Source organism: Physella acuta, unplaced genomic scaffold (assembly GCF_028476545.2).
Source record: "Physella acuta isolate Inbredline_101_S28 unplaced genomic scaffold, ASM2847654v3 ptg000645l, whole genome shotgun sequence".
In the NCBI taxonomy this organism is placed as follows: Eukaryota; Metazoa; Mollusca; class Gastropoda; family Physidae; genus Physella; species Physella acuta.
The window spans coordinates 1-72,089 of NW_026732164.1; the positions used below are offsets into that span (position 1 = coordinate 1).

Sequence of the window (72,089 nt, forward strand, 5' to 3'; positions counted from 1 at the left end):
CGCATTGCATCACATCTGCTGTATAATATATATTATACATATATATTATATATATATATATATATATATATATATATATATATATATATATATATATATATATATATATATATATATATAGGCCTACATATATATATATATATATATATATATATATATATATATATATATATATATATATATATATATATATAAATATATATATATATATATTATATATATATATGTAGAAAATAATTATTTAAAACGTATTGTATTTTAAAAATGCAATCACAACAGTTTCTTTTTAAATATAAATATTTTAACTTCATCTTGTCAAATGTTATTTGTGTGTGTGGGGGGGGGGGGTAGGATGTTGGTTTTGCTATGTAATGGTGGTGTCTGTTGAGTTTTTACATAACGTACGATATATATTATGTAAAGCAGGGTAGTGGATAAAATGCCATGTTTTTATGTTATTGCCATGTTTTTATGTTATACAATAGGCTCGGAGCATGATCCCATGGAAGAAGTATTTTTATGCGAGAGATTATCACCAAAAAAGTAGGCGGGGTCAACAGTCAGTTTAGGAAGTGACACGTGACCCCGCGCGCTTGAATGGTAAATATTGACAGAAGAGCCCCCTTCCAGTGTCAGAGTAACAGGTCACGGAGAGGCTCAAGTGGTTGGGGGGTGGGGGTAGGGAAACAGGCCGTACAATGTTGATAATCTTCTGCCAAAAGTCTGGTATTCCGTCATTGTGGAACTCGAGCTGACACGGTAAGGGTCGGAACTACTTCGTCTCGGCAACTGACAGCACTGTTTGGTTGACATTGGGGAAAAAATCTGGCATCGATTTTTTTGTCAACAGTTTAATAAAAAAGTTTTCTTTTTTTTCAAATGTAAATATCACGTGATGATTTAATAACCAATCTGAGGCTTGCTTGTGAGTAGACAGGAGTAGGCCTACTTACTACTTTGGAGCGCATGTTACAATGTTAAGATCGTGTTTTTTTTTTAAACGTAGCCCTTACCTATTTGTCTACAAATGTTGTCTATGAAATGACGTCAGGCAACTAAGGTAGGGTTTGGTTGAGGTGGGGGGGGGGGGCAGTGGTTCAGATTCAGGCATCAATTCGGGGTGCCCTTCACACGAGGCACACCCCCCCCCTCCCCCATGAATTTTTTTTTTAAAGTACAATTTATTAAAATATATACAGATCTATACTTTAAACGATGTCCGCAGCAATGTACGTGTAGGACGTCATCAAAACGGGGGGGGGGGGGGGGGGTGACCCTGATTTAACGTACCAGGGTCACCAGACCCTGCATACAAATTAGGGGCAGATGGGTTATGGCTGTAAATGTGTGAGCAGTGTTTCTTCCAGACTTTTTTCTCCGGGGGGGGGGGGCACTTGAAATTTTCGGGGGGGGGGGGGGGGGGCGGACACTGTTAAAAGTATATATTTTCTATATAAATTATATAAATTTCATTCCGTTCGGGGGGGGGGGGGGGTAAGTCTGTGTGTGGGGGGGGGGGTCGTCATTCGTCAAGTATGTTATAATAACGTTTGACGATGATAAGTTGGGGAGGAGGTAGGGGTGGGAATTCGATTGACTAAAATTTAGAATAGACAACAAATAAGAACATTTTAATGACGTGTCGTGTACATTTATCATTGTCAACAACCCCGAACGAAATAGAATTTATTTAAAACATATATACTTTTACCAGTGTCCGCAATCCCCCCCCCCCCCCCCCCAAAAAAAAATTTGGTCCGCCCAATATCAAGTGCCCCCTGGGAGATAAATGTCTGAAAGAAACACTGATATATTCTGCTTGCGTTTATACAAGTACTACCGAAGCTTCTTAGTGTAAGTAGAGTTTCTTCCAGGCATCACCCCCCCCCCCTCAAAGAAAGTCTACAGCCCCCCCCCCCCCCCGAACGAAATGGGATTTATATAGAACATATATACTCTTGACAGTGTCCGCCTCACCCGTCCCCCGGAAATTTTAGTCCGTCCCTCGAAAATTTCAAGTGCTCCCCCCCCCCCCCCCCCCCCACTCCCCGCGGAGAAAAAAAAAGTCTGGAAAAAACACTGAGAGTAAGGGAACTGGTGTCTGGTGGGTAAAACCTGCCCCTGGTACAGCTGTCTGTTTGTTTGCTGATGGACTAGCCTGCCACCACGATACCCTACCCCAGCCACCCCCACCCCCCACAACAGGAGTTGACTGGGGGTGCTTGACACTCTCTTAGTGTCACGCAGTAGCCGTCAATCATAGCTCGGCTGTGACGTCCTTCGAGTGCCGTTGTCACCGGTAGCAAGTCTGCCCCGACTGTCACTTGCCGTGAATTAGCTGCAGCTAGTGTCGTGGTAGCTAGTGTCATAGAATAGTCGCTATAGCTTAAATAGTAGGGCAAGAATAATGGTTGTAACTAGTGTCATGGTATAGCTAGAAAAATAGCTGTAGCTAGTTTCGTAGTAGGGCTAGAATAATGTATGTTGCTAGTGTCATAGTCGGATTAGAATAATGGCTGCAGCTGGTATCATATTAGGGCTAGAATAATGGCTGCAGCTGTTATAGTCGAGCTTGAATTTTGTTTGTAGCTTGTGTCATGGGCTAGAATACTGTCTGTAACTATTGTTATAGTAATGTTAGAAAAATAGCTGCAGCTAGTCATAGTAGGTTTAGAATAATGGCTGCAGCAAGTGTCATAGAAGAGTTACTTATTGCTTATAGTGATACGAGTAAAGCGTTCGTGCGCTCTACCACAAGACTGCGCCCAGAGTTTCTTCCAGGCATCTCTTCGGCTAAGCCCCCCCCCCCCCCCCAGCCGAAGAAAGTTTACCCCCCCCCCCCCCTACGAAATGAAATTTATATAGAAAATATATACTTTTAACAGTGACCGCCCCCCTTCTCTCCCCCCCCCCCCCTCCCGCCGGAGAAAAAGTCTTGAAGAAACACTGACCGCGCCCTCCAGTAAAGCCATGTAGGCCTACTACAAGTTTACATAATATAACTATAATAGTCACACGAAAGCTTTATTTTAGCTGCAGCAATTGACAAATGTTGATCGGAATATTGGCTGCAGCTATTATTTTGAAGAGATATTGGGACAGCTTCTCATAGCAGTCGCGCGTGGTGTCAATGAATCGTGGGAAATAAAATTTAAGAAAGGGGGGAGGGTATGTAGATGCTATATACGATTATAATTGTATATGGGGCTTATCGTTTCTATACTGAGATTCTTGTAGTTACTGAAATAGTATTACAATTCTCTCCAGAATATTGACATAGCTAGCTTAAATGGACAGTTGCACACATTTTGCAAGAACGTCCGAAGCTAACTCAGAAGGAAGGAATCAATACGACGGTCTAGTTAATAATAACAAACCACGCCCCCAAACACACTGATTGGCTGAAAGGTAAATCTGTGTTGTCCTTTAGTTGACAGTTGTTAATTCAGCGATTTATGGAGTATCACACCTCTGGGCCGTGGTTAGGGTTGGGGTTTATAGTTAAAATATTAGAATAAAAATGTCACGATAACTGGTAATTTGGAATTTGGAATGACGTGGTCTGTTTTGGTTCAACCGTTGACGTAGGGTTGAAACTAGTTGGAGCACACGTGATGCTTCAGCTAAATGAGCAGTCCAGGCCTAACCATCTACAATCTAGTCTACCAGATATAAAGTCCTAAATGAAATGAAACTATTTAAAAAAAAAATTAAAGTCATCAAATTGTATGCAACGTAAATTTTAATACAGTTTATTTAATCTTTAATAGCCCAAGACATCCTAAATATTTTTAATATTATGGAATGTATATTAATAATTCATAAAGAATAATTTCATTTAAATAGCGCCAAAAAGCTTAACAGCTTGTCCAGATTACAAAATGTTCAACTTTTTATATTTAAAATATAATTTCTAGAGATCTATAACACAAGAAACCAAGTCTCCCCCCCCCCCCCCCCCCCCCCAAACCCCACCTTCCTATGTTATTCCTTTTTTAAATGTATCACCACTTTTGCAGCTCTGCCTTGTAGCCTAGGTAAACAATACATGTATCAAGGGACTGTTGGCTAGACAAGTGGCATATATAATATGTTCTAGAATATTTTTAGGCCTAATAGTTTAATTTTCTTTTTAATTTTTTTCGTAAAATATATAGAATCTAGATCTACTTTCGTGAAGTTTGGAAAAAAGTAGCACTTTTATATGATTAAAAGGTAAACTAAAAAGTAGCTGGAGAATAAAACGGCAGAGTATTTTCCGGAATGATGCAAACTTTCGTTGCAAGCATACTGCGCTGTGCTTAATAAAATTATCTCCTAAATTTTAATTAGGTCTATTACCCTTGTACCTAAAACTAAAAAGATAAAGGTTGGTTCATCGTGAATTATGTAAATGGAAAAAAATGAACCTAAAAAATCTCAAAGGTCTAGAACCTAGAAAACCATCGAGTAGGCTAGCCAAGCCCTCAGTTCAGTCAGTGCCCACTGTCCTGTGACTCTGTTTGAACAGCTTAATAAAAGTTAAAACTAAAAGATGCTGACAGCTGTACACAATAAGACCCTGCACTAAAATCCAAACTTGGGTAAAACTCCATTTTAGCGTATTTTATTCCCCGCTTCATGTTCACCTCCAGTTGAGCGTATTTTAATTTTATTATAAACTATAGGCCTAATAAACACAACCGAAGCACACAAAAATGTTAGGAAAACACTGGATCTACTTATTTTTTTATGAATGTGATTTTTAATTAGAAAAGGTAAAAATAAAAAAAGCAATAGAACTGTTCCAATTAAATATCGTGTGATCGTCAGCGGGAGAAAAATCCTTACACGGTCGCGGGTTCACCGTGAGTTCACATTGACTTAATTAACAGCATATGTCATAGCTCGGGCAATAGCTGTTTGAAATTGTGTTGGCTTCAGTTTTGGGGTCATTGTTAGTTCATAAATGCTTATTTATAGTATCATGCCTGGGAGACACTTGTGTAACAATACAAACTTAACCGCCTTGCAATTGTAAGTACGCCTTGCAATTGTGAGTTAAGTTTATGTACTTCACCCATTGCCATGAAAATTCTAACTGACACACGAACATAGCACAATACATTCAGTATTCTAAATTTGGATTTTTCTCAAGTTTTGACAAAAGTAAACTATAAAAATCTAAAACAAAGTCAGTCTCTTTGTTTTTTTATTCACTTGTTAAAACAAAAATACAATACAAATAAATAAATCGTGTTTTCCTAATGTTTTGGTATGTTTCGATTATAATAAAAAATTTGCTCAGCTGGAGGTAAACAAGAAGCGGAGAATAAAATACGCTAAAATGGATTTTTACCCAAACTTGTTTCTAAATATAGACTAATCTAGAGATCTATCTCATAAAATCTAGATTAGGCCCTATATTATAAGAACCTAGATCTAGTAGGCTAACCTAATGTCACAATGATCTGGAAAAGAAAAGAATGTGATTAATAAATATATGATTGTATTATTTAGATATTCTAGTACTAGTTGTCATACAATTATTTTTTTAATACTAATACTAAATACTACTCTCTGGATCTACAACAACTACTACTACTAGTAATACTAAACTTGACAAAAATATATAGATCTAGTAGTGTTATTTTTTTTATATTAATTTAAAATTAATCCAGTGTCTGATAAATGATCTTAATCCTGTAATACAATTTTCAGCTTGCCAATCTTTAAAGGTTTAATATGAAGTAAATAATAATTCATCTAACATTTTTTCTCTGTAGATTCTTTCATCAAAATCAAATATGGCTGAAAATGCAAAGGGGAGCATAAAAACCCCTGGGACTAAAAAGACCCCTGAAGTGAAGAAAACCCCTGAATCAAAGAAAACCCCTGAAGGAAAAAAGACTCTTGAAACTAAAAACACACTTGAAACTAAAAAGACCCCTGAAGGAAAAGAGACCCCTGAAACAAAAGAGACCCCTGAAACAAAGAAGACCCCTGATCATGTCGAGGGTAAGAAAAAACATAAGCAGAAGAAGCCAAAAGCGGAAAAGAAAACAGACAATGCCATAGCTCCTGTACTAGCCAGTGTTCCTGAACCCAAAATTGGTACAACAGAAAAAGCAGTGGTGGACACTGCCCAGCAAGAAAATAATTCAACTACAGGTATCATTAATGGCAATTTTGTATCATACACTTTTCTAAATTAGTTGTATGTGATTTTAATTATATTTAATTAATGCATTTAAATAAATATTTCTCAAATCAAGTAGCTCTTTCTTTCACTGTTACCAATGATTGAGAAAGTCTCTTTCAATTTTAAAGTGCGTTTCAGTCTAATTTTTATGTTTTGAGTTAATGGCAAATAAAAAGTCAGTCTTTAAGGTCCTTTAACCTTTCGCAGTCGTATACACTGGTATTGCTACAGTCCTCATTCACCTGAACTATGTCTAATACATTTAGTACATATAGTAATGGAAGTCTTGTTGGTAACAACAATTTTAAGATATTCATGGAAGCAGAAAATAATACATTTTATTAACATTTTCTTGTTTTATCATTAGCGGTTGATTCTCAGAAATTTTATAAAGTTGCAGAATGTTTTTTTTTTTGCTGTTGAATTGGGTTTTATTTATTTAGTGTACTGTAACTAATGCTGTGATTGATATTGAAAAAATAATGCTCCAATGGCTATATTGATTTTTTTTTATTTTTTTTTGCCTTTCAAATAATTTTTTTATTGAAATAATATCAGAAGTTAAGATTTTTTATATTTGTTTCTGGGATTAGTGTATTTTTTATTTATTATTAGTAAAATATTAAGCTATCTTTTGTCAAACATAATAAACTTAGAACATTTCCCTGTATAATGCCTTTTTTTTCAACCTGTGTATATTTTAAAATAATTATATTTAAAAAATGCTGTAGTTCAAGAATGTGTCATCTATTTTCCTGTCTGTATGGGAAGTAAAACCGTTTTATGTTAAAGAAACTGGTTGAAATTGTCTATAGAAAAAGTGAATGTCCCATTTCTGCACTAGTTGACTTAGTTTGGAAAAATAAAGTACACAAAATTCATTTGAATGAAAATGGATGGACTTAGTATATGAAGAATCTCTTTGTTCAAGATTTTCAGAAAATCTTTGTGATAAAAATGCTGTTGTTAGATTGATTTGCGGTTGGCCTTTGCTTCAGTTTTAATTAGATGTAGGAAAAATACATTTAGGTTGATTTCACATATTTTTTTACCAACAGAGCAGAAATCAAAAGAACAGTTAAAAGCTGAAAGAAGAGCAATACAGGTTAGTCATCACAGATCATGCCTTTCTAGCATCTGTTGTTTAATATTAAAGCAATAGGTCTACTTAAAAATCTATTACTTGTATGTGTATGATTTTAAATTAAACTACATAAATTATCTTAATTAAAAATTATATGAAAATGTTTATTAGCTTATGTAACACTTTAGTTGTGGATTTACTAGATTTATTTAAATGTTTTCTATTTGTTTTAATCTTATTAGGAAGCTCAAAGGGCAGCTAAAGAGGCCAAAAAAGTAGAGGACTGTCCAGCACAGAGCAAAGGTAGTTCTGGTGAGTTGTTACATAACTTGTTTAAATAGTTTTGGTACACCATTTTAGATATAGTTTTTTACTTGGTTAAATTATATACTTATGCAAAACAGTATGGGACCACCTTTTTGTGAATACTTGGATAAAGTATCTATATATATAATTCTCTTCTGGGAGCCGGTAGAAAACAAGCTTCAAGCGCCTCCTTGCAGTCCCCTCTCTTTCTCACTATCACTACCACCCCCACCCCACCCCCACATTGTCTGGTGAGCTGTGGTCACGCTAAGTGTTTACAAAGCTAAATGTTTACTAATCGTAGAGCCGGGGTTCTATTAGGGGCAGATAATTTAGTTCGATTTTAAACTTACAGGAGGTAACTAAGAAATAACTAAGAGGAGCCTGCTTTCACAGGGGGGGGGGGGGGGTGTGTAGGGTCAGGGGAAAGGGGGGGGGGTTAGTGTTTTAAAGCAAATATTTTCAGTGTCAGCATTGGTACTGTCGAATTCACAAATTATGAATTATTGAAAAGTAGAAAATAAAACAACTAAATAGCGGCGTATGATACGCTGCGGGTCGGCTCGTGTTGTTATATTATGCAACTTGGATACAAAGATTGCTGTGTATTATACTGGTGACTGATGGTAAAGCGCATGACTGTTAATCTGGAAGTCTTGAGTTCAGATCTCAGTCTGTAGGAAGTCCCTGAGTCCACCCAGCTTTAAAAAATCTAATGGTAATCTGAAAGTGTGGGGGGAAAATAAAGGCAGCTGGGTTTAATGCTGACCACACCATCCCTTCATATGCCTAGGTGAACTCTATTATATCTGCCCTATGGACCGCCAGGTTTGAAAGGGTAATTTAGCTTTACTTTTATTCTATTATGAAACAGATAAGAAGTGCTATATCTGCTCTATTGACTCTAAAATACACTTTACTTTTTGAAAAGTAGAACTGTTATAGTCACAGTGATGTTGTATTACAATCTTTCTCTTAGCAATCTAAGAAAATAAAATCACAATTTTCTTATCTCGGAATGCTAAATTAGTTGTATTTTTTGTTATTCTTTTCTTTGGTGCAATGATCAGGCAAGGACAAAGATTCAGTTATAGTTACAGACCAGATTAAAAGCACAGGAGATAAAATAGGAGAATCCAACAATTCAGGTACCACAGATAGCATACATGTAGCTCCAGTCTAAGATATTGCATGTGTGTGGTGTATTTATTAAATGGGGTGTATGAAGATTCAAAGGTAGCTGATTGTTTAATACATTAGTTGTGAAGAAAATTTATATTTTTAACTATTTAATTTTTATCAGCACATTTATTTTAGCAAAAATTATCCTATCCACAATAAGTTTTACTTTTCTGAAAAAAAGATATATATTTAAAAATAATGTTTCCTGCAGAGCAAAAATCCAAAGCACAGCTTAGGGCAGAGAGGAGAGCCATTCAGGTGAGTTGATACAATTTATCATTAGTTGCCAGTTAGGTTTGGTTAGGTTTGCCTGTCGTCCCTCCTGGGACATAGGCCGCTGACAAGAGCTTTCCAGGTGCCTCTGTCCTGGGCTAGTCTCTCCAACTGTCCCCAGGTGTATCCAATGTTCTTCCAGGTCACGTCTCCATGTCTTTCTTGGTCTGCCTCTCCTCCTCTTGCCTTGTGGATTCCAGGTGAGGGCCTGTCTTGTTATGCTGGATACAGGCTTCCTGAGTGTGTGGCAAATCCATTTCCATTTTCTCTGGAGGATCTCTACTTCAACTGGCGTGTGATTTGTCCGTTGCCATAGATCATCATTTCTGATAGTTTTAAGCCAGCCAATTCGCAAGATCTTTCTGAGGCATAAGTTTATAAATGATTGTATTTTCTTATTTATCACAGTTATTCTCCATGTCTCAGCTCCATAGAGTAAAACAAGTTGCCAGTTAGTTGTTTGTTTTGCTAGTGCTTTGAGAATAGGTGATGTGAGGGAAAGTAAAAGCTGCTAGTCATAGACAACACCTTTCCTTTTTATGCTGTGGTCACTGAAACAGAACTCTTACTTTACCTTTATTTTCCTTTCATAAAAAAATAAATGTTTTTTATCGATAAAATGTCTCTTGATCACTATTCAAGCCACTTTTTATACTTGTATATATAGATTGTTGTTGTTATTTATACTCTCTGCGGTTAATATCAATGAGTTTTTTTCTGTCATTAACAGGAGGCTCAGAGGGCGGCCAAAGAAGCAAAAAAAGTAGAGAGCACTCCAGCCCCTACCACTGCCAACACTGGTGAGTTAGTTGTGTAGACTACTTAAGTAACTTTCTCAGATGATACTAGCATGATTACTTAAGTGTTATTGAAAAGGCCAAGGTGAATGAGTAAATTAAAGCTTAGAGTATCTAAATCTAAGATTTTAAAAATTTTGTTTTAGTTGCTGCAGTAAAGAAGGAGGTAACTAAGGATAAAACAGTTGAGAAAAAACCTAAGAAAGCTACACCCAAAAAGGAGGTGGTGCGAACTAGGAAAGACATAGAAATAATGTGAGTCTATTTAACAATATTACTATTTAACAATATTACTTTATTACTTAATCCTCGTCACTCCCTGTGGAGTATAGGGCAGCAACAAATCTTCGCCATTTCACTTGGGCGAGCCACTTCAAATCATTCCAGGTCTTGCCAGTAGCCTGAACTTCTTCTTCCATCTCTCTCCTATTTAACAATATTAACACGACAATAATTTTTTTTTATGTACATTTTGTATCTTTTTTTTTGTAAGTAAATCACACAAGTACTAAACTTGGTAGGGTCCGAATACAAATGTTTTGATCTCCATCATTTAAAGTACAATTATTTACATTTTCCTTTTTGTAACCTAATATTTGTTTACATTTCAACATCATATTTCCCTTTCGTGTCCAAGACACATGTGGGCAGATGTGTAATTTAGTTTGCTTAAAGAAAAATGTAGTTACATATCCTGCGTTTTGCACCTTTTATCATTGTTTTGAATTATTTTTAAAAAATGTGTTATAAGCTGAATCATTTTGATAAAACAAAATTTAAATTATATCCTAGTGCGTAAAATAGTTAACTGCCTAAATACCCAATCCTTATCATTACTATATATTTCATAAGGGGAATAAAAAAGATGCAGCAAACATTTTATGAAGGTTTCTACTATAGACTGCAAAAACACTAGCAACATTACTAAAATAGTTAGAGTAAAGAAATAAGTTGAACTCCAATATACATTTCTAATATATTTTGTCTCTCTGTTTCACAGTGGCAAAAACCTGAAGGTAGATAATAAAGTTCTGGAGCTGGGCCTTCAGTATTTTAGTCATGACATCATTGGAGCTAATGCAAGGTGTGTCGCCATGTTGAAAACACTACAAGAGGTCAGTTTTGTTCTTTGAACCTATTGTGTCAATATAAATTATCATTAGCAAATACTTGATTGTGGTACCCTATTTGAATAGGAATAAGAAAGCATAGTTAACTCATGTTAGGGAAAGTGAAGGCAGCTAAGCATAATGCTGACCACACTATCTCTTCATATGCCGAGGTTACAGAAACTTGCTCCATGAACCCTTAGATTTAAGAAGGGAACAAAACTTTACTTTTTATTATATGAGTATTTAAAAGCATTATTAGACAACTTCCTTTGAAAACTGTGTCAAAAATTCTGAATGTAAACTACAAAACCAAAACTTAGTATTTTAACATGTAGAAACATTTTTGGCAAGTATTCTAAAAAAATTTATTCTAACTTCACTGACAACTAACACATTATTTGTTTTAATTAACATATACAATTAGCATTGTAATATATTTTCCCATTGTATTCCTAACAGGTGATTGGTAACTACAAAACACCAGACAAGCACATCTTGTCTAGAGATATAGAAAAAAGCTGCATCAACCCCTGCCTAGAGTGAGTTGAAATGTATTTTGTTTTAAATGGTTCAGTATAGAAGTGTATGGCCTGTAATAAACTTGAAAAGTCTATGTAATCATACAAAAATGTTTTTTAAATCTTTAAAAAAAGTATGGCGAGTGATAAAATCAAAGTTACATTTTTAAAACTTAAGCCGTTTGGGAACCATTGATTAAACTAATTTCAAATGTTACAAAATATTCAGTTTTGGTTGAATAAATAGGCTTTCTGGAACCATTTGGAACCAGCTTTTCAAGCCTATTGCAGGTACAGAAATTTTAAAAATAAAAAAATGAGAAATGATCCAAGGGGAAGTCACTCTTGTGACAGGGCAAATTTTGTTTGAAAATATGGGCCATTCATTTATCATGACCACACAAACGAGGAACTGTGGTGTCTAAAAGTTTTCTTTTGAGAAAAGTTTTTGGCTATTTTATGTCATTAGAATTTTATTAAAAATGAGCCGGTCCGCGGCATAACATACGCCGCTATTTAGTTGTTGTTTTTTCTACTTTTCAGTAATTCAAAATTTGTGAGTTCGACAGTACCCCCCCTTCCTTTCCCCTCCCCCCCCCTACGTTTAAAATCGTTGGCTCTGCTTGTAAACATTTATAGTGAACACAGCTCACTAAAACCATGTAGGGGTGGGGAGGTAGGGAGCGCGTTTACAGCTTGTTTTCTAGGCGCGTTTGCAGCTTGTTTTCTAGCGGCTCCCAGAAGAGAATTATATATATAGATATATTAATTAAAATGAGTTTTTCCCCTTGTTTTGTTATCCCGACCATTGACTGACCAAATATGAACCACAGCTTTGAAAATAATACCTTTAATAATTGAAATCTCCAGATATTTCAACCAATGCCGACCTCTAAGTATAAGTATGGACAACGCAATCAAATACCTAAAATACTACATCAGTTTGCTGCCTGATAACATGAAAGATGAAGTGGTGAGTTGTTGGTTAATATCGTCTTTGGTTGTTTTTATTTGCTTTGGCTGTTGTTTTTTTTTTTTTTTGTTTTTTTATCATCTTTGGTTGTTTTTATTTTCTTTGGTTGTTTATTTTTATCATCTTTGGTTGATTGTTTTTATCATCTTTGTTTGTTTATTTTTATTTTCTTTGGTAAAGAAGAAAAATTAGGTTTCTTTCTTTCTTTGAAGCTTTTATGTATTTTTGTAGAAGTTTGAACTTTGCATTGTTTTCTTAGCCTTGTCACTGATCATATATTCATCTAACTATAATCAGCATTTTACTTTACATTGTTGTTTAATTTGCTTTGTATGAAATTTATATTTTTGTTTTTTTTGTTTGACTTAGGCCATCAATAACCTTCAGGCATTGATTGAGAGGTTTTATAATGACAAAATACAAATAGCAGCTGTAGCCATTGCTGAATATGCCACAGGAAAGATAAACAATGATGATGTCATCTTAGTTTATGCAGGGTAAGATTTTTCACTGCTAATTTCTTAATTTTTGGTATATCAGCTGTTAATTTTTTTGCTTAATTATCCTAAATTCTTGGGATATAGGGGGTAGGAATTTATCTGGCACTCTTGTAGTCAATAAAATGTATCTATTATTCATTTTAAAAAAGTTTTCTTTTCATGTGATACATTGGCTCAGAATTTCTCTCATTTCTATGTGCATGAGTAAATATTTATGAAGCTACTGGGGAATCAGATTTTTTACATCAAAGTTTAATTAGATTGATTAGGATTTACAATTTGGTTGTTTGTATAAATTTACTGAGTAAAATGTGTGAATCACATTGTGATACATACAATTATTAATATTATTCCATTCATTTTTAAGTTAATTTCTTTATTAATTTTTATTTGTATTATTTACTGGGTATTTTTTCAAATTTTTTATCTGTGCTCACACTTGGCTTTCTACTTTTCATAATAAAAAGATATACTATATTGCTGATATGTCAAGTAATGACAGAATAATGTATTTTTTGAAGGTCCTCTCTAATAATGCAAGTTTTAACAAGAGCACACAAGGCAGGCAAACGTTTTCGTGTGATTGTTGTTGAAGGCAGGCCACGCACAGAAGGTCAGTCTTTTAATACCTTTAATCTGTTGGTTAATGTTGCTATGTAATCGTAGAAGGTCATGGTTAGAAAGAAGCTATTATAATACATTTAATCCGTTTGTTGATATTTGATGGTGTAGGTGCATGTAGATTTCACTGAGATGTAGACATTACTATCATCTTGTGACAGTTTCATTCTTTCTGTAGCAATATGATCCCATTTATTGAATAGTTCTGCCTTGTAGTTTGTTCTTGATAGACTATGGAAGTAAATCCAGTAAGAAAAGCAGGCTGAAATGGGAGTCAACAGCCTAAATGGCGCAAAATGGGTTGACATATTAAAAAGTAAAGTTTTTCTATACTCCTAGCGATCCATAGGGCAGATGTAGTAAAGTTTATAGGTTACATGTAATGTAACAATTAATTGTGTTGAAGGTAATCATTTTCAAAAGTACACTTAAAGAAAAAAGAAGAAAGATCTGTGGAAATGGAATAGCTATCATTAATTTTTATGCTTTGTCTTCTCACGCTTAATCTCATAGGGCAGATGAAGTAGAGTTCATATATTTCTTGACCACGGCAAATGAAGGGAAGGTGTGGGCAGCATTTTTTTTGCTCTGTTATACACTTTCAACAACAAATTTGTGAGGAAGGATTACAATTCAGACTAAAAAACAGTATTATACAACATTTTTATATCTCTCATTTCTCTCCACTTTCTCGCCAGGTAAAACAATGCTACGTTATCTAGTACGCTGTGGAATACCTTGTTCCTATGTCTACATCGGCTCTGCAACGTATGTCATGAGTCAGGTAAAACTAGCATATTATTAGTCAGTCTATTTAGAATAAATAATAGAATAAGTAATCATTTATATGGGATATAAACTGATTTTGCACCCTGTACAGTAGCAGAACAGTCAGTTATTAAATTAGTACTAAGTGTGGATTGGTATCATAATCTGTTGAAATGACTACATTGGTGATCTTATGGCATGCTCAGGTTTTACTGTTGATAGAACAACACAATAAGCATTTCCATTTGTCATTAATTTCATATGTCACTGTTTCATGTGAGTGATTTTGTGTCATTGTTTTATATCACTGATTTTATGTCATTCATCTCATGTGCAGGGCTGGCGCTACTTATAAAGCGAACTAGGCGGTCGCCTAGGGTGCCATCCTTATGGGGGCGTAAAAAGGTTTAATTGCTATTATCAAAAAGTACCTAATCTATCTATATAATTCTCTTCTTGGAGACGATAGAAAACACCAAGCTGTAAGCGCTCCCTACGATTCCCCACCCCCATTTGGTCTGGTGAGCTGTGGTTCACGCTAAATGTTTACAATCGTAGAGCTGGGTTGAGTGACGGCTATTAGGGGCTAATAATTTAGTTAACGATTTTAAACTTAGGGGAGGTAACTCAGAGGAGGCTGCTTTCATGGAGGGGGGGGTGAAGGGTAGGGGTTGGGGGAAAGGAGGGTGGGGGTAGTATCGTCCTTAGCGACCTACTGATAGTGTTTTAAAGTAAATATTTTCAGTGGCAGCACTGAAAAGAAGATAATAAAACAACTAAGTAGCGGCATATTATATGCCGCGGGTCGGCTCGTAATTAATAACTTTTATAAGGGAGTAGCTATCTATTTCTGTGTCCAGGAAGAACTATCAATTGTGCACCCCCACCCCAAAATTTGGTCTATATAGGCCTATATTTATTCGCGATGGTGAAAATGAAACCCCACCTCCTGTTCTGGTGTATAGAGTTTTGTAATGACGGGGTGTTTAAACTATTGCACTTGTTTGGTAAGTTTTGATGAATCGTTTAGATTTGGGAGTAACGGCGGAAGGCTGTTGCTGATATGGTAATGTAGGTATAAAGTATAGAAGTGTTAAAGTATCATAATTTGTATTCTGCTGTTTTGTATTTGAAGGTCTCGTGGAATCTGATTGGTAATAGAGAAATGATAATGCAGGTGATGAATTATTTTAGTTCTGGAGTTCAGGAGTATTGATTCTTGTGGTATTAAGGTATCAAATTATATTGACTGTTAAAGTGTAGTAGTAGGTCCAGTGAAATCGTTGTTGATTGGGAGTATTATTTGTAGAGCTTGGTGAAGTTAAACGAGGTGGTGTCGTAGTTCTGGAGCATCAAGTCTAGTTATGTTTAAATATCGAAGTTTAATATGTGTACTGAATGTAGTAGAGCATATCGAGTAGTCGAGTTTATCATAAGTTAGATGATTTCAATTCAGTACAGAACACACTACAAAGAAAGGTAGAGGTTCTCTAGTTAAAAAATCTTTATATTTTTAGGAATCTATATTACCACTCTTAAAGTATTAATTTATAGTATTAAATAGGATGGAATGTATAACCAACCGTAAACTTTATTTTTTCAAATTATAATTTTTTTTTAATATTTAATCAATAATTCCATCAATGACTAAAACAGCTACCCAGTATATTATTTTTTGAAATGCGTCCCTTTATTTAGGGGATCCAAAATTTTATATCTATAATATACATATATAGACAATTAAATGTATGTCATCAATGTTGAATAGAAGTATGTTATAATAAAGCTACTACTTTGGGACTTTCAAGCAAAACCTACAGTTAAGTATTCAATAGGTAAAATATATTGTTTTTACAAGTATACATAGCTAATACAAAAGATTTGTTATAATTGTTACGTAATGAAATTTAGAACGTTTTATTGTGCTTTTCAAGCATGTCTTAGTTACACTTGGTTAATTTAGTTATTCTTGTTAAAGTTATTTCCCTTGAATAAAATTTTGGTATGTATATTTTCAAATGGGAGATAATTCGTTGCTTCTTTACATTCATTCCAAATTCCTGCACCTTAGGTTGACCCCTTACATATAAATACAACTTTAAGTTATTATTTGCTATTGTAAAAATTATATAGAGCAGAAGTTCTAAACAAAACAGTTTGGTAGGTTTTTTAGCATTATCAAGTTGAAAAACAAATACATCAATAGCTGTTAAGATTGCAATACATAATGTTAGTAGACATACAGTCTTAGTCGTAAATTAAACATCTAATTAATTGTCTTTTCATATTTTTCACCCTCTCCTAAAGGATTCATATTTAACAATACTAGGCTGGAATCTATAACATTTATAACTTTTTATTTTTCAAAAACAAAAAAAATCGTTACATAATCACACAATATAGACATATTAATAATTAAAATTATAACTAAAGACAGTCAAACTTAAAACAGGTAAGTTCAGTTTTAGAGCTCACCTTGGGAGGGCTGCAGAGAGCCCAACACTACAAGAACTTTTTTTAAGTTGTTTTTTTTCCAGACTTTTTTCTTCTTGGAAGTGGGGGAGGCACTTAAAATTTTCTAAGGGGGAGGGGGAGGCTATGATGAAAGTACAAAGTAGACTCATGGACTTAGAGACAGTTTCAATAGAATGTAATAACGTTTGCATACTCGAATTGAAGGAATTAGTACAAACGTTTGAGACGAAGGAGGCAAATAAAGTTAGATTTTGATTTCTACCTGTAACGTGTTTGCAATTGATAATAAATTAATACGTCACTTTTAATGAATAATTTTCTTATACATATGTTTTAGTAATTAATTTGTGTGAAAGAGGGCGTTTTAATAAGTTTTGCCTAGGGCGCTAAATAACCTGGCGCCGGCACTGCTCATGTGTCATTGTTTTATGTTAATGATTTTATGTCATGGGTTTATGTGATTGATTTTGTGTCATTGTCTTTTCTCTGTAATCATTATTCAGTGATTTTACGTATCATTGTTTTATGAAGTTTTTTCATTACTTTCATTACATTTTGTCACATAACCCTCAAAAGCTTTGTTCATGAGTCATCTACCTTTGTGAATCTGTTTATGTCATTATTCTTATGTCATTGTTTTATGAGTCATCTACCTTTGTGAATCTGTTTATGTCATTATTCTTATGTCATTGTTTTATGAGTCATCTATCTTTGTGAATCCAATCAAGTCATTATTCTTATGTCATTATTTTCTCCCATTAATGCCCTTCCATTGATTTCCCTGGGTTATCCCACCTAGGTGACCAAAGTTTTCCTGGGTGCTGCCGCCATGTTTGCCACAGGTGACATGTACTCCAGGTGTGGCAACTCCATCATTGCCGCTCTGGCCAAGGCCAACAAGATCCCAGTCCTGGTCTGTTGTGAGACGTACAAGTTCACAGACAAGGTCCAGCTCAGCTCTGGGGATAATAATTTACATGGTTAGCCATCTCAACTTTTGTTTCTTTTTAAAATGATCCAACTTTTTAACTTTTACTACCAGAATTATTTGTCTATAGATTTTGTACATTACCTAATCTGTAATAAGGATCATATCCTTTTTCTTTGATCTACACATGAATATTAAAGTATTGATTTATTTATTTAACCCTTTGAGCCCGCCAGGCCGGTACACCAGCTTCAACATTAGGCATATATGTCTGAAAAGCCGGTTTTCCGGCCCGATGATCTAGCGTCATATTCCTAGCGGCCGGTATACCGTTAATTAAATATAATTAGCGGAAGACTGACTAAAACTGCGCATGTCTTTTGAGTGCTGGATTATGATTTTAAAAATTGATTTTTAGGAAAAGTGAAAGTGTTTACATTTCGTAGCAATGCCGCCGAAACGAAAAGCTGAGCTACAGCCGTCGACTTCATCACATAAAGTTGGCACAAAAGATGAAGCAAAAGACTGAAATATCAACAAAAGAAGTAGAATGACTGCATCTCAGGCAATACAACTACTTATTGATTCTGATGAAGAAGATAATATTCCTGTCTATATTGTGATGATAGTGACGTTGAATTTGAGACTGAACACAGTGACATTGAAATTGACAGTGATAATGAAACTGTTCAAGTACGTTCTGATGCACGTGGTGTCAAGGATAAAGACTTGCCGAAACGAAAAAAAAATGTTTACTGGTGCAAAAAATGCGAATTTTTTCTTTGCAGTGATGAATGTTTTGAAATTTATCACACAAAAGTGGACTTCTGGTGTTGAACTAGTATGGCCAGGTATCAATAATAAGAAAACAATTACTAAATGTAAATTGGTTTCTTCTATGTTCTATCAAAACAATAATTATGTGTTCGTTGATATACATTGTTCTGTTCAAACATTGTTAAAAAAATGAGTTTTAGAATCTTGCTGCATTGTTGTTGGATCCTGAGTCTGGATACCAAATTTGGCTTGATTATCTCAAACGGTTCAAAAGTTATAGGCAAAGTTAGAAGCAGATAAGTGAAAATCAGTTTGGGCCTGCGAGCTCGGGAAATAGGAGAAATTAGGTCAGGGAGGCCAGGGCTCAAAGGGTTAAAAAAGAAAATTATGTGGTTTTAAACACAAAGAATAGTTACCTTTCACAGGGACAAACTACATTTATATTGATGGGCTAGTGATCAAACTTATTTTAATAGTACAATTTTTATTCTTTAAAAATGAAAACAACTTACAGTTTTCTACCAAAATCGTGGATTAAATTAATACTAGAATAACCTTTTTTTTAGTAAGTGTTGTACAACTACTGCATTGGACTAAAATGTGTAGAAAAATTGCATTTATTCAAGTGCTTTATTATAATAAAAAAAACAATCAAGTATATGTAAAACTGCAAGCAGTTAACACCACAATATATAGCTGCTCTGGCAATATCTATAATCATGTTCGATATATCATTTAAAAACTCAGATTTAGCAAAATAACTCTTTAAAAAAAGTATTTCCGCTAGTGATTGGTTTTGTAAATGTAATGCTACAAATTTTAAACTTTACTTTCTTCTACAACCCTTTTTAGGTCAAAATAACTGCAGATCTTTAAATATAGTAAATTTGTTGATCACTCATGAAATATCTTTTGTCAAACAATGCTTTTACTACACTATTCAAAATATATATCCTGTTATTTTTAATGTTTTTTACATACTTATTAAAATTTGTTATGAAGTAGTTTTTATTTTTATTTTTTTGGAAATTGTAAAAAGGGTGTAACTGTATCTGTTTATCTTCCTCCAGCCACAACAGATCTGGTCAAAATCGGCAACAGAATCCCCATCCTCTGCAACCACCAGCAGCTGGGTCTGGGGCTGTCCAACATCATGTACGACCTCACGGGGTCCAAGTACATCACCTGTTTGATCAGCGAGCTGGGCGTGGTCATCAGCACGGCCGTCCCTGCCATCCTCAGGCGGCAGGAAGATTTGCTGGAGACTGTCTTCCCTGTCTTGGATGTGTCTTGAAACCATAGTAACGCAGTGTGGTATTTATAATGAATGGGTCACTTTTTATATTACGATGGACTGGATTTGTATATGAGATTGTCGTAAATAGAACTTTAGGGCCAAATAAGTAGTTTTGAAAAACTATTTATTTTATAGTGATTATGAGACGAATCGTTTTTTTTGAAAGAAATAATTTCGATACAGATTTCAAATTTGCTTCATTGCCTGGTGCATTGAGTCACTTATACACCTGTAGTTGATTTTTGTGACCAATCATTAAACATTTTTAACTCTGATTTCAATGGTGTGACAACTGTTGGGAATCCAACCATTATCCTTGTGTAATGATAAATTTACTGTTAATTATGTGTAAAAGATAGCTCTGAGAAATATCAAATATCAAGTCTGACTTCTGAATACCATCTGTATTTGTATAAGACAATCTGATCACATTAAGTTAGATATTTTTTAAATTGCCCCATGGAAATGTGCTCTCAAATGAGTAATTTATTGGAAATAACTATAATCTTTAAAACTAATATATTAGAAATAACTAAATTCTTAAAAATTAATTTATGAGAAATAAATAAAATCTTAAAAAATAATTTATTAGAAATAACTAAAATCTTCAAAAATTAATTTATTAGAAATGAATAAAATCTTAAAAAGTAAGTTAGTAGAAATAATTAAAATCTCAAAAACTGTTGTCCCAGATGACCTCCTCAGCTTTGGATCAAAACGGTTGGAGGTGCACAAAGTGACTCATTCCATCATGTAGTGTCAAAATGTTATTAGATGTTTCTGTTGTTTATACATGATCATAATTTCTCGTATTATATATAATTTGTTTGTTGCTATTTGTTTATTTGTACAAAAATCTAATGTCTTTTGCATTGATAGAAATTTCTATGTATAGTACGAACTGATTTGTGAGTATACAATCCACAAAATTTGTCATAAGACACACAATATCTTTTTTTTTAAGTTTACAAACTGCTGTTGCTCTTTCTTGTGATGTATCATTTCAGGCATTATGTGTATTATTTGGGGCATACTGTTAAGGGTATACTGATATTGGCGTACTGTCTGAGGTGTTTACATAGTGATGAACTTATTGGGGCATAATGTTTGTATGTGGTGGACTATTTGGGGCATATGGTTAGTGGCTTATCAAATGTGACATACGGTTGGTGACATACTATTAAGTTAATTAAGGTTGTTATGTAGTGTTAGTGGCAGATTTACTATTGCTAATACCAGGGTTTAGCATTTCCAGGGACAGCCTCATGTCGCTCATTCTACAAATCAATTTGTCTTGTTGGATATAAATCAAAAATATTATTTAATCTAAGAATAAGAATAAAGAATATACATCGGAATTATGTGTAGTTTTGGTCTGCTAATTAAAGTATAAAATGCATAGAGCAAAACTTAGATTGTGGTTCATTAAATTAATGTAAACAGGCAGAGTTGATTGGATCAACTCCTGACTGTTGGGCCTGTGTAACATGCTGTTTTCTTTTACTTTGAAACTATTTGACTCCTGTATAAATCAATGTGTTGTGGGACTTGAGTTAATAATGCTCTTATATTAGCTTGTATTATTTGTAGAAAATTAAAAGTTGTAACTTGAGTGAATGATGCTCTTATTTTAGCTTGTATTATATGTAGAAAATCACAAATTGCAAACACTTCTAGTATCTTTTTTTTTCAAAAGTCAAAATTTTGATTCTTCTATGAATCAAACTGAATATATTAGTCAACCTGCTATCTCTTTGTTTGTTAAATTCAATGTTCTGTTTTTTTGAAGCACTGAGATGTAAAACAATTTATTCAAGCATAAGTTATTTTGTTAGTTAAAAGTAATAAATAAAAGTCTGGATAAAAAAATTCAAAATGTTCAACAAAATTAAAAGTTGTCTGTTTTTAACTTTAAAGCAGACATAATCAATAGTTCTTAGCATAACAAGACTGAGATACCAAGTCTATATTTTATACTAGTCTCTCTTGTATTTAACTTATGCTCTGTGGTAACTGATGATGTTTTCAACTAGAACATTGATTTAAATTTTTATTGTCGTTAATGCTATCCCATGTGTTTATATGACTTGTCTTGTATCAAGATCTACAAAAACTCCCTTAAAATTATCTTTTATTGAGTTTTATGTAAGTAATGAAAAATAAGTTTTGGTTTTGGTTAAGATTGCAATTTTTTTATATATAGACGGAAATAATTTAATTTACTTAGTACATAATAAATAATAATTTGATTGGTCAAATTTCATGAAAAACATTTTGAATTAAAAACAATTAGACTTTAAAGATGTTTACACTTTTATTTTGTATAAATTTTTTAGTACATGTTTTTGATAAACCAACATTTGATCAATAAATAATAACAAATACCAGAAAGAGACCATTGGCATCCCCAGGGTACAGGGGCTGTGGAGTCACACTTGATTCTGCTAGCAGCAGCCCCCCCCCCCCTCCCCACACTTTTCCCTGGCTCATTTGAAATAAAATTATACCAAAAGCTGATTTTAATAAGCATATCCATATTCTCTATAATCTTCTTCATCGTTCTCAATGTAAGTATTTTATGTCAACTGGTTAAGCGCCATTGACTCCGATTTCAGCCTGCTTTTCTTTTTGGGTTTGCTTCCATAGCCTTTGTCCAACCAAGAACAAACTACAGGGCAGCAGTTGTTTGATTTCGGAGTTGTCTCTCCTAGGCTAACGAGCCTTATCTGCCCGAGGGTTCAAACTTGGGACTTTTCGGTTTAGCAACCATGAGCTTAACTGACTCGACCACGCCAACCCCTTTCTCCATAATTATTAACCATCACGCCTAAGCTACCCCCCTTCTAGTCAATTTAAAATTCCCCCCCCCCCCCTTCTAGTCAATTTAAAATTACCCCCTCCCCCCCTCTAGTCAATTTAAAATAACCCCCCCCCTCTCTACTAGTATTTACTTCCCAGGTAACACTCAGGTTCTGACCTCCACGACCCCTGCCTACAATATAACACGTGCATTTTATTATAGTGAACATAGTTTTGGACATATTAAAATACATTGACAAATTGAATTAAGTAATAGGTGGGGGTGGGTCGTCCTTAATTGACACTACACTAATGGGTGGGGGAGGGGGCGTGGAATAAAATGAGTGGATGTGAGGAAGGGGTGGGTGGGTCGTCCTTAATTGGACACTACACTAATGGGTGGGGGAGGGGGCGTGGAATAAAATGAGTGGATGTGAGGAAGGGGTGGGTGGGTCGTCCTTAATTGGACACTACACTAATGGGGTGGGGGGGGGGTGGAATGAAATGAAATGACTGTGGAGGGGGTGGTAGGGATGCATCTATTTTGTAATCAGAATTATGGTGGGGGGGGGGGGGAGAAATACAAAAGGGCTGCATTTGTATAGCGATTGGGTGAGGGTGAAAGCTGAAAAAGCGTGGTCACTCAAGGACTTACATCAGCCCAGTTCTAATAATAAAAATAAACATACAATACTTTATTAGGAGTCACAGGAATTATTTACATATACAAGGTAATATGTTAAAACTTAGTCGTGGTATAGCGAAACAATAAGAATAAATAACAATCATCCCGTAAGTTATATTTTCACAATGTAAGTGTAAGGGAGGTAATTTGCTAGTGTTGGCATAAATTAAAACTGAATGTTGACGTATTGTAAGTGGGCGGATCATTTTAAGACATATTTGAAGTATTGTGGAAGAGTGGCGATGGTGGCATATGTTAAGTATGAATACCTCAATTTATTAAAGTGGGGGATATTTAGTGGGTGGGAATGGGTGAGAAAGCTTAATTTTATTTCACTAATTAAATGTTTAAAAAAGTAACGTGTATGCACTGGCAATATTTTGAAAACTCGAACATTACGATTTTAAGTAAGAAAGAAATATTACTATTGTAAATCTGCATCAGTCCTCACAAGCCGCTGATGAAAACTGTAATACTAAAGCGAACTCACAACTGACGCTATAAATTACATGTTAAGGAAGGAAAAAAATGGTTACGTTATTGATATTTGATTTTAAACTAAGTAAAGTACTCTGGCAGGCAGATGAAGTAGAGTTCACCTGTTTCAGTGACCACGACATTCGAGGGGATTATACAGTCAGCACTAAGCCCAGCCACTTATACTTTCCCTAATGTAAGTCAGGTACCCATCAGAACATGGTGGACTCTTGGACGTCTTACTGACACAAGTTTGGGATTCGAACTTGAGAGTTTCAAGTTAACAGCACTCTACCATTTGACCACACTGTCCCATATGTTAATCTAGGCAATTTTTTAAACAAAAGGAAATAATGCAGACCAAAGAAAACAGAAAAACTGACTATTCATTGTGACTAGTGAAAGTTAGATCACCTTTATGCAATGCAACCGTAACCATTATAGAATGATAAAAAAGAGTTATATGTAGGTTACATTATACCAACACAAATCCCACATACAAATACCAGGGACGATTTAACTTAACTTCCTATTAGGCAACATAAAAATTGATTTAAATACAATACAGGCCTGCACTACATACATTACCCCCCCCCCCCCCCAATCCTGCGTTACATAGGGACCCAAAATCCTGCAATACACAGGGACCCAAAACCCTGCAGTACACATGGACCCAAAGGGACCCACGATCCTGCATTACATGGGGACCCAAAATCCTGCACTACACAGGGACCCACAATCCTGCAATACACATGGACCCACAATCCTGCAATACACAGGAACCCAAAGGGACCAAAAAAATCTTGCAATACACAGGGACCCAAAGAGACCCACAATCCTGCAATACACAGACCCACACTTCTGCAATCAACGACTTTAGAAGATCAACGTTTAACATTAACACTGTTTCGACCAAATGTCTTTATCCATCAGGAATAAAAGCCGTTAAATATATTGTTGCAAACCACTTAGCTTGTCTTTTAATATCTGAAGGAAGATTCCAGTCAAAGCATAATAATAACATATCTTATTTTGTTTAACTCCCAAAACTATTGTTCTATGTTACAGGTTGATTAGTTTATATTTATAATTTTAAGCCCAAAATTAATTAACCACATACAGAAACACATTCCTGCAGACAGTCTAAACCTGTAGTCCTCACAAAAAAATAATATCCACAATGAAAAGAAAGTACCTCAAAACCCGTTTTCACATCTGTACATGTAAGTCAAGATGGCTTATTTGGCATCATTGCAAATGTCACATGAGAGTAATTTATCTGGCTAAAATGTTAAAATATGTAGCAGAACAGCAACAGAAGGCAGAAATGTCCACAACATCGCGAAATTCCACTTATGTAAAACTTAAGGTACGATTCTTTAGCTGCTAAGCTTTTATGTGGTTTACATGATTGTTGGTTTTTGTTTTTGGCATTTCATCAAAGCGGCGAATCATTTCACTTTTGTTTTGTTTCGTTATTTTCAGTAGTATTCTTTCCCACGTAATGCCCGGATGATACACAATGAAAAGATAACTCCAAAAAACTGAAACAGAAAATATTTAAATCTATTAAATTACTTTCAATAATATCTTAAAGTTATGATAATATTGACAACAATATGTATTTCCTGTAATGAAGCCGATAGGTTGGATTACAAGAATAAATGAGGTCAAACTGACGAATTATGTCCCCCGATTTAAAAAAAAAATATCTACTCACTTCAGTGACTCGATCCTCCGATCAAACAAAGTGACCTATTTGTCTTATCCAATAAGGGGTCATCCATAAATGACGTCACGCTTTTTTGGACGATTTTTACCTCCCCCCCCCTTCCCATCCGTCACATCGTCACAAAAACCCAGACCCCCCCCTCCCGCTAAAATGACGTCACACCTCAGCCTACAACCCCCTCTAAATCGCAGTTGAATTTTTCTTTAAATACGTAATTTTTCCAAAATCTTGTCTGAACTCTGTCAACATATATTATTTTAATCAATCCATATTACAATTGATTAAAACAGTTTACTAAAACGCGAAATAACGGCTAAAATTCGTTTTCTAACATTGCTCTTTTATAATGCAAAAGTGTGACGTCACATCATCTGAACCCCCCCCCCCCCCCCCTCATCACACACCTTTTACAAAATTACATTCACCAGTCCCCCTTAGGAGTATGACGTCATTTATGGATGACCCCTAAAGTGACCCAACTCTCTGTCCCAAATGTCATAAGCCCATCTTTCACTCACACTATCTCTAAGACTCAACTTACTAACCCAACACTAACTGACCCAGCTATATAAGACATCGTAAATGTCGCTAACTGTCGCAAAGCCTCACTCTTACTTCTATAAATAACTACCTTTAACGTAACTGACACTACCTGTTATACATAAGATCGTTGACCTTATCCAACCATCAGATATTTAAATACTGACATGACACATGCGGAAACAACACAGACAACTAAAACACAAAAGCACGCAAGCAACGAACAGGTAGAACACACACGGAAACACACACAAACCTAAACACAAAAAAACAATCACAGAACAAAAGCCAGAAAACACACATAATAACGACAAATTAAAAACATATACAATTCACTGCAATATAAAGATTAGCACACAGAAAAATAAGAGCATAAACACACGGAGTATAGCACATTAACACATACAATAAACAAGAACACATCGACACAACATAAAAACACATAAATACAGCCAACAACAAACACACTAAACTTAACTAAACAGGAATATAAACACATAAAAACAACACACACAAACTCAACAAAAATATAAGCTTTCACGGATACATCACATAATGATACACATAGGTCTACATAAAAATAACAACTTTTATTTTGAACGTGTAGGCTTTCAAAATGTCACACGGACATGCCACAAACTGTCACTTACCTGTATACCTGCAAACACAACTGTCATGGCTAGGATCACAACAATCCTCTCATCAAGCCAATTGTGGATATCGTTGTAGCAAGTCTAGGAAGAAAAAAGTAAATAAGAATATATTTTAAGTAAGTCTAGTAAGTAAAAAAAAAACAACAAAAAAAAATATAAATATTTTTAGCAAGTCTAGTAAGGAAAACTAAATCATGGATATCATTGTAGAAAGTCTAGAAAGTAAAAAATGAACACGGATATCTGTTTAGCAAATCTAGTCAGTAAAACATAATTATGAATATCGCTGTAGGATGTTAATTAGGTTAATATTAAACAGGAATAATGTTGTAGGAAGTCTAATTAAAAAATGAATAGGGATGTTACTGAAGTAAGTTTAGTAGTTAAAAATAATCATTGGTGTTGCTGCTGAAAGTTTTGTAAGTAGGCCTAAACATAGACATAGATTGGAAGTAAGTTTAGTAGTTAAAAATAATCATTGGTGTTGCTGCTGAAAGTTTTGTAAGTAGGCCTAAACATAGACATAGATTGGAAGTAAGTTTAGTAGTTAAAAATAATCATTGGTGTTGCTGCTGAAAGTTTTGTAAGTAGGCCTAAACATAGACATAGATTGGAAGTAAGTTTAGTAGTTAGAAATAATCATTGGTGTTGCTGCTGAAAGTTTTGTAAGTAGGCCTAAACATAGACATAGATTGGAAGTAAGTTTAGTAGTTAAAAATAATCATTGGTGTTGCTGCTGAAAGTTTTGTAAGTAGGCCTAAACATAGACATAGATTGGAAGTAAGTTTAGTAGTTAAAAATAATCATTGGTGTTGCTGCTGAAAGTTTTGTAAGTAGGCCTAAACATAGACATAGATTGGAAGTAAGTTTAGTAGTTAAAAATAATCATTGGTGTTGCTGCTGAAAGTTTTGTAAGTAGGCCTAAACATAGACATAGATTGGAAGTAAGTTTAGTAGTTAGAAATAATCATTGGTGTTGCTGCTGAAAGTTTTGTAAGTAGGCCTAAACATAGACATAGATTGGAAGTAAGTTTAGTAGTTAAGGACGACATGGCCTAGCGGTTGACTGCTAACCGGGGTCCCTGAGTCCCAGAGGCGTAGCGATGGGGGGGGGGGCAGGGGGGTACATATGTCCCCGGGCGCCGACCTTAGTGGGCGCCAAAATGGGTTGTAAAAAGAAATTAAAATGTCAATTTAGCTGCATTTTTGCAGTTTGAGGGGGGTGCAAATCATAAGTTTGACGGGGGGGGGGGGGGGGGGGAGGGGGCGCCTAATTGAAAATTTGTGCCGGGCGCCGGGAAGGGTCGCTACGCCTCTGGGGTCCGCCCAGCTCTGATGGGTTAGGACTCAGGAAACAAAGGCAGCTGGGCATAGTGCTGCCCACACCATCCCTTCATATTAGAGACAGTCCAGAAAGTAAGAAATCAACAAGGAAATTTGTTGTAAAACGAAAAGAACAAAAATAAAATTAAACAGAAAATATATCACGCTAAGTTATTTCATTCGAGCAAAAGAAGACACAAATTTAAATAAAGACATTCAGAAAACTTGTATGTCGACTATCTTTTTAATCAACTGGTAAGTAGCTTCTGTTGGATATATATCTATATCTATCTATATATATATATATATATATATATATATATATATATATATATATATATATATATATATATATATATATATATATATATATATATATAATTTACTTGCCCTTAACAACTTGCCCCCCCCCCAACCCCGTTTCTTGTCAAGCAAATGACACACATGGGAACAGCCAAAGTAAAATGACATGACAATCATTTGGACAGGTATCTGCCAGAGTGCCAACATTGGATTGACATGAGAGGAAATTTGTGTTGGCTATATCGATTTCTGTATGTGGAATCCCGGTAACTTAAACCAAAGTGTATTCATAGGTCCCCCCCCCCCCCACACACAAATATATATATATATATATATATATATATATATATATATATATATATATATATATATATATATATATATATATATATATATATATATATATATATATATGTATATATATATATATATATATATATATATATATATATATATATATATATATATATATATATATATATATATATATATATATATATATATATATATATATACATATGAATGCAAAATTATTTAAAACAAATATTTGTATAGAATTATTTCGACCGAAGTCTGCAAGAAATGAGAGGCTACTACAGATATGAACTAATAATGAGATCGTGACTTTCTTGGCTTACTTTTTTCCTATCTATTTACAATATGGCCAAACACACTTTCTTTTTATAAGCCCTCCGAATCAGTTGAAATAACAAACTTCCCTTTTTTACTTTCTCGTATATACGTAGTATAGAGAAAGTATTATAATCGTGCAAAAAAAAAAAATCGAGATTTTTACAAATCTCGACGTTTTACACCTCACTGATACGGAAAAACATAATTTTGCAATCTTGTCCGTATGTCTGTGTGTGTGTCTGTGTGTCTGTGTGTCCGTGTGTAAACACGATAACTTGAGTACCGTTACAGCTAGGCTGGTGAAATTTCATATATAAGTATTTTATCAAAATCGTAGATCCGTATCAACTTTTGAGCGAATTCCGATAACCGGAAGTGGTACTTTTTCTACTTTGAATTTTTCAAAAGCCTATAACTTGAGTACTATTTCAGATGGATAAATGAAATTTGATATGCAAGTAAAAGAGCTAATTCTCTACCTTCTGTCAAATTTTGAGTAATTTTCGTTGACCGGAAGTACTTATTTACGCTATTTCCGATTTCTCAAAAAACGCATGTAAATTTATAAAGTACTAATAATATTCCGCACTATTATGCGCTTTTTTATTTAGCGTTCACTTGGTGTGCATTTCTTTTTTCTACGAGATTATATTCTATTTTAAGAAATGTGAGTATTTAAAATGGATTAAAAATCATGTCTAGAAGTCTATATCCCGAGTTGCCATCCCCTGTAGTGTTATATTAGAATATTCGAGAAAGTTTAGGGGAGATCACTCCCGGTTTATTCAAACTTAGTTCTAGAATCAGCTTCAAAATTCACCATACGTTAGTATTGCAATGTGTGAGATGTACATCGTTTTTAAATTGAGCCGCACCAGTAGCGTAGCGGGGGGGGGGGAGGACATATGTCCCCGGGCGCCGACCTTAGGGGTGCCAAAATGGGTTGGAAAAATAAATTGAAAGGTTGAGGGGGTTGAAAATCGAAATCTTGAGAAGGGGGGGGGGGGTGCAAATCGAAATTTTGAGGAGGGCGGTTGCAAATCGAAAAGTTTGTCCCCGGGCGCCGGGAAGGGTCGCTACGCCTCTGAGCCGAACGATAATTTAAAGTTATTTTTAACTTATTTTAGAACATACTTTTTGAACTAATTCAATTATTGAATTAGCAAAAAAGGCGGAAGCTAGGGAGTTGTCAAGGCAAGCAAATACAACTGCAATGAAGCCTTAAAAAGGAAGGGTCCGTTAGTAAAGCTAAGAAGAATACGTGGTCTATAAGAAAAGTTTGAGATAAGTTGGACAACCTTATTCTGTTTGACAAGGCTTGATATGACAAATTATACACAACAGTTCCCAGTTATGAGCTTATTACAGATTATGTTGTATCTGAAAGTCTATAAGTCAGATGTTCACTTGCTAAGCAGGGTTGCATTTCAATGGGTTTGATTAGGTTCGTTTATAAGCATAGTTCTCAAATGGTCTACACAAGAACACCAAAAGGAGATAAAAATGATGCTGAATAGATGGTTCTAAATCAGGGGTCTCCAAACTACGGCCCGCGGGCCAAATGCGGCCCGCGAAGTCCTCTCATCCGGCCCGCTGAGATATTTTTCTCCAAGGAAAAATCGTTTGTTGGTGATGGCTGAGGAACTTTGCCCAGAAAAATCAAAGACATGCCTGAAATTTGATAGTTAATGCGGCCCTCGGACTGAAAAGTTTGGAGACCCCTGTTCTAAATTAAAATGCCTTTAATTTGTCAAAAAAGTGTATTAGCAGCAGACAGTAGGGCAGTGGCGTAGCTAGGATTTTTGGGCCCATATGCAAAAAGTGTTAGTGGGCCCCTCAGAGGCGTAGCGACCCTTCCCGGCGACCGGGGACAAACTTTTGATCGATTTACACCCCCCCTCAGACTTTCGATTTGCACCCCCCCCCCCTCAAATTTTCGAAAAAAGGGCCCCTATTTGCCTTGGGCCCCTATGCCTTGCTTACGCTAGCTTTACGGTAGATACGCCACTGGAGTAGGGTTACAGTATATCACGAACTAACCAATTATTGGCATACACAAGTTACCACATCGGACACGGAGGATAATAGGGGAGTTAATACAATAAATCTGTTTCTAAGAATATTTGTACACACTGTGCACACGAATATTTGACTGCGTGTACACATGAACATATGAACACGCGAATAAACAACCGAGTACTTGAACAGAAAACACGAATTCTTGAACACACGAATACTTGAACAGAACATACGAATACTTGAACAGAACACACGAATACTTGAACAGAACATAAGAATACTTGAACAGAACATACGAATACTTGAACAGATCATACGAATACTTGAACAGAACATACATGAACTTGAACACATGAACACATGAACACTCAAGGGGTCATCCATAAATGACGTCACTATTACAATTTATTAAAACAGGTATCTAAAACGCGAAATAACGTCTAAAATTCGTTTTCTAACATTGGTTTTTGTATAATGCAAGGGGTCGTCGTGGTCGAGTCGGTAAAGCTCATGGTTGCTAAACCGAAAAGTCTCGAGTTCGAACCCTCGGGCAGATGAGGCTCGTTAGCTGGGGACAGCCACTCTTCTAGGAGAGACAACTCCAACATTAAACAACTGCTGCCTTGTAGTTTGTTCTTGGTTGGACAAAGGCTATGGAAGCAAATCCAGAAAGAAAAGCAGGCTGAAATCGGAGTCAATGGCCTCAATGGCGCATAACCAGTTGACACGTAACGCTTAATTGTGTTGGAGGCGTGGTCGAGTCGGCAAAAAGCTCATGGTTGATAAATTCGAACAAAAATTCGAGTTCAAACCCACTGGCAGATAAATCTCGATCCCCTTTCAACACTAATAATTAAGAACGAAGAAGAAGAAGAAGAGTATAATGCAAAAATGTGACGTCGCAACAGCTGAACACCCCCCCGCTCCCCCTATTCACACATCGTCACAAAATTACGGACCCCTACGAGTGTGACGTCATTTATGGATGACCCCCAAACACCCGAACACTCAAACACCCGAACAATTGAACAAACGAACACACTCACTTTATTCAAGTTTGAGATCGATGGGTTGGGTTCTCTAGCGCATGTGCGGTTAACAAAGGTAAACTGTCTGTTGTCCAGGTACAAATCCTTGTCTACTAGCTTGCAGCATGTCTTGGGGATCTGAAACAGAAGGTCAGTGGACTAGACATCGTTGGTTTACGTCTTGGAGTAGAATTGTACTAGTAGAGTTTTTTTTTTAATGATTTTTTTTTTTTTTTAATTTTTAAAATTTTTTGTTTGTTTTCCGTTTAAAGTTGAAAGAAAATATACACAAGTGTTTTATACCAAGACTTATTAACAGCAGTTATTCATAAGCGGGTGAGCGGTAGGCAGTTAACCCGAAAATCTCGAGTTCGAATCCGGGTGCAAGTCAATAGAAGAACCCAGCTCTAATGGTTACCTAACTCATTTTAGGAAAAGTAAAGGCTTCAGGGCAAAGTACTGACCACATTTTCGCCCTACATTTAAGGAGGTCAAGTAACCTACCTTTGATGTATTGTAACCTACTTTGATGTATTGTAACCTACCTTTAATGCATTGTAACCTACCTTTAATGTATTGTAACCTACCTTTAATATATTATAATCTACATTTGATGTATTTTAACCTACATGTGATGTATTGTAACCTACCTTTAGGGAAAATCTGTCTTTCCAATCTTCAGCAAATTCGTGGTAGTCATTGTAACTGTTAAGTCCGCAGCATTCAAACTGTAGAATAGTAGAATATATAATATGTATGCATATATATATATATATATATATATATATATATATATATATATATATATATATATATATATATATATATATATATATATATCCAGTCAAACGAAGACAAGAGACGAATATATACATAGCATTAGAGGAGATGTTGCCATACAGATAGCTAAATGTCAAAATTAAAAAGTTTCGAAAATGAATTTAGATTTATTTCATAGTAATCACTCGCAGTGGCTTCTCTAGGTCGGGTGTCACCCGGTGCGGCACTTCATGGTGTCACCCCCCCCCCCTTATTTTTCTTAGAAAAATTCTGCAGTTGGTGTCTCTTTCCCCCCCCCCCCCCCCCCTCCCACCCGGTAAATTCTTTAAAGTGTTCACATCTAATACTAATGATGTTTATCTATAGTCGCTTGTTCATACAGCTGGATGTAGCATTGTTTTCTCTATAGTTTGCATGTTTACGTCATGGTGTCAACCATCCCTCCCTCGTCGGGATCGTAATTATGTACTTAAAATACTTTTTTAACTCTAAATAACCATTCATTGAACTGGCAAAATATATATTTATTCTATAAAAATTATATTTGGTCTTGGTGTTACGCCACTAAATGGTGTCATCCGGTGGGGCCCGCACCCCCGCCACCGCCTCGCGACGCCTCTGATCATTCGCTTTTTATACGAAGTAAGGATTGTAGTTTCAAATACAGGTAACACCCATACTTTAAGAGTAAAGTACCAAACTCCTTTATCGAAAACGACGACTGTAAAGTTCCACAGCAACCATATATCACATAAAGCTTTATGATAGCATGACGCATTACTTACCCTTGCTTGCACTCGATCTAAGTGAAGCGAGAATTTATTGGGGTGCATATCTTACCTGTAGCTGAATGATAGAATGAAACATTGCTTACCTTAACGTGTGCCCGATCTAAGGACAGGGAGAATCTATTGGGGTGCATATCTTACCTGTAGCTGAATGATAGAATGAAGCATTGCTTACCTTTACATGGGCCCGGTCTAGGGATAGGGAGAATCTATTGGTCGAATCGATGAAGCCTTGGTATTCGTGTTGGATTGACATGTTTAGAGCTGGTTTTAGGTTTTCGTCCAGCTGGGGATGGGGGAATGTTATAGTTTGATGGGGGAATGTTATAGTTGGATGGGGGAATGTTATAGTTTGATGGGGGAATGTTATAGTCTGAGGGGGGAATGTTATAGTTGGATGGGGGAATGTTATAGTTGGATGGGGGAATGTTATAGTCTGAGGGGGGAATGTTATAGTTGGATGGGGGAATGTTATAGTTGGATGGGGGGAATGTTATAGTTGGATGGGGGAATGTTCTAGTCTGAGAGGGGAATGTTATAGTTGGATGGGGGGAATGTTATAGTTTGATGGGGGAATGTTATAGTTGGATGGGGGAATGTTCTAGTCTGAGGGGGGAATGTTATAGTTGGATGGGAGGAATGTTATAGTTTGATGGGGGAATGTTATAGTCTGAGGGGGGAATGTTATAGTTTGATGGGGGAATGTTATAGTTGGATGGGGGAATGTTATAGTTTGATGGGGGAATGTTATAGTTGGATGGGGAATGTTATAGTCTGAGGGGGGAATGTTATAGTTGGATGGGGGAATGTTATAGTTGGATGGGGGAATGTTATAGTTGGATGGGGGAATGTTATAGTCTGAGGGGGGAATGTTATAGTTGGATGGGGGGAATGTTATAGTTGGATGGGGGAATGTTATAGTTTGATGGAGGGATGTTATAGTTGGATGGGGGAATGTTATAGTTTGATGGGGGAATGTTATAGTTTGATGGGGGAATGTTATAGTCTGAGGGGGGAATATTATAGTTTGATGGGGGAATGTTATAGTTGGATGGGGGAATGTTATAGTTGGATGGGGGAATGTTATAGTTTGATGGGGGAATGTTATAGTTGGATGGGGGAATGTTATAGTTGGATGGGGAAATGTTATAGTTGGATGGGGGAATGTTATAGTTGGATGGGGGAATGTTATAGTTTGATGAGGGAATGTTATCATTATATGGTGGAAGGTTATAGTATGATGGGGAATGTTATAGTTTGATGAGGGAATGTTATCATTAGATGGTGGAAGGTTATAGTATGATGGGGGAATGGTATAGTTTCATGGGGGAATGTTATCATTAGATGGTGGAAGTTATTTTTAGATGGTGGAGAGTTATCATTAGTTGGTGGAAATTTATAGTTTGATGGGGGAATGTTATAGTTTGATGGGGGTAATGTTATAGTTTTATGGGGGAATGTTATAGTTTGATGGGGGAATGTTATAGTTTGATGGGGGGATGTTATAGTTTGATGGGGGTAATGTTATAGTTTTATGGGGGAATGTTATAGTTTGAGGGGGGAATGTTATAGTTGGATGGGGGAATGTTATAGTTGGATGGGGGGAATGTTATAGTTGGATGGGGGAATGTTATAGTTTGAGGGGGGAATGTTATAGTTGGATGGGGGGAATGTTATAGTTTGATGGGGGAATGTTATAGTTGGATGGGGGGAATGTTATAGTTTGATGGGGGAATGTTATAGTTTGATGGGGGGAATGTTATAGTTGGATGGGGGGAATGTTATAGTTTGATGGGGGAATTTTATAGTTTGATGGGGGGAATGTTATAGTTGGATGGGGGGAATGTTATAGTTTGATGGGGGAATTTTATAGTTTGATGGGGGAATGTTATAGTTGGATGGGGGGAATGTTATAGTTTGATGGGGGAATGTTATAGTTGGATGGGGGGAATGTTATAGTTTGATGGGGGAATGTTATAGTTTGATGGGGGGAATGTTATAGTTGGATGGGGGGAATGTTATAGTTTGATGGGGGAATTTTATAGTTTGATGGGGGGAATGTTATAGTTTGATGGGGGAATGTTATAGTTGGATGGGGGAATGTTATAGTTGGATGGGGGAATGTTATAGTTGGATGGGGGAATGTTATAGTTGGATGGGGGAATGTTATAGTTTGATGGGGGAATGTTATAGTTGGATGGGGGAATGTTATAGTTTGATGGGGGAATGTTATCGTTTGATGGGGGGAATGTTATAGTTGGATTGGGGGAATGTTATTGTTTGATGGGGGGAATGTTATAGTTTGATGGGGGGAATGTTATAGTTTGATGGGGGAATGTTATAGTTTGATGGGGGGAATGTTAACAACAGAAGGTGGGAAGTTCTAGTTGGATGATGGAAAGTTATAGTTGGATGGGGGAATGTTATCATTCGATGGTGGAAATTATTTCTAGATGATGGAGAGTTATCATTAGCTGGTGGAAAGTTATAGTTTGATTGTGGGAAGTTATAGTTGGATGGTGGAAAGTTATAGTTGGATGGTGGAAAGTTATAGTTGGATGATGGAAAGTTATAGTTGGATGGTGAAAAATTATGGTTGGATGGTAGAAGGTTATGGTTGGATAGTTGGATAGTGAGATATATTTATTGTATTCTAAAATATTGTGAGTGGATAGTGAAAAGTCAATATTGGATGTTGAAGACTAATTATTGGATGATGGGAAATTATCATTAGATGGCGAATAGTTCATGCATTTTACATTTATATGTGTGAGTGTTCTAAGTTATTAGTGTATGCATGTGCGTGTTCGTGAACTCAATGAATGTCTGCTTCACCAGCTAGTTCTATCTAACGACACATTTGATCTCAGACATGGTACTCACACAACACGATCATCTCAGACATGGTACTCACACGATAATCTCAGACATGGTACTCACACGATAATCTCAGACATGGTACTCACACCACACATAATCTCATACATGGTACTCACACAACACGATAATCTCAGACATGGTACTCACACAACAAGATCACCTCAGACATGGTACTCACACAACAAGATCACCTCAGACATGGTACTCACACAACACAATCATCTCAGACATGGTACTCACACAACAAGATCACCTCAGACATGGTACTCACACAACAAGATCACCTCAGACATGGTACTCACACAACACAATCATCTCAGACATGGTACTCACACAACAAGATCACCTCAGACATGGTACTCACACAGCACGATAATCTCAGACATGGTACTCACACAACACAATCATCTCAGACATGGTACTCACACAAGACAATAATCTCAGACATGGTACTCACACAAGACAATAATCTCAGACATGGTACTCACACAAGACAATAATCTCACACATGGTACTCACACAAGACAATAATCTCACACATGGTACTCACACAACACAATTACCTCAGACATGGTACTCACACAACACAATTACCTCAGACATGGTACTCACACCACACATAATCTCAGACATGGTACTCACACGATAATCTCACACATGGTACTCACACAACACAATCATCTCAGACATGGTACTCACACAACACAATCATCTCAGACATGGTACTCACACAACACAATCATCTCAGACATGGTACTCACACAACACAATCATCTCAGACATGGTACTCACACAACACAATCATCTCAGACATGGTACTCACACAACACAATCATCTCAGACATGGTACTCACACAACACAATTATCTCAGACATGGTACTCACACAACACAATTACCTCAGACATGGTACTCACACCACACATAATCTCAGACATGGTACTCACACGATAATCTCACACATGGTACTCACACAAGACAATCACCTCAGACATGGTACTCACACAAGACAATAATCTCAGACATGGTACTCACACAACACAATTACCTCAGACATGGTACTCACACAACACAATTACCTCAGACATGGTACTCACACAAGACAATAATCTCAGACATGGTACTCACACAACACAATTACCTCAGACATGGTACTCACACAACACAATCATCTCAGACATGGTACTCACACAACACAATCATCTCAGACATGGTACTCACACGATAATCTCACACATGGTACTCACACAACACAATCATCTCAGACATGGTACTCACACGATCACCTCAGACATGGTACTCACACAACACAATCATCTCAGACATGGTACTCACACAACACAATCATCTCAGACATGGTACTCACACGATAATCTCACACATGGTACTCACACAACACAATCATCTCAGACATGGTACTCACACGATCACCTCAGACATGGTACTCACACAACACAATCATCTCAGACATGGTACTCACACAAGACAATCACCTCAGACATGGTACTCACACAACACAATCACCTCAGACATGGTACTCACACAACACGATCATCTCAGACATGGTACTCACACAACACAATCATCTCAGACATGGTACTCACACAAGACAATAATCTCAGACATGGTACTCACACAAGACAATAATCTCAGACATGGTACTCACACAAGACAATAATCTCAGACATGGTACTCACACAAGACAATAATCTCAGACATGGTACTCACACAACACAATCATCTCAGACATGGTACTCACACAAGACAATCACCTCAGACATGGTACTCACACAAGACAATCATCTCAGACATGGTACTCACACAACACAATCATCTCAGACATGGTACTCACACAACACAATCATCTCATACATGGTACTCACACAACACAATTACCTCAGACATGGTACTCACACAAGACAATCATCTCAGACATGGTACTCACACAAGACAATCATCTCAGACATGGATGGTACTCACACAAGACAATCACCTCAGACATGGTACTCACACAAGACAATCATCTCAGACATGGATGTACTCACACAACACAATCACCTCAGACATGGTACTCACACAAGACAATCAACTCACACACGGTACTCACACAACACAATCATCCCAGACATGGTACTCACCCTATCCCTGACGACCACCGTGAGCGCAATGATAACAGCCTGTACCAGCACCATAATCAGCACAAACCCAGCGTACTGTAGAACATACAAATAGAACGGGTTAGAGCAGTGGTTCTCAATTTTTCTGGACGTGTGAACCCCACCAGTTTCATATGCGCATTCACTGAACCCTTCTTAATAGCTTCTTCGTCCGCACTGACAAAATCCGATGGTGAATCTTGTTAGTCTGGTGTGTGCCTTAACTTCCGACCAGTGTTTCTTCGATACTTTTTTCTCCGGTACGCACTTTAATTTTTCGGGGGTGGGGGGCGGACTAAATTTTCCGGTGTGGGTAGGTAGATATTTTTCGGGGAGGGGGGGAGGGGGAAGGGTAAGCCCCCCACCCCCCTCACTCCCTCTCCCTTCCCCGAAGAAATGCCTGTAAGAAACTCTGCCACCGACGAACCCCTGGGACTCGCCGAAGCAATGAGGCTCGATCTAACCAAGATTAAGAACCGCTGAGATAAGAGATTGTCCAAACTGGGGGGGGGGGGGGTGACACCTCAGTTACCACAGCGGGTGACGCCCGTCCAGGAAACGCCACTACACCCTTGCATGAATGCTTGTTTTTTTTTTCTCCCAATGGCGGCGAGCTACACATGCGTAACCCGATCTCTACTGGAGCGGAACCTGAGTGAACTCTGGTCTACGGGTCTATGGTACACAGGTAAACAATGACGTCATGTCTGTATAGAACCAGATTAGCAACGTGTAGTGAACACGGAGTGAAAGGAAATCTAAAATAAATTCTGCAGTCACGAACTTCGCTGTTGTAAATTATTTTAATAAGAAACATGATCTAGGAGATATCAAATATCGGAGGATTGAGGATAGTATGTCCAATAATAGACTCTTCCTAAAATAGGTGTGTTAGGTTGTTGGTTGTAAATTGTAATCTCAAGTGTAATTTTATGGTTAGAAATTAGGATTAGGCGTGTGGTATGACTAGGGTTGGGGCTAGGGATAGGATTCTAATGGCATTGGCAATACAAATGTGTATTTAGCTAACTCCCACTAACATAACGCCCCTTTTTCAAAAAGAAGATTGTATTGTTGTGCCATTATGGGACACTGCTATAAGAAATTCACCATAATACCACCTCATGAGTTGCCTTTACCTAACAGCATATTGACATAGATAAAATAGTAAAGAATCATCTTTAGACCTAGCGATCCCTTGATAGATGAAGCAGAGTTTATATGTTTATTGACTTCGTCATATGAATGGAAGGTGTGGTCAGCACTTTGCCAAGCCGCCTTTATTTTCCCTTATACCATTCAGAACTGAGTGGACTCAGTGACATTCTAATGACTTGGGCCCGGATTCGAATTTGAGACTTTCGGGTTAGCAGCCAAGCGCCCTGCCTCTTTTGCCACGCCGTCCCACAAAGACATAAAATAAACAACTTAATTTACCTCGCGGATCTTAAGGTCTAAAATGGTATAATTGTGCACTTTTAAATAGCCTGTTTTTGTTAAGGCAGACTTAATGCTAAGATCATGTCTGTAGATTAAAGTTTCATCCTTACTGCCAAGTCAGAACTGACTTTTTCATGCCCTGTCTATACATACCGCATTTTCTTACCGTAGCACAGAGGCGTAGCGACCCTTTCCGGCGCCCGGGGACACACTTTCAATTTGGCGCCCCCCCCCCCCCATTTTTTTTTACATTTATAATGCAAAACTGCAGATAAAAAAAAAGCTTTTTATTTTTTTCCAACCCATTTTGGCGCCCTCTAGTGTCGGCGCCCGGGGATACCCTCGCTACGCCTCTGCCGTAGCAACCCCTACTGTCTTAGCTAAGCTTACATGGCTTATGTCCGTGCTGTCAATATTGACAGTAAAATTACCCATATGCCAACCCTGCATATACCGACTACCTGTTTAAAGCTAGCTGTCGATCAACCCTTACACACATTTTAATATTTTATGCTCAAGAAACGAAACGGTACCCAAAAGCTGGCTTTCAGTCTGGGGGCGCTTCGTTTTACTTCTAATTAAAACAGTTCAAACACCTTATGAATATAGAATGCCTGGTGAATCTATACTAGTGTGGTAGATAATGCAGTTCGTGTGTTGATTTTAAATAACAGCCACTTTACTCGCTTAAGTCTGTATAGCGAGTTGGTTAATTTAATTCTAACGAAATGAATAGTGGCATTTATTTTATTTAAGTCAGGAAGAAAGACCGAACTTGCTTTTCGGAATACATTATATCATAGTCTAGTGCACAGAGGGCTGGGTGTGAGGTGGGGGTAAAACATGTTAAAAAAAGTATAATTCAATATATACATATGTAGAACAATGCAATTTAGTACCTCTTCGTTTTTAATTGTAATGTTGGAATAGCCTCATCTGTCCGGGGGTTTGAACTCAAGACTTTTCGAAAAGCAACCACGAGCTTTACCGGCCCCATCTCGTATTTTAGGGCAATGTTAAACATTATGCAAAAGCCTATTATGCAGTACACTCAAAGGCGTAGCGAGGGCTGGGCGGGGGGGGGGGGGGGGATGAGGACCGCATCCTGTGACAACCGACCAAGCGACGCCGCTGAGTACACTTAATCTAATTACTCTTGGGATACACATGATGCAGGTGGTAATAATCACCAGGTAATTCCATTTATTAGGGTATCCATTTTTAAAAATTCTAATCCCAAATCCGTCACAAATAGGTTTAAATCTCATCTTATCAAAGAAATGTTAAACCACACACATATGTTTTGATTGAATATTGTCACAGAACTCAATAAAACTGTGTCATTATTCGTCTACATGTGAGTTATGTTGTTTTTAAACTAAAGGGAAGTGTTTAGGAAACGGTAGGCCTATAGATTTTTCTATTGTTCGGCGTATTTGTTGATTCAAATTGTAAAACATGCATGAGAAGAACACACTGCGACTTCAGCGAGTAACATTTAAACCAGTGGTTCTTAAACTTTTTGTAGGTATTGAACCTCACCAGTTTCAAATGCGCATGCACTGAACCCTTCTTGATAGTTCTATCGCCCGCTCTGACAAAATCAGATCATGAATCAAAAGAGTCGGAGGTGTGTCTTGACTTCCGCTGAAGCCATGAGGCTGACTCACCAAACCCCTAGGGTCCAATTTAACCTAGGTTAAGAACCACTGATTTAAAGGATTGTCCAAGCTAGACGCACCTTAAAATATCTAGACCATTATCCGCTCACAAAAAAAGGAAACGTGTACAAAAGAGCATTGGCCTACTAAAAAACCATTTAGACGATTGCCTTTTTTTCATGGATTCAGGAAACAAAAGTCCAAATTAGAGCATTGATTTATTTTAACTTGCACAAAACAACATTGGCCAACTAAAAATAGCTCATTTAGACGATTTAGACGATTGACCTTTTTGTCGGGATAAATAAAACACCCGAATTCGACGTTTGACCTACTTACCAGCGCCAGGAAACATTTGGACTGTTGACCCACTCCAAAGAAGGCCAGCAGTGTCACCAAGATCATAGCAGCACCCTCAATCATAGCAATCACCGCAGCCGCGTCAAGTAGACCTGGGAACGAAACACAGTCAAGCCATCAGAAACATGACAAGTGAAAAGTTATAGTATAATCTTATAAACATACTATCATAACAATAACATAAGAGAAACGACATTGTTGATGTATAGCTTTTCAAAGTAAAACCTGCTCAGAGGGGGGCGGGGTGTACATATGTCCCCAGGCACCGACTCAAGGGGGCGCCAAAATGGGTTGAAAAAAAATTAAAAGCTCATCTTAGCTGTAGTTTTGCATTATAAATATAACAAAAAATATATGAGGAGGGGCGCCAAATTGAAAATTTGTCCGGGGGAGGGGGGGGGGGAGGAGTGGCGCCAAATTGAAAGTTTGTCCCCGGGCGCCAGGAAGAGTCGCCGCTACGCCTCTGATCCTGCTTACGCTTAGTAACTAGTCCTTGTATTTAACTTTTTTTTACTTATGAATTAATTTGACTTTGTAGTACTATATTCTTGATGTCACCATTAGAAAACAGTACAGCGGTATCGTAGATATCACTTTTAGGCATTGTCCGACTTAACAGTTTACACATTTAGGCAATCTTGAACTCACCTGGTTTGGAGAGGTCGCCATAATAGCCATCAAAGTCCAGTTTAGCCAGGTTAACAAGACCGTCATCATCAATCAGTACCCAGGCACCGAGGGCCAGCAGCACGATACCTATAAACTGATCACGTGAGATAATGTAATGGGAGAGTTAGATTGATGAACTTAAAAAAAAATAATTAAAGAACAACATGATACCTATAAACTGCTCACGTGATTGGCAATGTTAGAATTCTGAATTTTAGTTGACAAATTATTATAGAGCAGCACGATACCTATAAACTGGTCACGTGATTGGAAATGTTAGAGTACAGAGAGTCAGTTTACAATTTTTAAATCAACACGATACCTATAAACTGATCACGTGAATAGCAGTGTTGAAATATTAAAAGTTAGTTTAAAACTGTAGGCTATAGAACAACACAATACTTAAAGTACTGGGGGCGGGGGGACTTAAAGTACCGGGGGTGGGGACTCCTTTCAAGTATATATTTTTTACATCAATTATATATATATATATATATATATATATATATATATATATATATATATATATATATATATATATATATATATATCTTTCAATTACGTCCTGGGCAGTGGATTGAGGGGGTGGATGTGCCCCGGAGAGATGTCTGAATGAAACTGCCTACGTTTTGAGATAAGTCATTTGTAATGTTCACTGTCCCATTAACAGCGCCCACGTAAAATGCATCCATGCTGTACACATTAATTTTATGATTCAGGTGGAGAGGATATTAGTAGGGATAGGTTTAAGGTTAGTCTGAGATTAGGGATAGGTTTAAGGTTAACCTGGGATTAGGGGTAGGTTTAAGGTCTACCTTAGATTAGGGATAGGTTAAATGTTTGAGATTAGGGATAGGTTTAAGGTTAGGCTGAGATTAGCGGTAGGTTTAAGGTTTGAGACTAAGTATAAGTTTAAGGTCTACCTGAGGTTAGGGATATGTTCAATAATGGAGGGATATTAGTGCTAGGGTTATACATGTGGACGGTAAAATGTACCCGAGTTTCAGACACTTTTTTCGGGGTGGGGTGGGGGGCAGTTGAAACTCGATGGTGGACCCTCTTTAAATTTCCTTGGGGGGTGGGGGGGGGGTTTGAACGCTGGTTAAAGTTTATATTTATTTTCAAAATAATTACATATTTAAAACACACATACAGACATATATACTGTATATATATATATATATATATATATATATATATATATATATATATATATATATATATATATATATTAGAAATAATAATTGGAACAATGAACTTATAATTAGGAAAATGAAATGGTTTATAAAAAAAGTACATCTCACCAGTAGTAAAATATTAATGGCAATAAAGACGATCTTATATCCTTTAGCAGCCATCCTGGCACAAGTGAATTATGTACACTTTGAAGATCAATGATGTTAGTCCACTTGAAAACAAATCTCTGTTACTATTGGCTTTTGTACAAAATTAATACTGAGATAGATCCAAGACTAGAAATCGTGTAGATCCAAAATAAAGATACTAAAAACCTAATTAACAAATAATTATTCGTTTCTTAGCTCAAATATTTAACGACGAATAGCTGGTATATCACAGAAAAGAATACACGGCCTAGTGAATATTAAAATATGATTCTGAACTGCACTGGCTCCGATATGTTTATGAGGAGTTGGGCGATATTAGGTCTATATATAAATACCCCGGACACACCGGTCTATACAAACTTGACGTCTTCGCAGCAGGTAAGGGAGTGAACTACGCGACACACCCATGTTTTGGTGGGTTGTCGGTCGTAGCTGTGCTATAAATAGAACGGTATCGTGGTTATGTCTTCTGTCGTGGGCTGTACGGTTGGGTGAATGAATGTCTCGTATAGGTAGGCGGGAATTTGGGTCAGAGGTTAAAAATAGTTTCTAGCGTTGGGGACAACTTTCGGCTTTCTGTGTGTGGTGGTGTTTTTGCTTGTTCAATGATTGAAAACTACCAATGGTGGAATTGACATAGATTTACCTTAGTACATGTACTTTATTAGAAGAATGTTGTTGACAAGATTGTGGCGTAAAATTAGTTATCATAGTATTTTACGTCATTTCTTAATCTTAATATTAAAGATGCCCTACTTAAAAAACATTATCTGAAAAAAAAATCTAAAAATGTATCATAAATTTATAAGAAGAAATGTACCCAAAAGAAGACTTGAATAAAATTTAAACATGAAATCAAATCACTAGTACAAATACAGACCCTAACTTGAATCTACATAGAATCTATAAACTTAACCATATAAAGATTTAAAAAAAAGGATTGACGTCTATAAATGGAGTCACTAACGCCTCTCCCCCTGGGTATGGCGGGGGGGGGGGGAGAGAGAGTGAAGTCTGAATGATGTAACGATAATCTGTGGAAGGGATTTAGAAATTTGAAGTATTAAACACATTTTGTAAATATTTAAAAATAAACAAATAAGCAAGTCAATATCAATTATAATTATGTTTACGAGTTGTAAATGTGTGATGAGGGCTGCTTTGTAACGTACCAACACAACATATTTTGGGAAGCAAAGGACCTCGTTATATAACAACACGCGAAGCTAGGATTTGAACACACGAACATAAATAAAACTGCAGATAACATATTGAAAAGTATCCGAGAAGCCGAGGTTGTTATTGCCGGTTATTTATCATACGATGTCATTCATGCGTAACGTACTTTAAAACAGTTAACAACAAACAACTATCGCAGGCGCAGATATCACTACTTGTGAACGACCCCCACTATTCGGTCTATACACAAACACCAATCACCTTCTTATTCGTAACATTACCCACACGAGCTACCCTCTCCCCCCCCCCCCAACTTTGACGAATTCACACTAGCACTCTTAATAGGTTGTTTGGCTTGAGACATCAAATGTCATTAATTCAAAAGAAAAATAATTTAACATACTGAACTTTTAAAAAAAAAATGATGGTAGAGCAAACTATTATTAACCCGAACGTCTCGAGTTCGAATCCGGTTTTAAGTTTGCAGAGCGTCTCCGAGTCCACCCAGCTCTGATGAGTACCTGATTAGGGGTTAGGGGAACTAATGGCGGCTGGGCATAGTGTTGACCACACTATCCTTTCATAAGCCGAGGTCACAGAAACAGGTCAACTCTACTTCACTTGTCCCATAGACCATCAGGTTAAAAATGAAGTTTACTTTTATATAAAAAAGTAACATCATAAATAACGGATAATTTAAGGAACGGGGGGGGGGAGGGGGGATGATTCATTCAGTGCACTACTGTGTAGCTGACTTGATCCTTTACTTCAGTTACACTTTATTAGAAACAAACCGACTTAATGTAGAAGTATCTTAAACACAACCAATATTTAATTCAAATAACCTGAAAAAAGTGTAAGTTCTAATTAGTCGATAAATAGCATTATATACTGCTAACGCTTGTGATTTATTATTTTTAATTGGTTTTTAGTTATTTACTTTTCCCCACAGACGGTGTAGAGGGAGGGAGAGAATGGGGGAACTTAAAACTTTTAAACTAGACTATAGATTGCCATTGGGGAGCATTGCTTGACACACAACCTGAAAGCTTGGTATATTCAACCTGACATCTGCAAACCTGAAATGAGGGTAGGGAACCTTGGTACCCACCAGCACTAAACAAAGGGTAGGGACCCATAGCACGTACTTACATTAAAGTGATTAGGGGTGGGGTACTTTCAAACACCGTTAAAACATATCCCACACCTTTCCAAAGTGACACATTGTTTAGCTTACATACATTTTATTACCTTTTTCTAAACCGTTTTACAGCCCCCACGAATGTGATTCATTACGTTGTAGCTTCTAATACGTTCGCATGTACAATAAACATGTCACATAATCCCTCTGATAGTTTTACAATTGTCGTTTTAGTGTTGACAAAGGTGGGCCAGTCGTTTCATTTAATTTATAATCCCAACAAACAATCCCATAATGCTGGAACATCTGAATGGTTGAAAATTCTCCTTGACATACGAGGTTCTCAATACTAATCTACATTGAATTTTTTTATTCTTCAAATTGCTTGTGTATTTAAATTTAAAATAGGTTTCAAAAATATCTTAAAAATAGCATTGAGTAAATTACTTTGAATATCAATTTTTTTTTGTAAAATATAATTGAGTTTAAAATAGATTTTAAAAGTATATGCGATGCTGCATAGCAGTTTGAAATTTAAATTGATATTATGTGTATATTGATATTATTGATATTATTGGTATTATGTGTGGCATACTAGTCTAAAAGTTTATTAGATATGATAGCATTTTATCAGTTTGTATGTAAAAAAAGTAAGTAAAATTCCTTGTATGTTTGTATGTAAACAATTATATATATATATATATATATATATATATATATATATATATATATATATATATATATATATATAAAATAAGAATAGTTTTTAAAAAGTATATCCAAAATGTCATATAATTGTGTCATGTTTGTGTAAGACGTGTTGTGACAATTAAAGATTATCTCCACGAACGTAGTTCACGTAGTTGACGAACGTAGTTTGAGAACCGCTAAAACAAACCCCCAACCTGTATGAGATATCTTTAAGCTAAGCGGCTTCAGGGCGTGTCCCGTGTTTAGTGTTTTATAAATATCGTGAAATGTTTGAACGGTTCGTGGAGCATAAATTATTCAGGCATTGGCTGCAGCTGATCTGTTAGTGAAAGCTATCAATCAGTTCATAATGGTAGCGACTCAGTTACTTCTTTGGATGAAATTAAAATACCATACCGCTGAATGCTGAACTCATGCGTGGACGGGGGTGGGGGTGGGGGTGGGGTGGGGGTGGAGGAGCCGTTATTGGGTTTCTTAATTACAAGTATAAATAAAATTTAAAAAAAAAACGATGTCAAAATGTAATTTTTGTGCATATTTGTCTTGAAAGATATATTTGGATACTGGTCTATTTAATATAGATACTCATTTGGTAGAGTTGGATACTGGTCTATTTAATATAGATACTCATTTGGTAGCTACTAATCTACTTGATAATAATCAAGTAGTAAGTAAAGTTCCCTTTCAAACCTGACGGTCTATGGAGCAAGTGAAATAGACTTTACTTGTTTCTGTGACCTCGACATATGAAGGGATAGCACTTTGCCCAGCCGCCTTTACTTACCCTAACGTGAGTTAGGTACCCATCAGAGCTGAGTGTACTCAGGGACGGTCTAGATTTAGAGTCCAGCTCTCTACCGCTAGGTCACTATAATAATCAAGCAGCTACTGATAACTTGGTACATATAATCATCGGGTACTTACTGGTCTACTTGATACAGATAATTATAAGGTAGCTACTAGCCTACTTGATACAGATAATTATAAGGTAGCTACTAGCCTACTTGATACAGATAATTATAAGGTAGCTACTAGCCTACTTGATACAGATAATTATAAGGTAGCTACTAGCCTACTTGATACAGATAATTATAAGGTAGCTACTAGCCTACTTGATACAGATAATTATAAGGTAGCTAGTGATCTATTTGATACAGATAATCATGGGATAGATATTGATCTACTTGATACAGTTAATCATCGTTCTACTAATCTATGTATAAAGATGCCCATTTAGTAGAATTAGATACTAGTCTCTTCAATAAAGATAATCTTTGGGTAGCTACTGTTCTACTTGATACGGCAATCATTGAGTAGCTACTGATAAAATCAACATAGCTAAGCACCCGTAGAACGTACGTCCTAGTAGACCTCTATACTTTGATCCATGAAGTGAATGACCCGAACAAGGAAGTGAAATGGGTGTTGTTTATACACAAGTGCCAAGTGTTGTGGTAGAGAGTTTAATGTATTTATACAACAGCTAGACGACAGCTAGACAACAGCTAGACAGCTAGACAACAGCTAGACAACAGCTAGACAACATGTATACAACATGTATACAACAGCTAGACAACATCTAGACAACATCTAGACAACAGCTAGACAGCTACACAACAACTAGACAAAAGCTAGACAGCTACACAACAACTAGACAAAAGCTAGACAACAGCTAGTCAACAGCTAGACAACATCTAGACAACAGCTAGACAACATCTAGACAACAGCTAGTCAATCTAGACAACAGCTAGTCAACATCTAGACAACAGCTAGTCAACAGCTAGACAACAAATAGACAACATCTACACCCTATCTTAGTGTATTGAATATTATGCAGCCACATTACGTATTAGTACATTATGTGATACGGTCTGTAGAAAATATGATTAAAGAAATGCAGTTTTAGCCTCACTTTGTTAAGTGACAACATATGCAGCAGCTCCTAATGTCACACCCCCCCTCCCATCTGTAACACAAAATTAACATTTTTATTTCAGTGTCGCACCCTACACACCCACACAACTCCACCCCAAAAGCCACAGCAAACTTTTTTAATGATATAACTGGATACCTCATCCCCCCACTCCACTTAAAAGCCTTATCAACTACTTGTATATGGTACGGCGTGGCCTAGTGGTAGAGAGCTAGACTGCTAACCCGAGAGCTTCGAATCCGGGTTCAAATCAGTGGAACGTCCCTTAGTCCACCCAGCTCTACTGGGTACCTAACTTACGCAAGGGAAATAAAAGCGGCTGGGTATAGTGCTGACCACACTATCCCTTCATATGCCGAGATCAATGAATCAGATGAACTCTACGTCATCTGCCCCATGTGTCTTGGGAACGAACGGAATTAAGAAGAAGAAGAATAACTATTTTTATACATAATTTTTCTTTCTATCTCATCCTACTGTACCGCTAAAACATTATCAACCAAATATAAAACTGTATGCATCATTTCTTTTTCTCTATCCCCTCCCAGAATTCTTATATTATTTGTTTATGTTTATTGAATAAAGTATGGATGAAAAAAAAATAACATGATTAAATATACCTTCAATTACCAGGCTTAACCCTAATCTATGTAATATAATTAATAAAATTGGAAGGGTCAGCGGCATCACAAGGCGAGGGCGGGGTTTTACAGTAACACCACGATGAAAAAACGTAGGTAACTTCGTTAATATTTGACTTCTTAACCATTTGATGTAGTATGCAGTTGTCTCCCTTTAACATAAGACCGGGAGCATTTTTTTTTTTTTTTTTTTTTTTTTTGCGAGAAGCATTATAAAATTGTATTTTAAAAAAGATTGAAAAATGACTTCTGAGAAGCTAATTATATGGTTTGGCTACTGAATAAATCATAGTTGCTTAGGATAAACCAACGTTTAAAAGTTAAAGATTGATTTTTCATTTGGATATCGTGGAATTAGGACAAGATTTGTTATCGTATATTTTTATTTTTTTTTAGTTTTTTTTTTCTTTTTATTTTTGTTTTGTTTTATTAATTCAATTGTTTTAAACATTTAAATCAGTAATAATTATTTATTTGATAGATTTTACACAGCATCAAAGACATGAACATCAATTGCATATATAATAATCAAATGGAGAAAATAAAATGGCATAAGAACTAGACTAAAATAAGGTGTGCAAACTAGGTTTCTCCTGACTGCTTAGTTTACTGTGCTTTGTCCATAGCTGAGGAGTCAAAAGTTCACATTGTAGCCGCCCATGGACAGAAATAGAAACGACCTTGGGAGAAGTGTCTCTGCAGTACACATACTGATCCATCATTCCAAAACTTTCCATGACATAAAATTGACCCTTGGCAAAGAGGTCACGCTACCTTGAAAAATCCGCCAGTCCGGTTGAGTGGGGGGAAGTGTGTGTGTGTGTGGGGGGGGGGGGGGGTGAAGTGTTTATCTCTTTCTACCATTCAGGTTGTGCACTTTTAAAAACCTGGGAAACAGAAGACTGTTCTAATGTTAATTTACTTGAGGGCTGATCGAGTGATGTTTAGCTTGAGACTGTCGATATTAATTATGCATCTAGTTTATTTGCTTCTTCTGTAGTTCAAATGTTAGTTTCCTGTAAAAGTAGTGTAATATAGTGAGACTTGTGAAGTCAAGGGAACTCACTCTTCTTGTATTAGTATTATATTTATACTGTTATCTTGAGTGATGTCCCTTACATGTATATATATCTTTGTCTCTCGTCACTTCCGCCCTCTCTCGTTATCATCATGTAGTGGAAGGCCAATAAACGTTTTATATACAACCACATGCTTCTATCGTCAATCCATTACATCTGGCGACGAGGATGGGATAATCCACTAGAAAGAGCACCTACTTACTCAAAAAGAGGTTGCTAGAGCATATTGGCTAAGTATTTCTAGAATAATGGCGCTGTATGGCCAAATAAAAGAATTTGATTCGAATGATGAAACCATTCATGATTATCTAGATAGGTTAAGCTTTTACCTTGAAGCTAACGACGTGACGATAGAAGCCAAAAAGAGAGCTGTTTTGTTAACAGTCATAGGGCCTCAACAATTTAGGCTATTAAAGGACTTATGCGCACCAGCTAGTCTAACTACTAAGAGCTTTAACGAGCTGAGCAAATTGCCAACAGACCACCATGCGCCCGCACCATCAAAGTTCCTGTCTAGAGCTAGATTTAACGGTAGGACTCGTCAACCAAACGAGTCAATATCAGAATATGTTGCTGCTTTACGTCATCTAAGTAGATTTTGTGAATTCGGAGACACGCTGTCTGACAGACTATGTGAAAAGTTTGTGACAGGTGTAAACAGCCCTGATGTTCAAAGAAAGTTGCTGCTCGAGTCAGATCTAACATTAGAAAAAGCAATACAACTTGCAACTTCATTCCAGCAGTCATCCGAGGCGGCAAAATCTCTAACGCCCTCAGAGATCCATGCAGTTAACAGCAGGTTAGTCAACAAACACCAACCCCATCAGAGCATTTCAACTTATGCTAAACAGCCTGCACGTTCAAATCCTAGATCTAAATCTAGTAATAATTATAAAAAATGTCATCGATGCAACGGTCCCCATGCATCTCATCGATGCAAGTTCAAGTTAGCAACTTGTTATAAGTGCAGTAAGCAAGGTCACATTGGCAAGGCCTGCTTTGCAAAGTCTTCGTCTGTTGCTAAATCTAGCCAGTCAAGACAGTACCGCAACCAAAGGCAGCACTATGTTAACTCTCACCAAGACTACCTAACCCAACCAATGAACCACTCTACCAGTGAAAATCAATAAGTCATGCTCCCATCAATGTACTAGTTAATATCAACGGTAAGAGCATCAGCTTCCAACTTGACACTGGAGCATCTCTAACAGTCATCACAAAGAAGGACTTTGACGCTGTCACAGGAGGATCAGTGCCTCTACAACCATGTCACAAGTGTCTAACAACATACACTGGTGACAATGTTCCGGTAATAGGAGAGTGTATGGTTCATGTAAGTTATAATGGTCAAAGTGTTAAACTTCCTCTTCTTGTGGTTGAAGGAAATGGACCACCATTACTAGGTAGGAACTGGTTAGTTGATCTTAAGTTAAATTGGAAGAGTATATTTTCAGTGAACAATGCAAGAGAATCTAGTCTTACTTCAATAGATAAAGTTATATCTGAAAATGAAAGTGTTTTTGGTAATTCAGGATTACTAAATGATAGAACAGTGAAGATAAGCATTAAAGACACAAATCCAAGATACTGCAAAGCTAGAGTTCCACCTTATGCAATGAAGAATAAAATTGAAAATGAGCTAAGTAGATTGGAATCTAATGGCATCATAAAGAAGGTAGACTATTCCGATTGGGCAACGCCCATTGTGCCAGTGTTAAAGAAGGATGGTTCTGTAAGAATTTGTGGAGACTATAAAGCTACACTGAATAAGCAAATAGAGCTAAATAGGTACCCTATTCCTAACATTGAGGAAATTTCTTTGAATTTGGCAGGAGGAGACAAATTCACTGAATTAGACTTTAGTCATGCTTACACTCAACTAGAACTGCATCCAGATTCAAAAGTCTATACGACAATAAACACACATAAAGGACTCTACCAATATGAAAGACTATGTTTTGGCATATCATCTAGCCCTGGAATTTTCCAAGCTGTCATGGACAGTATTTTTAAGGATATTCCAAATGTTTGTGTTTACTTTAACAATGTGTACATAACTGGTAAGAATGACACTGAACATCTTAAAACACTTGATAAAGTCTTGAAAATAGTTGGTGAAAAAGGTTTAAAGATAAACAAAGATAAATGTCAATTCATGCTGACAGAAATTAGTTTTCTTGGTTATATATTAAGCAAGCAAGGTATCAGACCTAAACCTGAGAAAACAAAAGCCATTAAAGAAGCACCCAAACCTGAAAATACCCAACAACTAAGAGCTTTTTTGGGCTTGATAAATTACTATGCAAAGTTCATAGGGAATCTGTCTGGTAAACTATCACTACTGTACAAGCTGCTACAGAAAAATGCAACTTGGCACTGGGGTAAACAACAAGAAGCTGCTTTTAATACAGCAAAAGAAGCTTTGTCTTCTGACACCTTACTAACTCACTATGACCCAGGGAAAAGACTTATATTAACATGTGATGCTTCACCTGATGGTGTAGGAGCAGTCTTATCCCACATAGATGAAAAGGGTGACAGACCCATTGCTTTTGCCAGTAGATCTTTGAACCAGGCTGAGAAAAATTATTCTCAGTTAGATAGGGAAGGCTTAGGCATCATTTTTGGTGTTAAGAAATTTCATAAGTTTCTGTTTGGTAGGAAGTTCACCATCTTTACAGATCATAAACCATTGCTAGGTTTATTTGGAGAAAACAAAACCCTACCTGAGCATGCCTCACCAAGAATTCAAAGATGGGCTATCACACTAACTGCATACAATTATGAATTGAAATACAAACCTGGATCTGAAAATAGTGCAGATAGTCTTAGTAGATTACCTTAGCTATGTACCAGAAGATGTATTTGTTCTCTTCACTATCATGGATAACTCCAATATAAATGTGAATGATATTAAAAGAGAAACACAAAAAGATGAGTGCTTAATAAAAGTATATGAGTACTGTAAGAATGGTTGGCCTGAAGAGTCTGTGAATGATGACTTAAGGCCATATAAAATAAGAAAAATGGAGTTAAGTCTAGAAGATGGATGTGTACTATGGGGGTCAAGAGTAATTATCCCCAAAATGTTACAAAAAGAAGTTTTAAGAACTTTACATGATACTCATCTTGGTTCTTCCAAAATGAAGAGTCTAGCAAGATCATGGTTCTGGTGGCCACATATGGATGCTGATATTGAAAAATATGTAAAGCTTTGTTCAAGCTGTGCACAACATTCAAAGCAACCAGCTACAGCACCTTTGCAAAACTGGGACTGGCCAATCGAACCATGGAAACGTATACATATAGATTTCGCAGGACCTTTCATGAACAAAATGTTCTTAATTGTTATTGATTCACATTCTAAATGGTTAGAAGTTAAAATCATGAACACAATCACTGCAAATGATACCATTATAGAACTTAAGGAAATATTTTCATCTCATGGATTACCAGATCAAATTGTTTCAGATAATGGGCCTAGTTTTACAGCTCATGAGTTTAAACTGTTTTGTGTGGCAAATGGTATTGAGCATATAACCACATCCCCCTATCATCCTGCTGGGAATGGTTTGGCTGAAAGAGCGGTAGGCATATTCAAAACCGCTATGGTAAAAATTAGTACCGGTAACAAGTTTTCTCTTAGAGAAAGAGTAAACAGGTTCTTAACCAAATACCGCACAACTCCTCATATAACAACAGGTGTTGCACCATGTGAATTGTTATGTGGTAGGAAAATTAAAACCCACCTTGATCTACTACATCCAACTGTTCAAAGGTCTGTTTCCCAACATCAACATACGCAAAAAGTAAATCATGACAAATCATCCATTGAAAGAGAATTTGGAGTTAATGATAATGTGTATCTGAGAAATTATGGGAGAAAGGAAAAATAGATACCAGGTCAAATTGTTCAATGTACAGGACCTGTGTCTTATAAAGTAAAAACAAATGATGGACTTATTGTCCGTAGACATGCAGACCAGTTAAAAATAACTTGTGCAGATAATAAGTGTGAATCTATCAATCCCACCAAATCTGATCAGTTCACACCAACTCAGTTTGTTCCACAACCAAGTTCTGTTGATATGAGTGAACCAAGTAGTCTGGAGTCAGAAAATGTAAATTCTGGAATTAATGATTTTGATCCTAGACCTCCTGAGATAGAGAATCCAGATGGTCAGAATCTTGAGTCACCAAATCAAAAGCCACTGAGAAGGTCAAGCAGGACAATCAAAGTCCCAAATAAGTTAGACCTATGATTTTAAAGGTCAAAAGGACTTTGACATCATTGTTTTGTATTTTAATTATGTTGTAACATATTGTGCATTGTTTGTAAGGATGTAATCTACCATAGTGTTCATGTTACAATATAATTGGTGATTTTAGGATACTGCAAATTGTTCTATTGAGAGATGTGTTGTGTTTACTAAGAGTAAAGGGATGTAATATAGTGAGACTTGTGAAGTCAAGGGAACTCATTCTTCTTGTATTAGTATTAAATGTATACTGTTATCTTGAGTGATGTCCCTTACATGTATATATATCTTTGTCTCTCGTCACTTCCGCCCTCTCTCGTTATCATCATGTAGTGGAAGGCCAATAAACGTTTTATATACAACCACATGCTTCTATCGTCAATCCATTACAAGTAGGATGTCAATATTGTGTTTATTTATTATGTTGTTTATATAATGTGTTTGTCCCTAGCCCCCCTGATGTTCAATGTTGCCAGAGTTAGCATGAATTATTTGGGGTTTTCTTTCGAACATCTGTTTCTGGAGGGCTGGATGGTGGTGGTCTTTTAACGCCAAACTTTCCAGCCGCTGGTTTGCTATCCCGTTGGGCCCTGGTCACGACCCTTTGAGGTGGCTTTACTGTAGGTAATTGATTTTTACTTGAACTGATTGCTTGACTATATGACAGTTGACCTGATACCTTTGTTGCTGATATACTTTGTGAGCTTTTAATTTTCTTTAGCGGTTTCGTTATGTTTTCTGAACTAGTGTTATCTTGAAGAATATCATTTATTGTTTCGTCGACAGCCTCCACATTTTCTTGATTCCCATCTTTTTGAGACCCTGTTACTATGGAATTTCTGATCGCTATTGTCTCCATGGCTTCGGCCTCTATGGTGGTTTCTGTTACGCTTTCGTTAACTTGCTGTGATGCTGCAGTAGTATGATGTGCTTCAGTTTGGCCATCTACTCCAAAGGCATCTTCTACCTCTATATGCCTTGCTTCTCTAAGCATTTCATTTTGTCTTTCTCCGTCAACATCATAACTGTCCCAATGCTTTAAGAAATTTCTATTGTTACTTAGATGCTCCCTAACTTCTTCTTTATCATTTGCATCCCAAGGCTCAATTGCCCTGTACTGTCCATCTACTAGCTGGACGCCGTCAAGAGCGCGAGTCCTCAAATGCTCACACATTTTAGGCAGGTGTCTGTCTGTGTTGCAGTGGCAACATTGCACCCTCCTCCCATTGAGGATTATAAGGACTCTGCTCTCCTTGTTGGCCTCAGATTTGTTTTCGTATAAAATTATGTTGTACGGTATATGCTGTATTGATGAATTACAACTTGGTAGCATGATGACGAACTTGAGCTGAAACGTCTGTTATGTCAATATATGTTTTTCATTCTTAATATTAACGAAACATTCATTACATTAACTAAAACAGAGGTCTTTTTGTACTATTATTTGTTAGTCTACAATAAAGTAAATAAATTACATGTATATTTCTAGCATTTTATTTAATTTTAAAAATGTTTTAAAACTTCTGCCTTTTTTAGAAACAAACCAGCTGTCATATTAAGTTACCGCCCTTTACCGTTCTTATCATAACATCCTCATCGATTAATAGATTAACTTTCCCAAGCGGGATAAAAACTCGCTCATTCTTATGTTGACAATTTTCATGGATTACCGCGTGTGTGGCTAGCAGACTACTTCAGGTAAAAAATTCCGTTGTCGATTTAACATCAGAGATTAAAGTCTTAGTAAACAGTTAAAAGTCCCCCCCCCCCTCCCCTCCCCCTCTGTTGTGTTGTTTTCTCTCATGATGTGGAGGTGGGCCTCGGTAGATACTGAATATTGTTTTATTTTAAACTGTGAAAACAACCAGACCTACATTTCGCACTACTGAGTATGATACAACACCACTAAATGATGAATTATTCAGATATATGTTATATAAAAAAAAAAAAAAACTCAATGATTTTTCACTTTAGAAAAAAAAAACAACAATTAAGCCAACCAAAAACACAACTGAATCCAAATTTAAAGGGGAAATAAAAAAAACAAAACAAAAAAAAAACAAAACAAACCAAAACAATTTTAACAACAGCAACAAAACAAAAACAAGAAAAAAAAACTTGTAATTCAAAGAAAATAAGAAATAAATTATTTATTAAAACAATTATAGTCTAGGATACGATAATTTGGTTGAGTAGGGACTCAAAGCCACGAACATTATATTCAGACGAATGAAGCTTAAGCCAAATTATATATATATATATATATATATATATATATATATATATATATATATATATATATATATATATATATATATATATATATATATATATATATATATATATATATATATATATATATATGTGAGTGTGTAGTTACTAATACTGACACAATTTAAATCCATTCAAAAGTTAAACATTCTTACTTTTAAATCTGCTCCGCGAGAAAATAAAATAATACGACCGTTAAAAAGATTTGCATGCGACAAAGCTAGATAGATGAATCTTTTATTAATCGTCCACCGCTACGATATTCCTCTGTAACAGATGTTGAGAGTACTTTAGAGGGGTACACACAGATGTGTATAACAACAATGCTTTTATACTGTTTAGACTTTAAATCAACCGCTGGAAGTTTGTGCGAGGTTGTAAATGGATTGGATTGTAAAAAACACTGTAAAGTAAGTTTCATATTCATCTTTTCCCGTTTGTGCATTGTGCAGGTGAAGGAGAGCTCATCTGTTACATGGCCTTGGCATAGAGATTATGAGGTCATCCATACACCCAGCCGCCTTTGTTTCCCTAACGTGAGTTACGTACCCGTCACAGCTGGGTGGACTCAAGGATTCTATTGACATAAACCCGGTTTCGAACTCGAGACTCTTGGTCCTCTCAGCTCTAATGAGTACCTGACTTAAGCTAGGGAAAGTAAAGGTGGGTGGGCATAGTGATGACCAAACCATCCCTTTTTTAAGTCAATAAACAAATAAACTCTACTTGGTCTGCCCTATGGATAGTATTAAAATATGAAAGGGGGATTTTTATTTACTTTACTTTCTCCTTAATATATAACGAATAAGTTATAAGGCGAAGTTAATCATTGCATTGGTAAATGAAATTTGACAAATATTTAAGATAGTGAGAATTCTAAGGTAGTCGTATACAATAATGCCATTTAGTTCATAATTTTAAACTTTGTTTCAGATGAGGCAACTAATATAGACCTACTTTGTAGAAATGTAACTACGAATACAGATTTAATAAATGAAGAAAACAATTCCCAAGGTTTGATCAACTACTCCATGTAGCCTACTTGTCAACACCAAGTTCAGACTGCTAGATGAAATTGAAAGAAAAAAAAACACTTTTAAAAATGAATTGTTTATATTCTTATACTTTACAAAAACAAAAGCCATATCTCGATCGCTGTATAAAACCTTTCATCAGACAATATTGTTTTTATAATTATTTCCTTTATTCTTACAATTAACTTTCTTACACAATAATAATATACTTTTTTATATAAACTAGTCCTCGATTTTGCTTCGTTGAGGAGGAGATATGACTTAAAGCTGCGAACACACATCCATAAATTCATTCATACATCCAGAAATGACGTAATTCTCCAGAATGGAAATTGCGCTAAAAACCTCAATAGTATACTGCTTTAAAGAGCAATCCAGATGTCATTTTTAAACATCTAAAACAATTTATGAAGCATGAAACGATTCTCCCGTAGAAGATGTCGGTACTTAGTGCTAAGTTTACTAATCATAGTGACGATATTTACATTTTTGATGCTATATACATGGCAGGAATCAGAGCTAGACTCTGGAGATAAACTGTTTAGTCTGAACAGCGAAAGGGAAGTCAGCAACAGAGATACTATATTAGGGGAGACAACTCCGAATGATTCCAACAGCACTTACACATTGACGTCCCCTACTCTCAAACCCGGTGTCTTTTTGCCAGAACATTACGTGGATTTAAATGCCGAGTTGCAGAAATCAGATATAGTTTACGAAGAAAAAACGCAAAATCTGATCAGAATAACGGAAGTGAGTTATAGTAATACATCATTAACAGAGACAAAGGACAACAAGACTTATACAGCGACTTCACCGAGTCTCAGCAGAGAAGCCGAGATTGAAGAACGGAAGTTGAATTTGAACGCCGATGACGTCATAATTTTCCTGCACATCCAAAAAACGGGCGGGCTGCATTTCAAGAACATGCTCATCAAGTGGACGCTCGGCGTGCCAGGATGCGCGTGCATGAGGACTGGGAACGAGTGCACGTGTCGCACGTGGACTAACGTCACGTGGCTGGCAGCCTGGTTTATGGACGGCTGGACGTGCGGGCTGCACGCGGATTGGACGGAACTGACCGAGTGTGTGGACCCGTGGTTTAAGTCGGTAGAGCCTCAGAGGTCACATCGGAAGTGAGTAGTCGTTATACTTTAGCATTTAATCTTCTAAAGATTGCATCGAATAACTGTATCTTTGGCAAACATAAATATACCTACCTAAAAGTTTGCTACCGTTACATCATCTAGCTATCTTTCCTTACCTTCCACTAAATCACTTATCCGATTCTTTACCTACCAGTGCATCATCTAGAGTATTTTAACTACCACTACATCACTTACCTGTTTCTTTAACTACCATTACATCACTTACCTTTTTCTTTACTTACCAATACATCACTTACCTGTTTCTTTACCTACCACTGCATCACTTACCTGTTTCTTTACCGACCACACCATCACTTACCTATTTTTTACCTACCACACCATCACTTATCTGTTTCTTTACCTACCACTACATCACTTACCTGTTTCTTTAACTACCACTACATCACTTACCTGCATCTTTACCTACCACTACTACATCATTTGATGTATTTTAACTACCACAACATCATTACCTGTTTCTTTACCTACCACTACATCTTTTTCCTGTTTTTTTACCTGCCACTACATAACTCACATGTTTCTTTACCTACCACTACACTACTTACCTATTTCCTCAGCTACCACTACATCACCTACCTATTTCCTCAGCTACCACTACATCACCTACCTATTTCCTCAGCTACCACTACATCACCTACCTATTTCCTCAGCTACCACTACACTACCTACCTGCGTGAACCAGTTCAGCGGTTCATCAGTGAGTGGCACCATGTCAGGCTAGGTAACCTCTGGCCCAAAGATTACCTGTGTAATGGTAGGAAGGCATCATGGAGTGAACTGCCCAGGTGTGCTAGAGGTGGGGTGCTGAGGAACATCTCTCTTGACGAGTTTGTGGCATGCGAGTAGGTACCGGTTCTAGGTATTGCTGTTTATACAGGCGATTAAAATTTAGTATGGGATGGCATGGTTGAGTGGTAGAGCGCTCGACTTCTAGCCTATGGGTCTCGAGTTCAGATCTCGGTTAGAACGTGAGAGTCGAACGTCCCTGAGTCAACCCAGCTTTGATAGGTACCTGGCACACGTTAGGGAAAATAGAGGCGACAGGGCATAATGCTGACCACAGTATCCCTAAACATGTGACCTCGACGCACCTGGCCTATCGATCATTGTCTGAAAGGGTAGAGTTACTTTACTTTATGTAATTGAGCAACGTCGATATAGTTCCAATTCGTATCTAACTCAGGTTATGGGAAGTAAAGTCGACGGTGCGTAGATGGGTCTAGGACAATACCCCACCCCCTACCGTCATTTAACCCCCCGACATCCCCCCACCCCCACGTATTCATTAATGTTAATGGCCCCACTTCTTAATCCCCTCTAGCGCCATCCTGAACAACCCTAACACTAAACCTAATCCCAAGCCCCAAACATATATATATAACTAACCCTAACCACAATTTTAATCAATTTCTAAACCAACATCTAACCTAAACCTGAATCTAACACTAACCTTTACCCAAAATCTAGCCCTAACCCTAACCCAAACTCTAAAGGCTGAGGGGAAGGGGGTGGGGGTGGGTAATTGACTAAGGTGTAATTGCTCCGGGAGGGATATAATGTTGGTATTTTTTAGGGGTTGGGGAAATATCTGAGGGGTAATTGACTGGGGGCATGACTTACTCCCGCGTAGATATAACCTCACTATCCTTTCACAGACTGAAATAACAGAAACAGGCGAACTGTACTTCAACTGCTCTATTTGTCGCCTAGTCCGAAAGAGCAACTTTACTGTTATTGAAACAGAATCGACTGCTTAAGTTTCTTTGATTTTATCTTCCCCAGCCATAACCTTGGCTTTAACCGCATGACCAGAATGCTGGCTAACCTGTCTTTGGTCAACTGCTACAACAGAACTGGACTCTCCAAAGACTTCGTGGACAAGACTCTACTCAACAGCGCCAAGGAAAATCTGCGGGCCATGGAGTTCTTTGGCCTAACAGAGGAACAGGAAAAATCTCAGTTTTTGTTTGAGGTCACGTTGGGTGTGTTGCTGGCCAAACGAACGTGGTTGAACTTGTATACCAGAGCGTCAGAGATCCATATCACGGAGGCAATGCTGTCAGTCATTAAACTACACAACCAGCTGGACATTGAACTTTATAACTTTGCTCGGGGATTGTTTACACAAAGAGTGATGGAAGCAGAGTTGAGGGTTGGTTGTAATGCGAGTGTTTACTTTCAAAGAAGATTTGGTGGCTTGTAATTTTTTATTTTTATTTTTTTTTATTTTTTATTTTAGTGGTTAGAATGACGCTGAAAGGTTCAGTCAGGGGTCTCCAAACTTTTCAGCCAGAGGGCCGGATTAACTATCAAATGTACGTTCGGGGGCCAGAATTTCTTCCAGGCATCTCCTCGGGGAGGCGAAGCCCCCCCCCCCCCAACAGAATATATATATATATATATATATATATATATATATATATATATATATATATATATATATATATATATATATATATATATGCAAATTTCAAGTGCGCGCCACCGAGAAAAAAAGTCTGAAGAAAGAAACACTGTCGGGGACCGACAACACGCTCGAGGTCCAAGTTTGTTCTCAAATTGTTCTTCCCGTAGGCATACTTCATTCTTGATAAAGTTTGTATGTTGATCCAACATTTGAAAGGTACTTTGAGGCAAACGTTTGAATATTAGGAAAGTCTTCCTTGGGCAAATACTTGCCCTTATTTGAACTTGTCTTTAAAGAGGTCATTTTTGCTGGGCAACTGGCCACATTTACTTCAATGTTATTTGCACCCAATGCTACATTTTCAATTTGTTATGAATTTTGCCTCAGCCACCTTCAACAAACATTCTTTTTCCGCGGACAAAAAGATCTCCGAGGGCCGGATGAGAGGACCTCGCGGGCCGCGGGCCGTAGTTTGGAGACCCCTGGGTTCAGTCAGTAACCATTGGTGGCTTGTATTTTTTTTTTTTTTTTTTTTTTTTTTTTGGTGAAAGTAACAGAAATTGAGAAACGTACTGATAGAAGGTCTACATTATTAACTGTAACTTATTATTATATGAATTTTTTTTTCAGATAAATAGACAAAGTGTTTAAAAATTGATTCTTTTGTTTTATTTAAACTAATGGGAAATAAATTCTAAAACTTTAGATTAGTCATGTATGATTTAATTTTGTTTTAAAACGATAAGTGTTGAATCTTAAAATATCTAAATGGAGTCCCTTTGTTGTTAAACGTTTGTATGGAATTAGAAAATTCATGAGTGGTGCCCCTTTGCTATAAAAATAAATGCTTATTTATTTATATTGACAATTCTCCCAAGAGGTTTTCTTTTGGTGCGTTGAACCAGATGTGTTAATCTGTGAAATAGTATTTCCATCAGTGTTTTAAGTGTTTCTCCAAGACTACATTAATATTCTGTCTACATAACGAATTTAATGGAAGCGGCTGTGAATAGGCGTATTTGAATGTAGAAAAACAACTTTCATTATGCAATTGGAGAAGTGTTTATCGTTGAGACAAGATTATTGTCGAGAACGTAAAAGTCGAACAAAACCTATCACTGGCTAAAAAAATTACACCACATAATACATATAGAAACAATTTATTCAAATTAATTTCAATTTATTCAATAACAGTAACAACAGTAAAATTTCATTATGAAATAATGTTAAATTAAAATAAAATAGTTTAATACTACAGAAAGTATTTACACATATGTCCATACGTCTGTTAATTTATGTTGACTTTTTCTAAACATGACTGTATGTCTGTACTCTATATATGTATATGTTTAAACATAAACTATGTATCTCTGTAAATATCTCTGTACATTCCACATTAACTTCCTCTACGCTCGATCATTCAACCTTTCATATTGCTATAGCTTTACATATTAACACTACATATATCCACATCAATTAACTGCTACAGATCAATATATCAATGCATGCAATTATGTGATGCAATTGTCATATTCGTGTTTTAAATCAATAACATTTAATATCAATCTAATGACGATTCATAATGTTATTCAAATCTCATTCCTGCAACATACGTTAGTAGTTATACTCGTACAAACATGAGCGTTGACTTAATTGCTATTTCATAAAGTAACATATCGACTAAAAATAATTATTTATGCTTGATATGAACTAAATGACTCGTCAATGAACAATTGACGAAACAAACTGCGATGAATAATTTTGAATCATTTGTATACAATTTCAGTATTAAATAATATATACTGCTAATGTATATTATTTGATCGATTAATTATATTCTGAGCGGTTGCTTACACATACTGTGGGGTAAGACAGACTTTTAGCCACATACAATCATGGATTCTGGACATACTAAAATGAAGTTCCATTTTCGAATGAACAAGTGAAGTAGAGTTCACGTGTCTCTGTAACCTAGACATATGAAAGAATAATAAGGTCAGCACTATTCCCAACCGCCTTTTCTTTTCCCCAACTTGAGTTAGATACCCAAAAGAGCTGGGTGGACTCAGGGACATTATTCTGACTTGAACCAGTATTCGAACTCGAGACTTTCGCCACGAACTATTTCTTCATTATAATATGACATAGGTAAATGTTTCACCTTAGGTTACTGGGTGTGATTAATTAAAGTCTGTTAACTACGTTTCTGTGTTCGTTACGAACAATCTATGAAATTAATCATACATCAACAATAAGGCAATCAAAACACTTCCCACCATTTGCCTTTACCTGGAATCTTTTATATTTACCAACACAATGACTAATATCTCGGTTAAGCCTCGTATCGAACAGGAAGCACACAGCTTAAATCATTCCTTCATCGCTGTCGATTTCCTTTGTTTTAAATTCAATCCATATTAAACATTGACGCTTGACCTGTTTCCGGTTAGATTTGAATCAATGACTAAAATTAATTTCCAATAAAATGAGTTGTATTCTCTAGTACAAACCAATTAAAATTGAATATGATACAGGTACATAGACGAAGTTTCATAACTGCTTTAGAGATTATATGTAATTTGATAAACTGGGGGGTTGGCGTGGTCGAGTCGGTAAAGCTCATGGTTGCTAAACCGAAAAGGCTCGTTAGCTTCCTTGTGGTTTAGACAAAAAGAAAAGCAGGCTGAAATTGGAGTCAATGGCCTCATTGGCGCATAACTAGTTGACACGTATACTTAATTTTATTGGAGGTGATCCCTTTTCCAATATTAAATTAAGAACCAAGAAGAGAAGAAGATAACTAAAATGACGTTAAGATCACTGCAAAGATATACTCACAATATAAAGTGCACTTTATTGTATACGGAGACAAATAGCTTGGTACATTGTGCAGATAAACTGTTTTTTGACAGTTAGTCGTTTTAAAAAAGGTAAGTTTTGATTTCTAGAAGAATTTATTTTAATGAAAAACATCAGTAGCTTTAGGTTCTACTTCTCCATTCTTAATTTTAATGTTGGACGTAATTCCTTCCAACGTAATTAGTTTACTTGATTAAATTAAGCACTACGTGTCGAAATCATATTGTTCCGTGCCATATTGGCTTTGGCTACCCTATTGTGTTTCTTCCAGAATTTTTTCTCCGTACGACGGGGGTGGGGGGGGGGGACGCACAAGATATTTTCGGAAAGATGGTGGAGGGGCGGACAATATTTTCCGGGAGGGGGAGGGGGGAGGGGGTAGGACGGACACTGATAAAAGTAAATGTTTTCAATAATATAATTACCATTTTGATCGGGGGTAGGGGGTGGGGTGGGGGAGGGTGGGTTTTTTTTTCGGGGAGCAGACATTCCCCCCCCCCCCCCCGAAGAGATGGCTGGAAGAAACTCGCTCCTATTTCAGCGTGGTTTTTATCATGGATTTCCATGAACTTTGTCGATCCAAGAACAAAGTACAAGACAGCAATTGTTTGATTTTGGAGTTGTCTCTCTTAGATAGAGTTGTTGTCCCCAGTTGTCATGGACACGCACAATGTGAGGGCTTAAGGGACATCACCTCGTATGACACATGTATAAGGGCCATACTGTGGTAGGGGGATGTGTGGTATGTGATGTGAAGATGAATTATTTCTATTACTATTACAACTATAACCATGTGATGAGGACGGGAACACTCTTATTTCCGACGACACTAATGATATCAACAAGCCCGATCATGAAATATAATTAACTTTATTATGATTCACTAATACTAGATCTACACTACTACAAAACATAACCACGTCATTTTCCTACTATGGCAAAACCCCCAACTGTCTTCACTCCTGCGTCCTATGTCATTGGTAACATTGTCGCGTCACAGTCACGTCACACTCACGAAACAAATATTTTATTAAACACGAGCACATACTCTCGAACCAAATCGTCTACCGTCAAGTTTACACCGTCCTTATTAATAGCTATCAGTCTAGTCTTATATCTTTATACGCTATGACACCCACATCAACAAAACTCTTTAACAGTGTTTCTTCCAGACTTTTTTCTCCGGGGCGGGCACTTGAAATTTTCGGGGGGGGGGCGGTAGACTTTCTTCGGGGGGGGGGGGGCGGACACTGTTAAAAGTATATATTTTCTATATAAGTTATATAAATTTCATTTCGTTCGGGGGAGCGGTAAAAAAATTTCGGTGAGCTTCGCCCCCCCCCCCCCCCCGAAGAGATGCCTGGAAGAAACTCTGCTCTTTAAGGTTAGGTTAGCATAAGTCGATTTAATCATTAATTTTATCCTTTTTACTACCAAGCGTCACCTCAAACTATCATGCCTTCCGCTCACAAGACACCAGCTGTAGCTCGACCAGTCGCTTCCCTTGTTACCCATGGTACCTTGGTTACCCTCGTTCACTCCGTACAACAACATACACGTCAACACACCCGGGGGAGATAATCGAGTAAATGTAATACATTTTGTAGTTCTATACACTGAGAGTAATTACCGCTGGAGATTGTAAAATACAAAAATACGGATTCATTAAAACTCAAACAAAGAAAAGAAAAAAGTAAATCATTCATATTATAGTATGTTTATATAATTTATTAAAACCACCAAATTATCTTAATTTTGCTAAACATAAACAGAAATAAAATTGTTATAAAAACATTAAACTAAACGTATCGATGAGAATATGTAGAAAAAATACACCTAACACCACTTTATATATTTATATACAATATACACAGATAATGATGCTAATAACTTTATAATTTACTGGCTCTAAAATTGGGCCGATTCTAACTAGAAAAAGATACGCACAAGGACAGAAATTACGACTTTCCTTCGCGGCGATGTTTTCGATGGTACTGCGCATGTGTGTGTTTACAACCTCGGAACCCTATCCCTAACCCCAACCCTAACCCTAACCCTAACCCTAACCCTAACCCTAACCCTAATCCTAATCCTAACCCTAACCCTAACCCTAACCCTAACTCTAACTCTAACTCTAACTCTAACTCTAACTCTAACCATAACCATAACCATAACCATCACCCTATCCCTATCCCTATCCCTATCCCTATCCCTATCCCTATCCCTATCCCTATCCCTATCCCTATCCCTATCCCTATCCCTATCCCTATCCCTATCCCTAACCCTAACCCTAACCCTATCCCTATCCCTATCCCTATCCCTACCCCTAATCCTAATCCTAGCCCTATCCCTAACACTAACCGTAGCCGTAAGTCAATGCGCATGCGCAGAACTATCTTTTTCCGACCCGGTGGAGACACTAGAGCGAAAAATCTTTTTCCGAGTAGTCACTTCGCTAAAATTATGCGAGGTATACACGTCAATAGTCATTCAATAGGTGACCCCTCCCTGCCTTTAAAATGGCGGCCATCAATCTCTTGGCTAGGACAGCCTCGATGCTAGTTTTGTTCTGGAGATCCGTGAACGAGGTGAATTTTGATGGAAAGCGGCGGTGGAAGAAGTGGTACGCTGGAAACAAATGTGGTGACAAGAAATTTGGTGACAAGAAATTTGGTGACAAGAATTTTAGTGACAAGAAATTTGGTGACAAAAAATTTGGTGACAAGAAATTTGGTGACAAGAATTTTAATGACAAGATAGTTAGTGACAAGAAATTTGGTGACAAGAAAGTTAGTGACAAGAAATTTGGTGACAAGAAAGTTAGTGACAAGAAATTTGGTGACAAGATATTTGGTGACAAGAAATTTGATGACAAGAAATTTGGTGACAAGAAATTTGGTGACAAAAAATTTGGTGACAAGAAATTTGGTGACAAGAATTTTAGTGACAAGATAGTTAGTGAGAAGAAATTTGGTGACAAGAAAGTTAGTGACAAGAAATTTGGTGACAAGAAAGTTAGTGACAAGAAATTTGGTGACAAGATATTTTGTGACAAGGAATTTGGTGACAAGATATTTGGTGACAAGAAATTTGGTGACAAGGAATTTGGTGACAAGAAAGATAGTGACAAGAAATTTGGTGACAAGAAAGTTAGTGACAAAAAAATATGGTGACAAGAAAGTTAGTGACAAGGAACTTGGTGACAAGAAATTCGGTGACAAGAAATTTGGTGACAAGAAATTTGGTAACAAGAAATTTGGTGACAAGAAAGTTAGTGACAAGAAATTTGGTGACAAGGAATTTGGTGACAAGATATTTGGTTACAAGAATTTTAGTGACAAGATAGTTAGTGACAAGAAATTTGGTGACAAGAAAGTTAGTGACAAGAAATTTGGTGACATGAAAGTTAGTGACAAGAAATTTGGTGACAAGATATTTTGTGACAAGGAATTTGGTGACAAGATATTTGGTGACAAGAAATTTGGTGACAAGGAATTTGGTGACAAGAAAGATAGTGACAAGAAATTTGGTGACAAGAAAGTTAGTGACAAAAAAATATGGTGACAAGAAATTCGGTGACAAGAAATTTGGTGACAAGAAATTTGGTGACAAGAAATTTGGTGACAAGAAAGTTAGTGACAAGAAATTTGGTGACAAGGAATTTGGTGACAAGATATTTGGTGACAAGAAATTTGGTGACAAGAAGTTAGTGACAAGAAATTTGGTGACAAGAAAGTTATTGATAAGAAATTTGGTGACAAGATATTTGATGACAAGAAATTTGGTGACAAGATATTTGGTGACAAGAAATTTGGTGAAAAGATATTTGGTGACAAGAAATTTGGTGACAAGAAATTTGGTGACAAGGAATTTGGTGACAAGAAAGTTAGTGACAAGAAATTTGGTGACAAGAAAGTTAGTGACAAGAAATTTGGTGACAAGATATTTGGTGACAAGGAATTTGGTGACAAGATATTTGGTGACAAGAAATTTGGTGACAAGGAATTTGGTGACAAGAAAGATAGTGACAAGAAATTTGGTGACAAGATATTTGGTGACAAGGAATTTGGTGACAAGATATTTGGTGACAAGAAATTTAGTGACAAGGAATTTGGTGACAAGAAAGATAGTGACAAGAAATTTGGTGACAAGAAAGTTAGTGACAAAAAAATTTGGTGACAAGAAAGTTAGTGACAAGAAATTTGGTGACAAGATATTTGGTGACAAGAAATTTGGTGACAAGAAATTTGGTGACAAGAAATTTGGTGACAAGAAAGTTAGTGACAAGAAATTTGGTGACAAGAAAGTTAGTGATAAGAAATTTGGTGACAAGATATTTGATGACAAGAAATTTGGTGACAAGATATTTGGTGACAAGAAATTTGGTGAAAAGATATTTGGTGACAAGAAATTTGGTGACAAGAAATTTGGTGACAAGGAATTTGGTGACAAGAAAGTTAGTGACAAGAAATTTGGTGACAAGAAAGTTAGTGACAAGAAATTTGGTGACAAGATATTTGGTGACAAGGAATTTGGTGACAAGATATTTGGTGACAAGAAATTTGGTGACAAGGAATTTGGTGACAAGAAAGATAGTGACAAGAAATTTGGTGACAAGATATTTGGTGACAAGGAATTTGGTGACAAGATATTTGGTGACAAGAAATTTGGTGACAAGGAATTTGGTGACAAGAAAGATAGTGACAAGAAATTTGGTGACAAGAAAGTTAGTGACAAAAAAATTTGGTGACAAGAAAGTTAGTGACAAGAAATTTGGTGACAAGATATTTGGTGACAAGAAATTTGGTGACAAGAAATTTGGTGACAAGAAATTTGGTGACAAGAAAGTTAGTGACAAGAAATTTGGTGACAAGAAAGTTAGTGATAAGAAATTTGGTGACAAGATATTTGGTGACAAGAAATTTGGTGACAAGAAATTTGGTTACAAGAAATTTGGTGACAAGAAATTTAGTGATAAGAAATTTGGTGACAAGGAATTTGGTGACAAGAAATTTGGTGACAAGGAATTTGGTGACAAGATAGTTAGTGACAAGAAATTTGGTGACAAGAAAGTTAGTGACAAGAAATTTGGTGACAAGAAAGTTAGTGATAAGAAATTTGGTGACAAAGTTATTTGGTGACAAGAAATTTGGTGACAAGATATTTGGTGACAAGAAATTTGGTGAAAAGATATTTGGTGACAAGAAAGATAGTGACAAGAAATTTGGTGACAAGAAATTTGGTTACAAGAAATTTGGTGACAAGAAAGTTAGTGACAAGAAATTTGGTGACAAGGAATATATTTAAGACACCTTAAATTAACCTAAACAACTGTTTAATTTTTGATGTTAATACACACAGATATACGCACACTAACACTCACACATACGCGAATATTCACGATGTTTCTTTTATAAATATTAATACTTTTTTAAACTGTGTGTTATTTTGATAAAAATGTAAGTATTATATCAACAAACCAAAAGCATCATCTATGTTGAAGCGTGTTGTAGGCCTTCGATCTCTGAAACCTCGCCTGTAATCGGGATGCCAGGCAGGATGGCATATGCCCTTGGAGCAACACACCTGTAAAGAAGAAATTTATATTGGTTTGGCTTAGAGGTAGAGCGCTAGTCTGCCAACACGAAAGTTTCGTTCGGACGCGGAGTCTAATGACTAACTAACTTACTCACGTTTAGGAAAATACAGGCGGCTGCGTATACCACTTTCACAGAAACTCTACTTCATCTGACTCATGTGTCTTGCGCACGAACGGTAAAAGATGATGATGCTAATTATGTTATTAGTTATAAAAACTTTTTTTTGTATTTTGAACATGTCGAAAACTGTTTTGTACTGAAGGAACTCTATAGGGTAAGGATGTGTTACGATGAATTTGATGCAAGGGCATACGAATTTAACGGGCAATACTACATTAACACAGTTTGAGCTAACTTTATGTTAGTTTTGTGTAGTTCTGATTTTATTTAGGAATAGTGTATTTTTGAAGCTATATTTATAGGTATAATAAGTATAAAAAAATTCTATAAAACGTTTTAATAATAAGCACTAAAAAGTAGAAAATAAAGGCATTTCTTTAAATTCATTATAATACTCTACTATTTCAATAACTATAAAGAGAAGCACGGATCACTACAATTATTATCTATCGGATACTTTTACTGGTATTAGGAAGTGACCCACGCTTTTCAAATTTAAAGTCAGACTGCACTGTCTTCATGTCTTGACCAACGTGCCAAATTTGACACGAATTTGTCTGTTAAAAGTGCAAGAAGTTTCGCTCGAACGTTTCGATCTATGACGACAGACTGTCGACAGAGTAAATATGTTAAATAAAAGCTTGTAAAAATAAATATGTCAACTTTGTGTCAATGGGAAATAAACTCACTTGTAATTTGGTATCTATATGTAAACATTCTGGATTTCTCTCGTAGATCTTGTAGAACATATAAACGACATTCATTGCCCATAAGTCATCGCGATAATACCTGCTCACAAATGAAGAAATACATACATAATGACTTCATTACTTTATTTGGATAAGGGCATTTCAAACCGCCATTTTATTTTATTTTAAATCTTATTAAGTTGTTGTATATACTTAACGAATGATATTTTGCAATATAATTAGTTTCCTTGAAGAAAAAAAATCTTTTTTTTTTTTTAAACTAGTTTATAGCACGAACGTCTTAGAAGAGTTAACAATACATAATAGAGAGATGTCATGTATTCCTTATAAGCCAGCAGTAGCCAGAAACGATATCACAATTTATAAAAAAATTACAGTAGAGCACATTAATTTTTTCAACAAATTGTATAGTTTTATAACCTACAAAGATTCAATGACTTGTATCGCAAAGGCAGAACTAGGCTTTGGTAAAGAACTCAAAAAAACAATGCCAAGTTTAAAATGAAGAAGGGAGCCTTAGAATTAGATAAAGAACTCACCAGAAAGATTCCAAGACTTTGATCAAGAAGGGAGCCCTAGGTTTGGATACAATCAACCCACTGTTTATAGTTCGTGGCCAGGTATTGGAAGATGTGTACTCATAACACGCTACAGACGGGTATCTTCTTTGGTCTTCAGTCAGTGGTTTCAGCCAGAAAATGTCACTGTCCTTCAACAATTAAGTAAAAAAAAAATAATGATTCCTCTTTATGCATAGCGGTCCATTGGGCAGATGAAGTGAAGATCATATATTTCTCGACCTCGTATGAAGGGCTAATGTGGTCAGCACTATGTCCGGCGATCTTTGCTTTCACTAACGTAAGTTAGGTACCCATTAAAGTTGGTTGTGCTCAAGGATGTTCCATTAACTTGA

The 72,089-nt window shown here is 36.5% G+C and overlaps 3 protein-coding genes across 3 annotated transcripts; 2 read left to right on the forward strand and 1 right to left on the reverse strand.

The window, feature by feature from the left end:
- The first annotated feature begins 4,238 nt into the window (after window positions 1-4,238).
- LOC131948429 (translation initiation factor eIF-2B subunit delta-like) lies at window positions 4,239-22,072 on the forward strand. The gene is made up of 16 exons (XM_059310035.1): window positions 4,239-4,369; window positions 5,766-6,150; window positions 7,240-7,286; window positions 7,508-7,577; window positions 8,642-8,719; window positions 8,965-9,011; window positions 9,757-9,826; window positions 9,970-10,078; window positions 10,824-10,938; window positions 11,395-11,474; window positions 12,324-12,426; window positions 12,796-12,923; window positions 13,448-13,539; window positions 14,246-14,331; window positions 17,590-17,770; window positions 19,566-22,072. Exons 2-16 carry the CDS (start codon window positions 5,787-5,789, stop codon window positions 19,787-19,789), a joined length of 1,794 nt encoding a protein of 597 aa, XP_059166018.1. The 5' UTR covers window positions 4,239-4,369; window positions 5,766-5,786; the 3' UTR covers window positions 19,790-22,072.
- Window positions 22,073-23,114: 1,042 nt separating this feature from the next.
- Window positions 23,115-44,427, reverse strand: LOC131948430 (tetraspanin-21-like). Its single transcript, XM_059310036.1, has 9 exons — window positions 44,022-44,427; window positions 42,697-42,811; window positions 42,028-42,140; window positions 38,570-38,644; window positions 33,728-33,838; window positions 32,635-32,712; window positions 32,003-32,122; window positions 26,676-26,759; window positions 23,115-25,297 (listed from the first exon to the last, which is right to left on the reverse strand). The coding sequence occupies exons 1-9, from the start codon at window positions 44,073-44,075 to the stop codon at window positions 25,235-25,237; spliced, it is 813 nt and encodes a 270-aa protein (XP_059166019.1). The 5' UTR covers window positions 44,076-44,427; the 3' UTR covers window positions 23,115-25,234.
- Window positions 44,428-58,803: 14,376 nt separating this feature from the next.
- Window positions 58,804-61,827, forward strand: LOC131948426 (heparan-sulfate 6-O-sulfotransferase 2-like). Its single transcript, XM_059310031.1, has 3 exons — window positions 58,804-59,447; window positions 60,131-60,322; window positions 61,263-61,827. Exons 1-3 carry the CDS (start codon window positions 58,804-58,806, stop codon window positions 61,681-61,683), a joined length of 1,257 nt encoding a protein of 418 aa, XP_059166014.1. The 3' UTR covers window positions 61,684-61,827.
- The last annotated feature ends 10,262 nt before the right edge of the window (window positions 61,828-72,089 follow it).

What these genes read in the sequence shown, in the direction of transcription:
- LOC131948429 (XM_059310035.1), top strand. Translation starts at nt 5,787, where the DNA reads ATGGCTGAAAATGCAAAGGGGAGCATAAAAACCCCTGGGACTAAAAAG. An exon ending in AGAAAATAATTCAACTACAG is followed by an intron (nt 6,151 to 7,239) that starts GTATCATTAATG and finishes TTTTACCAACAG; the next exon opens with AGCAGAAATCAAAAGAACAG. An exon ending in AGGAGAATCCAACAATTCAG is followed by an intron (nt 8,720 to 8,964) that starts GTACCACAGATA and finishes TGTTTCCTGCAG; the next exon opens with AGCAAAAATCCAAAGCACAG.
- LOC131948430 (XM_059310036.1), bottom strand. Translation starts at nt 44,075, where the DNA reads ATGGCTGCTAAAGGATATAAGATCGTCTTTATTGCCATTAATATTTTA. An exon ending in CGGTGGTCGTCAGGGATAGG is followed by an intron (nt 33,839 to 38,569) that starts GTGAGTACCATG and finishes CCCCATCCCCAG; the next exon opens with CTGGACGAAAACCTAAAACC. An exon ending in TTGTGTTTGCAGGTATACAG is followed by an intron (nt 25,298 to 26,675) that starts GTAAGTGACAGT and finishes TTTCTGTTTCAG; the next exon opens with TTTTTTGGAGTTATCTTTTC.
- LOC131948426 (XM_059310031.1), top strand. Translation starts at nt 58,804, where the DNA reads ATGCTATATACATGGCAGGAATCAGAGCTAGACTCTGGAGATAAACTG. An exon ending in CCTCAGAGGTCACATCGGAA is followed by an intron (nt 59,448 to 60,130) that starts GTGAGTAGTCGT and finishes CTATTTCCTCAG; the next exon opens with CTACCACTACACTACCTACC. An exon ending in GACGAGTTTGTGGCATGCGA is followed by an intron (nt 60,323 to 61,262) that starts GTAGGTACCGGT and finishes TATCTTCCCCAG; the next exon opens with CCATAACCTTGGCTTTAACC.